General features: G+C 45.1%; 6 protein-coding genes across 6 annotated transcripts in view; 3 read left to right on the top strand and 3 right to left on the bottom strand.

The window, feature by feature from the left end:
• Window positions 1-13,885: 13,885 nt before the first annotated feature.
• LOC120659348 lies at window positions 13,886-19,202 on the bottom strand. The gene is made up of 5 exons (XM_039937464.1): window positions 18,331-19,202; window positions 17,985-18,102; window positions 17,810-17,902; window positions 17,326-17,529; window positions 13,886-14,361 (listed from the first exon to the last, which is right to left on the bottom strand). Exons 1-5 carry the CDS (start codon window positions 18,624-18,626, stop codon window positions 14,101-14,103), a joined length of 972 nt encoding a protein of 323 aa, XP_039793398.1. The 5' UTR covers window positions 18,627-19,202; the 3' UTR covers window positions 13,886-14,100.
• Window positions 19,203-19,661: 459 nt separating this feature from the next.
• LOC120659349 (uncharacterized oxidoreductase At1g06690, chloroplastic-like) lies at window positions 19,662-23,944 on the bottom strand. The gene is made up of 8 exons (XM_039937465.1): window positions 23,489-23,944; window positions 22,450-22,546; window positions 22,194-22,388; window positions 22,082-22,104; window positions 21,112-22,004; window positions 20,513-20,625; window positions 20,299-20,358; window positions 19,662-20,117 (listed from the first exon to the last, which is right to left on the bottom strand). The coding sequence occupies exons 1-5, from the start codon at window positions 23,715-23,717 to the stop codon at window positions 21,904-21,906; spliced, it is 645 nt and encodes a 214-aa protein (XP_039793399.1). The 5' UTR covers window positions 23,718-23,944; the 3' UTR covers window positions 19,662-20,117; window positions 20,299-20,358; window positions 20,513-20,625; window positions 21,112-21,903.
• Window positions 23,945-25,950: 2,006 nt separating this feature from the next.
• On the bottom strand, window positions 25,951-28,057 carry LOC120659350 (F-box/kelch-repeat protein At1g30090-like). The gene is made up of 2 exons (XM_039937466.1): window positions 27,740-28,057; window positions 25,951-27,603 (listed from the first exon to the last, which is right to left on the bottom strand). The coding sequence occupies exon 2, from the start codon at window positions 27,468-27,470 to the stop codon at window positions 26,250-26,252; it is 1,221 nt and encodes a 406-aa protein (XP_039793400.1). The 5' UTR covers window positions 27,471-27,603; window positions 27,740-28,057; the 3' UTR covers window positions 25,951-26,249.
• A 4,164-nt stretch (window positions 28,058-32,221) lies between these two features.
• Window positions 32,222-38,311, top strand: LOC120659154. The gene is made up of 2 exons (XM_039937201.1): window positions 32,222-32,289; window positions 37,816-38,311. The coding sequence occupies exons 1-2, from the start codon at window positions 32,222-32,224 to the stop codon at window positions 38,309-38,311; spliced, it is 564 nt and encodes a 187-aa protein (XP_039793135.1).
• Window positions 38,312-50,750: 12,439 nt separating this feature from the next.
• Window positions 50,751-54,319, top strand: LOC120659155. Its single transcript, XM_039937203.1, has 2 exons — window positions 50,751-51,207; window positions 54,072-54,319. Exons 1-2 carry the CDS (start codon window positions 50,751-50,753, stop codon window positions 54,317-54,319), a joined length of 705 nt encoding a protein of 234 aa, XP_039793137.1.
• A 16,231-nt stretch (window positions 54,320-70,550) lies between these two features.
• Window positions 70,551-70,872, top strand: part of LOC120659156 — a 732-nt gene continuing 410 nt past the window's right edge. The window contains exon 1 of the mRNA XM_039937204.1: window positions 70,551-70,872. This exon is cut by the window's right edge and continues 410 nt beyond it. Within this exon, the coding sequence (XP_039793138.1) occupies window positions 70,551-70,872 (322 nt within the window).

Consider the following 70,872-nt stretch of genomic DNA (forward strand, 5'->3'; position numbering starts at 1 on the left):
AAGGCTAAAATAATGAAATGAGAGACAATACTTACATGCACCATACACTGACGAGTGACTTGTGAAGGGCATCTTGATGGTATAAATCGTAGAGTGATGCAAACTCGATATATACATCATCTGCCCCCCGCCAGAAATGCTCATCTTTAATCCGAGCTGGGAACATCTCTAATTTACTAGCTTTAGATTGCACGGCATACCATTTGTGTAACTCGGCCATTCTCGTTGGTAGGAATGGTAGCAACTCTGGCCATATCAAAGGTTCACCAAGTACAAACTTTTTCCTGCCGCGGGCATTCTGTAGGGCCTCCCCAAGCAATTGAGCCCTTGTTAGATCAGTTTGCAATATCATCCCAGCCATGGTCAACGGATCTCTTGATTCATCGGGACAGTCTTCATGCGACACTATCAACGGAGGGATCGATTGTTTGGACTGCTCTCCGAGCTGGGGAACGGTCTTTGCATTAATCAGGCGATTCTTGGGGTTGCTGTAGCACTTTCTGATCTGCCGATCATAATCCGACTCTCTTTCTTTCTCCTTGGTGGGATCTTTAATGAAGTGTTTCACAAAGTGTGCCTTTGCAACCGGATCTATTTCTGGCTTCTTGTTCGCAGCCTCCCTCAGTAGCTTGCGCTTCAGCAAGAAGGTTTGAAACGATTCTTCTGCCTCTTCCTCTTCTGGCGCCTTCTTTTTCTTCTTTCTTTGCTGCTTATGAGATGGCTGGACCGAAGGGGACGTGTATGACTTCTGTCGCTGACTCTGATTCTGTTGTGCGGCTGGTGATGATGCCAGAATTGGCTCGCTTTGTGCGGCTGGTGATGGCGGATCCATGCTGGGGTCCCGTGCAGGCGGTGGAGAAGGTGGGCCAACACTAAGATTCCTATCAGCTGGCGTTGGTGATCTTTGCCTTGAGCACCGAGCGGAATCTGTGTCTGCTTGCACCAATCTTATGTCGCGCTTTGGCCACGCGATCCATGTGTGTACGGCATGTTGTAGTTCTGTTTCTTCAGGACTTATAGGGATCGGGAGGTCCATGTCTTCCCAGCGTTCTTCAGTAATTCGGTCAACAAAGACTCTGGCGAATCCTTCAGGAATCGGCTGGCAATGTATTGTCCCGCCCTGTTCTTGGACTTCCGCATAACCCTCAGCACAAACTTTAAGCTTTTTCCCATAAAGAACCAGAAGCTCACATTGGGTCCTAACGGTGATGTCGTCAATGGGGTCCCTCGGCCTGTCGGCACCCAAATTAGGGTGCTCCGTGGAAGCAACACTGCTACGACGCTGAGAAGAGGGGCTGATCTCCACATTGGCAGCTGGTTGGTCCGAGCGTTGCCCAACTGCTGCCTCAAGTGACATTATCCGGTTTTCTAGGCTATGAATCTTCTCAGCCACTACTGCCTTGCTTCTGCATCGGCTTCGGTAGGTTTCGAGATCTCCGGAAAAGCCATATTTCCATGGAACTACGCCCACACCTCGGGTCCGTCCAGTGTGTTCCGCATTCCCAAGAGCGTAAGTCAGCTCATCATTCTCTCTGTTGGGCTGGAAGGTTCCTTCTTCGGTACGCCTCATTGCGTCCTCGAGTCTTTGGGCAGCCTCTCTTAGTACGTCGCTAGTCACAAATATTCCAGTGTCGGGGTCTAGTGTGTCTCCATGAGCATAGAAGTAATACCTTGCTCGTTTGGGCCAACTCAAGGTTTGCGGTACGATTCCTTTTACAATTAAATTATTTTTCATCTTTTCCCATTTCGGAATGGCAACCTTATAACCTCCGGGCCCAAGTCTATGGAAGTTTTTCTTTTTGCTAGCATTCATTTTGCCTTGAATCGAGGCTGCCATGCTGTCAGCACTGTGCTTGTAATTCACGAATTCATTCCACCACTCTCGTTGCTTCTTCCAGACTTTATCAAAATCTGGAGTGAGGCCCTTGTTGACAAAGTTTGCCACCAATTTTTTCTTGAATGAGGCGAACTGAATTGCCATCTTCTTAAATGCCCATCCCTTTATTTTGTCAGCTTTGCCTGGGGGAAAGTTGAAGTGCAACGACACCTCTTTCCATAACAAATCTTTCTCTGAATCTGGCACGATATCTTCAGGTCGATCAGAGACTTTATTTCTCTTCCAAAGCTTATACTTTATGGGGACGGATTCCCTAACAAGATATCCCAATTGATTTACAAATGTTGTCTTAATTTGACCAGGAGCTAGTGGCTCGCCGGTTGCTTCGTTGATCTCCGTGATGGTTGTACATCCTACCATCTTCCTCTTGGAGCCACGTTTCCGTTTAGGCTTCGTCGATCCTGATGCCTGAAAGAATCGCAAATTTATCAAGCGGGTTGCTAGCAACTAGTGGACGTCGCGGCAGGTATGCGTAACCTTCATAACCCGCAAGCAAGGGTTTCAGATCGAAAATTATCATGATATTAGGTAACTTATTGACTGAAACATTCATAAGAATTTTTAGCTGGAGCACGACTCCTTACACAAGGACTGAAATCATCAACAAAGCTAGCAACATAACACAAATAGTTCGCAGCTGGGCCGCATGTGTCACAAACAATATCTTGCTCCTAACATATATATTGACAAAACATTTATCCTGATGCCTGAAAGAATCACTAAACTTTTATACCTCGGCTTCCTCGACATTTCCTTCTTCCTCCCCACTAATATCTTGCTCCTCGTCGCCATGATAATGCAAGTTTAAAAATTGGCTGCCATCGTTCTCGTCCTCATCAAACTCTGGAGCTATGTGCCCAGAACTACCACGAATGAGCTCGTGCATTAACTCGTCTTGGTTGTCCGTAGGATCCATTTCCACTACCTGAAACAATAAAAAAACAAAGAGAGTGCATGAGCCCAGTTGCTAAGGCCTTTAGATTATTTTGTATGCAATAGCAACATCCAGATTGTGAAATACTAAATGAGATAAGCATATATACTGTGATAATGCCGCAAGATAAAGAAAAGCTCCATTGGAGTGCATGACCAAGCAGCATGGGAGAAATTGGCAGTAGATAGGTTGCATAGCATGGGTATCCTAACATTGCTATTTCTATTCCGAGAGACAAAATGCATATGTTCTTCTTGCTAATAAATTATTCCGAGAGACAAAATGCATATGTTCTTCTGATCTGTACATCGAACTGAAGAAACATTAGGGGTGGTTCCCCTGTTTGCCTCACAACATTCTCTATCAGGTTAAAAAACTAAAGCACTGAATCCAGTTATCAGTAACTTCACATTTCTTAAATCTACAATGTGATTGAAATATAGCAGCATATTTTTTTAAAAATACTGAAAAATTCATTTGGATTTAGCGACTGTTAAGTATAACAAGATCTTTCTAGAAAAAAGGAACATCATCATAAGTGACAAAATCTAATTATTTGAGACTGTCATATATAGTAGCAATCATGTTTCATTATGAAGGTCATAGATATACACTTATGCTAGCATAACCTGTTCCTGCTTCAAAATTATGCTCCAGAGACTTGGCACAGTACTCGTACTTAAGTACTCATACTTAACGACTACAAAACCATCTGATATTTTTACAGAAGAAACATAGAATAGAAAACCATTGTATTGGTACTATCAAATATAAGGCTTGTATGATCTAATAATCAAGGTAAGGGGTAATTCATTCAAAGATTCAGTCAGCATTCATATATGCAATTCGCAATATACTTTGCAGTTGCACAATTTGCACACTCGAGGCATTTAACTTTTGAACATCACGAAGCTATTGCTTAAAAAGTATCCAAAATGTCAAAAAAAAAAAACAGGACCTTAGGGGATTTCTCCTTGTGTAAGTTTTTTTTTCACGAAGGGGCATGAGATTGGACCTATTTCATTTATAAAGAAGGGAGATTACAACATGACTAGCCGGTTAAAGAGCAAGTAAACAATTACTTGTGTAAGTTATTGACATGGATCACCAGTAGGATACTTAGTCAATCAGTTCAACTTGTCCAACAGCGTGTATGAACTTTGCCAATATTGTAGGACTTCGAATTGTCGATGCAGCTAATAGCAATAGACAGGCCGCTCGTTAAGCCGAAACGTCATATAGCAGTACTATGGTAGCTAGAAAACTTTAATAGCCTAGTTTATCTCAGATGTGTTAGCCAAAATATTAACATAGGAATCCAGCTAGCGACCTCATGCAAGAAATTGCTTATATGCCTTGCCCTGAAGAAAGACATGGTGCTTTTCTAGCTTCTGATCATACTTGTGCATAATGTATTTGCCCCAGCTAGCGACCTCATGCAAGAAATTGCTTATAATGATCTTTCACAGAAAAGGAGATAGAACACATTACCTCGGTGGAAGTAGGGGCGGCGTGGTCGGGGCCGGGGCGGCGTGGGGGCAGCCGGGCGGCCGCGATGGCGCTGATGAGTCGACGGGCGGCTCCACGGACCGGGCAAGGACGCCGAGGTGCGCGGCGGCGCGGGCCGGGCGAGGACGCCGAGGTACGCGGCGGCGCGGGCCGGGCCGGCGAGGACGAGACGACGAGGCGTGGGGGCGGCCGGCCTAGGGACGACGAGGAGGGACGGCGGGCTGGGGAGGACCTCGAGGGCGGCCACGGTCGAGCGCCGGCCGGGGACCCACGCACGGCCGGGGAAGAACGCGGCGGCGCACGCGGGCGAGCGAGCCAGGGGCGGCAAGAAGAAGTCGGGGCGGCGGGCAACGTCGATCGGAATTGGGCGGCGAAGGGAGTAATTTGTTGGGGGTGGCTCGGTTAGTGCCGGCTGGTATTACCAGCCGGCACTAACGTGCCCCCGTGACGTCAGATGGGACACATTAGTGCCGGCTGGTAGGTTAGTGACGTCACGGGGGCTCGGTTAGTGCCGGCTGGTATTACCAGCCGGCACTAACGTGGCTCTGTTAGTGCCGGCTGGTATTACCAGCCGGCACTAACGTGCCCCCGTGACGTCAGATGGGACACATTAGTGCCGGCTGGTAGGTCTAGCCGGCACTAACGTTCTCACATTAGTGCCGGCTAGAACTACTAGCCGGCACTAACGTGTCCCATCTGGCGGGAATTGTAAATTCGCCACGCCGGTTACCATTTACAATGAATTTTTAATATTCATAAATTTATTCATAATAGGCTTAATAATTAAAATAATAAAACAAAAATTTATATCTTAAGTTTTTTAGCTACACAATAATTATAGTAATTATATCTACAAAATAACAATAGCAATTGAAGTAAATTAACAAATATGCTACTATTATCAATTATGTGTAGCTTATAGGGTTTATATGTTAGTATACTTCTATTATTTGTAATAAATCGAAAAAATTTCAGATTGATCCATGCAAAAATATTCAAAAGTCTTTTCAGTAATAGCCAATACAATGATGTAATCAATTCGCAAATTACTTGATTATTTGTTTGTAATTTAATGTTTCAACACTCCTAGTAATGCAAAATTAGTGAAAGTAAATAATAGTTATACCATGCAAAAATATAATATTATTTGAAGATGATATTGTGTCCTAATTGGATGAATAGTATCGAGAATTGAGACAAATACGGCGCGGTGCGTTACATTACATCACTAAATGAGAAAATATAATATATAATTTATATAAAAGTACTACTCATCATCATTATCTACTGGAACATTGATAATCTTCCTTTTGATGAAAGTGCCTTGGACGTGATCACGGCGTAAGTAAGGCGTGTCCTCTTTGGATAAGAGGATGCTGGGGTCAACGTCAACTGAGAATGGAGGAAGGTCATCAATCTGGTCATAATCTTCCGAATTGTCCGAAATATTCTCGACTCCAACAACTTTTCTTTTACCTGGAAGAACTATGTGCCGTTTCGGCTCATTTCCAGCCTTGTCTGCTTGAGACGTCTTATCCGACTTTTTCTTCGGTTTACTCGACATGTCCTTCACATAGAACACTTGTGTCACATCCTTGGCTAGAACGAATGGCTCATCTTTATATCCAATCTTTTTAAAATCGACTATGGTCATCCCATACTGGTCCTTCGTTACGCCTCCTCCAGCCACCCATTCGCAACGAAACAGAGGGACAACTATGGGTCCATATTCAAGTTCCCATATCTCCTCTATGACACCATAGTAGTTGTTTTTTTCTCCATTACTGTTTACTATACACATACGGACACCACTGTTTTGGTTGGTGCTTTTTTTATCTTGAGCTCTCGTGTAAAATGTATACCCATTGATTTCGTACCCTTGGTATTGCTGGACGGTTATTGATGGTCCCCTGGCCAGCCATTGAAGTTCTTGATCAACTGTGTTGTTGCCCAATAATTTTCGTCTGAACCAGCCGTCAAAAGTTTTTATATGTTGGCGTGTAATCCAAGCAAAATTCTTCTGTGGATTTTCGGACCGTATAATATTCATGTGCTCATCAATATAGGGAGCCACCTTGGATGAATTCTGAAGAACCGTGAAGTTTGCTTGGCTGAATTCACTACAAGAGATGTTCATATTACATTTCTTTCCTAGTGTGCCTTTTCCCTTTAGTTGCCCCTCATGGTGTGACACGGGGAGCCCAATCGGATTGAGATCAGGAAGATAGTCAACGCAAAACTCAATGACCTCCTCTGTTCCATAGCCCTTAGCAATGCATCCTTCTGGGCGAGAACGTTTGCGCACGTACTTCTTCAATACGGCCATGAACCTCTCGAAAGGGAACATATTGTGTAGAAAAACAGGACCCAGGATAGTTATTTCTGTCACAATATGAACTAGAAGGTGTGTCATAATATTGAAGAAGGAAGGTGGGAAGACCATCTCGAAGCTGACAAGACATTCGACAATGTCTTTCTGCAGCTTTATTAGATTATTTGGATTAATTGCTTTTTGCGAAATTTCATTCATGAACGCACAAAGCTTTACAACTGCCAATCTCACATTTTCCGGTAGAACACCCCTCAGTATAACCGGAAGTAGTTGTGTCATCAGGACGTGGCAGTCATGTGACTTCAAGTTTTGGATTTTCTTCTCTTTCACATTTATTATGCCCTGTATATTTGAGGAGTACCCAGACGGGACCTTGATACTGTTCAAGCAATCGAACATACTTTCCTTCTCCTCTTTGCTCAGATTATAGCTGGCAGGTTTTAAATAGTGGCATCCTTTGTCTCTCTTTTCGGGTTGCAAGCCTTTTCGTCCAGCTAGCTGTTGCATGTCGCGCCTTGCTTCCAATGTGTCTTTTGACTTACCATACACTCCCAGGAATCCTAGTAGGTTTACGCAAAGATTCTTCGACAGATGCATCACATCAATTGCGTTGCGAACCTGTAAGACTTGCCAATAAGGTAGGTTCCACAATATAGACTTCTTCTTCCACATTGGAACATGTCCCTGGTCATCCTTGGGAACAGGTTGCCTACCGGGACCCTTTCCAAATACTACCTTCACATCCTTGATCATCGAGAACACACGCTTTCCATTACGAAATAGAGGCTTAGGACGAGTTTCGGGCTCTCCTTTGAAATGCTTCCCTTCGGTTCTTAGGGGGTGATCGGTTGGAAGAAATCGACGATGGCCCATGTATACGCACTTCTTACAGTGTTTCAAATAAATGCTATCGGTCTCATCATAACAGTGGGTGCAGGCCATGTATCCCATGTTCGACTGTCCCGAAAGTTTTGCAAGTGCAGGCCAATCATTGATGCATACAAAAAGCAAAGCTCGGAGGTTGAAGGACTCCTGTTTATACTCATCCCACACACGTACACCTTCTTCTTTCCAGAGTAGTAATAGATCATCCATCAAGGGTTGTAGGAACACATCAATGTCGTTGCCAGGTTCTTTTGGCCCTTCTATAAGCACCGGCATCATGATGAACTTACGCTTCAGGCACAACCAAGGAGGAAGGTTGAACATACATAGGGTCACAGGCCATGTACTATGAGCGCTGCCAAACTCACCGTACGGATTCATTCCATCAGTACTTAGAGCAAATCTTATATTTCTTGGGTCGTTGTCAAGTTGAGGATACTCTCGGTTAAGATTTCTCCACTGGGACCCATCTGCTGGGTGTCTGATCATGTGATCCTCCTTACGGTCTTCTTTGTGCCACCGCATCAACTTAGCGTTATCCTTGTTTTTGAAAAAGCGCTTCAGACGTGGTATTATAGGGAAGTACCACACCAACTTTGCGGGAACTCTCTTCTTTACCGGCTGCCCATCAACATCACCTGGATCATCTCGCCTAATCTTATACCGCAATGCGTTGCAAACAGGACAAGCTTCCAAGTTCTCGTATTCACCGCGATACAGGATGCAGTCGTTAGGACATGCGTGAATCTTCTGCACGTCCAATCCAAGAGGGCAAACCATCTTTTTAGCTTCGTATGTTGTTGACGGCAGTTCATTACCCTCAGGAAGTATGTTCTTTACAATCTTTAATAGCTCACCAAATCCCTTATCGGTTACACCATTAGTTGCCTTCCATTTCAGCATCTCCAGCGTGGTACCCAACTTCTTTTGCTCCGGTTTGCAATTAGGGAACAACGGTCTTTTGTGATCCTCCAACATCTTCTCGAACTTTAATGCCTCCTTCACAGTCTCACTGTCTTTCTGTGCATCAAGTAACGCCTGACCTAGCTCGTCAGGTGGCTCCTCTTGTGCAACATTTGCTTCACCCTCGTCCATTGGTTCATCTTGAAAGCCACCTGCTTCATGAACCCATGCCCAATCTGGAAGATTGTTATCACCATCGTCATCTTCTTCATTATCTTCCATCATAACTCCAACTTCGCCGTGCTTAGTCCAAAGACTATAGTTACTCATGAAACCATTCAAGGCCAGGTGATTCCATAGAGTATCTCTTTTTCGGAATTCCTTTTTATTTTCGCAAACACTGCATGGACAACACATTAAACCCTTTGGCGACCTATTTGCCATTGCCGCTTTGAGAAAAGAATCTAAACCCTGAATCCACGCCGAGGTGCTCCGGCTTCCGTGCATCCATTGCCGGTCCATCTGTACAAATTAAAAAAAATCATGCTCATTATCCCTAAAAACAGGTTACTATGAAGTAATTAAAAAAAATGTAAATGTGTCATAGACCACCTATCTAGTAAATTTAAACTAAATAACAAAATAACTTGGCACAATAACATATAGACATGTCACCATGAAATAATTCAAAAAAACTCATTCTAAATGTGTGATAGTCAAACTATATAGTAATCATTCTCTAAAAAGCAACAAATCAATTCTACCTTGCTCAAATTAATGAACAAATTAATAAATCATGCTCATTTTTCCTCATCCTTAAAATCCTTAAAATTTTGCATAATAACATATACACATGTCCCCGTGAAATAATTCAAAAAAATTACTCTAAATGTGTCATAGTCAAACTATCTAGAAAACCTTCTCTAAAAAGTAACAAATCGATTCTATTTTACTCAAATTAATGAATAAATTGGAAAATTATGCTCATTTTTCCTCAACCTTAATATCACTATTTTCTTTATCTAGAAAGCATGAAACAAAGAATAAATACCGTGAAAGAAGAGTGGAAGAAGCTACTAACCTTTGGTGCACTTGGATGGGTGAAATCCTCACAAATTTGGGGGAAAATGGGCAGCACCTCCCCTCTAACACGCCATGAGAGAGAGGAGGAGCTCGGCCAAATGAAATGGTCGGGCTGGGGAAGAAGGAGTGCCTGGCTTATACGGGGCAAGTTAGTGCCGGCTAGTGGATTTAGCCGGCACTAAGTGTGGACGTTTAGTGCCGGCTAGATTTACCAGCCGGCACTAACATGCAATTGACCAAGTTAGTGCCGGCTAGAATCACCAGCCGGCACTAACGTGTCTTTTGACCGTTGTGGCAGACGGGCTGACCGTTGGGGGATGGCACGTTAGTGCCGGCCGGAGTTTCTAGCCGGCACTAACGTACCCGCTTTGTACGGTTCATGCACGTTAGTGCCGGCTCCGTTTTGACCGGCACTAACGTGCTGGTACCAATGTGCGTTTCTCCAACAGTGAATTTTAAGGGTCAAGTTGGTCCCTTAACTTTCAGATAGACCAATATAGCCCAACTTTTGTTTTGGGAACAAACTCATGCAGGTATTAAACTCCATAATAACATGAGATAAATGTAAAGGGTCAATTTTACCCTTGTTTTTTTCTCCCCTCAAATTTACTACTGTATCACTATTCGCTTAACTTTCCATAATATTTATATGATGGTACGTAGTTATGCAACAGGTTGCTTTAATTTGCTCTCCATGTGTCCGCAATACAATATGATGTATGGGTAAATAAAATTCTATGTTCGAAAGTAAACACTTGCGAGGCTCTACAAAATTCTATGGGTAAACGAAATTTTGCCGGATTTAAAAGGGGAAGGAGCCAAGGGTAGAAATGACTTTTTGCATAAATCTCATGTTACTATGGAGTATAATATCAACACAAGGACAAGTTTGACCCAAAAATAAAAGTTCATGGACTAAAAGTTTAAGGATGAACTTGAGCCTCAGATCAAAGTTGAAGGACCAAAACAACTATTTTGCCATTTCTAAATTGTCCCCCCCCCCCAATTTCAACTGGTTCGGCCGATGTGTCAGTGTCGTGGAATCTGATGCCTTGGAACTAAGCCGGTCGAAGATGCTGTGCCTCTCCTCCTTGCAGCTCCAAATTCTGGAAGCAAGATGTTGAGAGTCCACCAAGAAGATCACGTCGAAAGAGAGATTCTTGGCTCATCTTTACTGAAAGTGAAGGTGTCCTCGATCAACTGCTTCGAAAATTTGAAGGTGTCTAGAATCATGCAAGGACGGTGATGAGTGAGTTTAAGGAAAAATAATCTTTGTGGAAGGGTTGTGGTACCCGGTGTACCCATGCTTCAATTCAGCTCTCTTGATCGTTTCCAAAATAAACGTAAGGACCGCCAAGAAGACTAGCTTATTCTAGGATTTAGCGGTATTATGATTTCAGTGGTAGATGATGGTCTCGTCGCAGCGAGGCGCCTATGATAACTTCATTAATCTCGAGGATTTGCCAGCTCAGTCTTTGAATATACTCAAAGGGGGAGAGTTTATGTATATGTATTCATAGAAGTGTGTGTGCGTGCGTTTATAAGTGTATGTGTTGTATTGTATAATCTAAAAAACCCCCCGCAATTATATATCGTCTTGAAAGTGAGCTAGCTAGCAAGCTAGTAACTCTCTCAAGATCGAGGCGGTTACCAAAAGAAATTAGTCAGCTAGGAAATCCCGACAATAATACAATTCCAAGATATATTTTTGTGTGCCCTTTAATTTTACAAACGACCTTAATTACTGTTTTTCTTCAATCTTCATGCATGATTTCTTCTCAAGTTGTGATGGAGGGTTTTGTAGTTTAGCATGAATAAATTCTCCTATGGTGTATATGTAACCAAGAGATTCCCTAACCAACAATTCTCAAGGAAAATAAAATAATGAGCCACTTAATAAATATCTCCCTTGAGAAATACCTCAATTAGAGTAAAGAACTTTGGCATTTTTTAAGAAAAAAAATCTAAACAAGAAATATCTCCATTGGCCGTTCGCAGAAATCACTCGAGAAAACTTTTGGCTCTGTGCTTCTTCTTTTTTTAATTTCAAAACACAGTATACTACTCACATGCATGCGCACTCACCCTCATTACCTTGTATTCGCTCAAAACAAACCAAATTCAAAGCGTGAAGAACACGCGAGATTGAATCGAAAATGGTATCGGTTAAAAGAGGACATACTTTCTTGTACCCTGCATCTTAGACTACGGGGGAGTCGGTTGAAATGATATCGTATCATGCATTCATGTGTGCATGAAATTAATAAAGTTGGAATAAAAAGGAACTAGATATCTTGCATCGACCGTGCATGGGCAGTTGGGCACTAAACCAAGTATAATTCATTCTACAGCGAGGTGGCGTCGTCCATGCATAGCGAATCCAGAGAGAAGGATCGATAAAGGTGAGCACACACATGCGTCTTTTGCGTGAATTGGCACGTTGGCCAGCAGTTGGGTCAAGAAACAGCTCAGAAAAATAATCTTAATACATTACTTGAATGAAAAAGACACTCATGTAAGTTTTCAAGACTGGGATTTTCCTATGTTTAAAAAAATTACTTGAATGAAAGAAAATCATTTTTGAAGTACGTCTCCAGGTCAGTCCCTGTTGTAGTTAAGCAGTACTAGGGTGCTATCAATAGTATTTTATTCAGAAGTACCTACAAACTCGTTTTGAATTTCCTTAATCTAAAAAAAACAAACTTGTTTGGAAAATACTTTTTTTTTCAACCTATATTTCAGACTACTCGCAAAAAAATTCTGACTTTTAGGGGGAGAGATAGTCTACACAGTTCCCATGCAACTTGACGGAAAGAAACTGATGCAAACATGCCGCGTATCTCATGGATATGCATGGAATAAAGAAACAATGTATCGATTTATATTTGTAAAGGTGTGTAGGAAGCATACCCATGAGCCATGGGTATGCTAGCATGGTGTGGATGTGGTGGTGTGTGTATATGTGCAGTAGTGGTGGATCTAGCCAAGAGATCGATATAAGGATGTTTTTCTTCCCTCCTCCCACCCCTCCTCTCTCTGTTTTTTTGTTCTCCCATCTTCTTCTTTCCTAACTTTCCCTTGCTTCTAATGGAGGTTGCAGCCAGTAGGACCCTATTGGATCTGCCCCTGATGTACAGTAATTAAAAAATGTACAACTTTTCTAATAAAAGCCGCAAGAAAACAAGGGAAGATCGCGGCTGGAATGGAATAAAGGAATGTACACAGATTGTTGAGAAAATGAGCGGTCATTTTGAGAATTTAGAGTTCCACTCCCTTCCTAGTTTCTTATCCAATCTCTAATATGTACCCATGCGTATATGCATCTTTTTTAATGTTCTTACAAGGCGCTTTGTGACATTTTCCACGAGAACCCAACAACTTTACAAGGCACATCATTTTTTTTCTCCAAAAGGCCGGAAGAGTTGTGTGCATCATAACAATTTAAACCAACCTATATTTGGAACTAAGGATATTGGTTGGGATACTCCTCTGCTAATAGCGCATTAAGGTCCTTCTAATTCTGCAAACCCAACAACTTTACAAGGCACGATGTCGATGTGACTTGGATGGAAAGGAAATCGAGTCGTATCGTATCCCATGGGGATTGGCATGGCTGCACGCCACTACTCATGTCGCCGTTCCTCCATCCCAGGACGTGCAAAACGAGGCACGGGAGCACGTGTTAGTTTCACTGCTCGCCAACTTGTGGGGCCCATGTCGGAGCACGCCGCACGCAAGCACGCAGGTTCATTAACGTGCTAATTCCGTGGGTTTTCCTGAGATTAAATCCGAACGCGCAAATAAATCCGTGTGAATCCTGAAAAAAAAAACAGTGGGCAAACGGAGCAACTTTGAGTTGTGAATCACTGCGGCGAAGTCTCACAACTGTCACGTTCAGAAGATTCAGAACGGAACCTCTGAGGATGACCGTTACAGCCCGAGCAGCCAGCATCATCGTATCCCCATGGATGAGCACAGAGCACATGTCGGATGATAGGCAGCACATGTGGACGAAATGTACTAGTATAATCGGAATATAGTTATACAATGGAAAAGGAATGAGGTGATGCAATCTTGAAGAAAATATAGACAGAGAGAAAGGAGATGCAAAGCTTCTCCAAGACTAATAATTCAAGTTACAGAAGTTTGACCAATAATTCAAGATAGCAGTCATGAGTGTCTTGCCTGGCTGGCTGCTAAGAATCCGGCACTTTATAAAGCTGGAAGTAATTAATCAGGCACATGTGCCCTTTGAAACTATAGACTACACACATGTACTGCTTGCACATTCCATAGGGACGCAAGAAACAAGACTGAAAAAGTTAGTCAAAAACTAGATGCATAAACTGAAGAAAATGTTTCTTTTCAGCAAAACATGCCGCAACTAATCTTCTCTTTGTTAATAGTGAACATGAAAGGGGCAATGTCAATTATCGGGTGCTCACAACTTGCAGTGTCTGCAAACACATCAATCAAATCAAATGACGATGATTAATTATACAGGGGGGAGTATCAGACGGTATTGCAATGAGCACAAATTGGAATCTCTTTGTAGTGTCATGACCATGGCCATTGAGCATCCCTCCAGATGCACCACCTCTTGGTGATGTTATCGTCACCCTTGCTATCTAGATGGTTTGAGATTTCACGCGAGACGTCGATGCTGCTGCTTCTTTGGTTGTCTGCCTTCTGTTTCAGAAGGAAGCTACAAGTGGAACGGAGCTCCAGGTCACGCTTCAGTGCTTCATCCCTGTAATTCAGGCTCAAATACCTGGGATGGTCCAGGAATTTGACGTTCTTCAGCCAAAGTCTGAGGGCCTGGACAATCGCAGCAGAGCACCAGTCAGATTAACCAGAAAACAGCACTGAATAATGAGATGAATGTAGCAGCAGCTCATGTGCAAAGTACAACTGAGATGCTGATGATGATGTGTCAGCCATAACAGATTGCAATTGCCATGATCATCAGTTATCACTTGTCAGTTGGTGACAATATATCAGCATATGAAATGTGATGCGTCCACTTCAACTTTGCTACTATACCGATATAAAACCTTGTCTACTTATTGAAAAAGTTTAATAGTATAATACCCAGAAGAGAATTCTTCCAAACTATCAGAATTACGCCATATTGTGCGATACAAAAGAGAAACCTGCCTTCGATGCAAATAGCTTATGCAAATTGAGGAGTCTAATGGATCGTATGCAGATGAGCTTATATGAGAAATCAGGAATTCTCAAGTATGTACTAGCAGGAATTTAGGAATATTTCGATAATTATTTTCAAGTATGTACTAGCAGGAATTCTCTTGGGAGGCGGTTGCTGATATCCTCAGTTCTACTAAACCGTGTCTGTTCTCTGTTGAAGAACTCTTACGTAAACATTACAGGCTTCTGCTACTAAAAATGAAGGTTTTGCTATCTTCTTCAGGGCACGTTTATGTTAGGCTACTTTCAACTATTATATATGGTAGCATTTCAGATTTATCAGCTCTGCAAGGTGCAATGCATCTGCCCAGGATATGAATGCTATCACCAGAAATGGACTGAAAAACACCACGTAAGGGAGTAATAAACTAATAAATTATGCTGGAGTGCTATCAGGACATAGTATTCAGTCTTCCTAAATTCCATTTCCTTCAGTGTGTTTGTGGGATGTTAGCATGACTGGTACAATGTGTATGTGGGATGTTAGCATGACTAGTACAAGGATTGTATCTTCGAGCAGTAATATGTTGTGCCATCACTTTTTTTTTAAGGAATGGACCCTAACGAAGAACTGTTACTCTATTTCATAATTCAAAACTCACAGTTATTTGAACATGACTATAAAGGAGCCAAGAGAAAATAAAATCCTAGAAACTTTCTCAAGATGACGTAGCCGAATCCAGACCCCTCCGCGTACCGCTCCGCGTCGCTCCCAGGCGACGGGAGGGGCGACCCGCTCCGCCCCCAGAAACCGCCGCCGGCGAGCCTTCCCCCGGCCGCAGAACCCCTCACTCCTCCTACCCTCCTTTCTCTCCTCCAATAAAGCTTTGCCTGACTTCTGAAAACCCGGCGACAAGCACTCTTGCCTGACTTCGTTGAGCTCATCTCTCCTCCACCCTTCTAGATCTGGCCTCTATGCTTGCGGATCTAGTCCCTGCTCGCCGGAATCTGACGGGGATGAGGCGGGGTGAGCTGTTGGACGCCGCCGTCTCCTCGCACGGGTTGTCAAGATCCGGTCCCCCAATGCAGATCCGGTGGCCGGGGGGCGGACGGGCCTTGCGGGGATGCTGTCCTCGTCCCTCGCAGCGAGGCGTGAGGGTGCGGTTGAACCGGTGCCCGGCCATGCGGCCGGCGCCTGGATCTGTGCGTGGTGGGGTGCAGTGGCTGCCCGGCTATGCGGCCGGCGCCCGGATCTGCGCTCCGGCCCTCCGAAACTACGAGCTCACGTACTGCAGACCGCATGCCAACACGGGTGTGCGGCCATGGTTTGGGGGGAGCACCAGGAGAAATCCCAGCCAGGCTTCATGCCTGCCAACAATGGCGACGCTTCAGGCGCCGTTTCCCTCCTTGGAGGCTGTCAAAAGTGCTCCCCCTACCTGCAGGTCTGTGTCATCACTCGCTTTCTTCACTGAGGCGTGATTTGGGGGGTGATTAGTGGTTGGCGTCGGGGGCAACCTCAGCTTCCCTCCAACCTTCCTTGGTGACGATGTGTGGGTGCAGGAAACTGTGAGGGAATCCTAGTCCGGCCTCTGTGCTGGTGTCGACAATGGTGACACTTTGGGTGCCACTCCCCTCCGTGGAGGCAATGTCGAGATTTCCTCCCACCATTGTGCTGTTGCTGACTGCTCCTCTATGAAGTCGATGTGCTTGCCTTCTCTACCAAGGTGCTGGTTCTCGTGAAAGGCTGATACTAGTTGTGGACTTTTGTCGTGAATCGATTGGTGTCCTCCATTCGGCGCCTCTGCTCCGTCGGCGATTTTTCTGTTGGTGGTGCCACCAAACCTTATGCCAGGTGGTGTTTCCACCTCTTTCACCATCCCTCTTCAAGGCTTCCTCCCCTTGTATGGCGTTGGATGGTGAGACGTGGAGCCTGGATGTTCTCTGAAAGGTGGTTCCATCAGCATCAAAGGGAAGGTCGTCGTTTCCGGTGAGCTTCGGTTTGCGCCCCTTCCGCTGCCTTTAGTCCCCACTCTGTTGGCCTGACCCTCAGATGGAGGGTGATAGCGGAGCGGCGTAGCTACGAGGGATGGTGTGGAGGTGCAATGGCTGCAGTGTATCCGGCGAATACGTTGTTCAGTGGCGGCTCCCATCGACGATTGGTGGTCGTCTTTCTAGCTTGTGTCTTGGCTTTGTATCTTGAACTGTGCGTGTTGCCCTCTCTGATCTAGGTGTTGTGTTGTGCTGCTGTAAAATTGCTGAAACTCAAGTGTTGTAGCATTTTGGCTTGCTCAAAAGCCCATCAATGAAATCAGGTGGGGATGCTCCCCCCCCCGTTGACCCTCAAAAAAAAACTTTCTCAAGATCTGCAACTCAAGGTTTTCTGTAGACCAAACATAAACTCAATAAATAATCACTATTATGTGCTTGTACGTTGATTCAACCACCATGACAGATTATTCATATACCGACATACAGGAATGAAGAGTAAAAAAGAATAGCCATCAAGTTTATCTCATTTTTTACATCTATTGTAGCTTTTTCATGAGAATTGTCAGGTAGTTTTTATTGTTCAATGTGAAAATACAAACCGCAAACAGAACCACAGAAAGGGTACAGAATACATAGGATTCTTACCTCCCAGTATATCCATGCAGCAACTTTGTGTGGCATAAGCCAGAAGAAAGTTGCCAGCCTCAAGGAATTACTTGTGTGTCCAACTAATTTGGCATGCAAAGCTGCAGTGAAATAGTTCCCAAGTGTTGGATGCTGAACTGATATGACAACATATAGGCTATCCCCAGGGGCATCAACATGAATACTCCAGTTGCCGAGCATATCCTACAACTCATGCCAACAAAAAGAAACCCACTAAGAATATGCAACAGAGGTGAACATAGCACACATATTTCAGAATCGGAAACATTGATTATACGACCGCACCAAAGAATTTGCAATGAGCTCCCTCAAGCAAGTGAACTGAGCCAAGCAAAGTTTGACTTCAATAGGTCAATTCTATCAGTTTTGCCATAAAAGGGTTCCAGATACCACATTTTCTGAAATCTGAGTACGCAAGGTACATTCTTTTTGCTAGCAAAATTATTCTTAAGTGAGGTCATACCATAAAGGGGCTGACATGCAAGGGCTTCGCAACAAGATCAGAGTCCGGTTGGAAGGTAAACATCACCCTCTCGCCCCAGGGAGTGTTTGTGACCTGACACAAATATCGTGAGATTATGACAGTGCAAATAATTTACCATAACCCAATCAAGATGAATCATAAACACTAATTTCACCTCAGCAATGCACATCCTGAGTTCCCCATCTTGTCCCAGTCCCGCAGAATTGTAGCAGTAGTAAATGCTTAGCGGGTTCTGCTCGTACCCCACGCTCTTGGGTATTGTCAGGAGACGCCTTCACCAAGGATAGAACAATGCGAATCAGCAGCCAAACATTTCACAAGAAAAGCTTCTTCTACATGAAACCGCTCTGCCTTTTGCAATCTCATAACAAATTGGAGATTTTTACAGCTCAATAATTGCTCCCCTTGGACTTTAGAGCACTAAAGGCGCGATTTTTACTAGAAAATGAGCGAAATTTTCGCTCAGTAGCAGCAGTAGCCAGTAGGGAGGAGGGACTCACACGGGGCCGGAGGTGGAGGCGATGCGGCGCGCTTCGTCAGCGGAGAGGTGGTCTGGGAGCGGCAGGCTGTCGAGGTCGACGAGCGCGTAGCGCACGGGGTACTCGAAGGCGTGCGTCGCCGGGCGCCGGCGCGAGTGCCGGACACGGCCCTCGTACAGCCGGGCGGCGCCGTCGGCGGACCCACCGCGGGAGTCGTGTCTGTGCTGGAAGAGGACGCGGAGGAAGAGGAGGAGGGATTGGAAAGCGGAGGTGACGAGGGTAGCGGCCAAGGAGGCGAGCAGGTAGAGCGCCTCCATGGCTGCTGGCCTGCTGCTCCGCTTCCTGAAACTGGCCTTGCTATGACAGAGTTTCACTTTGGAGACTGGTACCTTTCTATTTTTCTAATTCTAATTGAATGATTTATTCAAAAAAATCTAATTGAATGAATTATTTATTTTTGCGTTCAGAAAAATCTTCGTTTTTTGTACAACAGAAAGAACAATCTCCGTGGCTACCATTACTTTTCTCAAAATTCCTTAACAGCATGAACCAAATTACCGATTGGCAAATTATTGCAGTGGAAGTAGTAGGTGGTAGCTAATCCGTCAAGATATCCTGTCTGACTTGATGCTCGCCACAGACCACAAGAGGCCATTGCATTAGAGTTTTGTACTGTTTCTGGTTCTTGGATGGCTACACTCCACGTCTCCAACTGCATCTGTGGTCATGCCACTCATGTGGATAACAGGATAAGCACCTTTTTCAGATAGAAAAAAATAGCAAAAGCATGATAATCCAATCTCAGCTCCCCTTTTGACCCTTGGAGAAGTAGCACAATTGACCTTTATCCGGTTATAAAAGGCATCCAAATAGAAATAGATACCCAAGGAAAAATCTGCAATTGCAAACTTTCCATAAATCGTTGCCACTAGAAATGGTCGCGGCATTGCCGCGTATGACCAGTATGTGGACTATATTTTGCACGTATGTTTGTAGTTGATGCGAACTTTAATTCGTGCATATAATATTTATTGTTTCAGATTTTCAGACTGCTCTCATCATTTGTAATCTTTTATGTTTACTGATTGCATGATTTCTGATAGGGCAACTTCAGGTGTTACAACCATACTTGGTATATTTAGGAGTATTCACAAAGCATGATTCTCCATGGTGTCATCATTCAGAGTAGACCACAAAATCCTACTTCAAGCAGAGTGTTTCAGAAATGTTAACCATATGTATGATGGAATAGATCAAATGGTTGAAATACAGAAATATTATATTTGTGATAGGATTCATTGCAAGGAAAAAATGTTGATACCATATACGAAAATGAGACAAATCAAGTTTTGTAAACTAATTTCAATTGTAGAAATATCTCCTGAATGCTTGTATCTTGACAAATATGTCCACGATATATCTTGGTGACATACGTCCAATATAATTAATAAGATAAATAGCATGATCTACATATGATTGATCATTGCTATTTTTATGGCATATTCTACTTGTATCCATCACCCATCAAATTCAAATGTGAAATCGACCTTACAAAGTGGAACTTTCATGATCGAACTATTGTTTCTCAGTATAACCATATCTCATAAAATGGCGTGAAAGACCAACTCTAAAGTTCAAACCAATAGAAACTCCATGCATACAAGCAATGAATCATAGACCTGTTTCAAGTTTCCTCTAGATGGCTGTGCATTTACTGCAAATTTGCAAATGAATATATACCAGCCTCTTCGTCATCTCCAATCTTGCGATGTCTCTTTTCATGAAAGAATGGACACAGTCAAAGCATCCTCGGAAGAAACAATTAATTCATGATGTAACCACGCATGACATACTAAATTGCATACGCAGGAATTAATAATTTTTTGTATGAATGCAAATTAACAAGAGACTAAAATCTTTGTTGTACCATTTTTGCAAGAGAAGCAAAATCATATCTGCTGCAATCTTTGTAATCAAGGTTAGACTTACCGTTATCATCGAACAACAATGTCACTATTGCCAAGGAAACACAAATAATTATATCTTCTCCTGAAGGGGACCAAAACAACAAATTAGAGCTCAATTAATTGAACAAACAAATGCAAGAAAGCATATGCCATTCTGATCCGTAGTGCAAGAAAGTCAGATGAGACAACCCTTTTTTTTGGGGGGAGGGGGGCGGGGGTGGACTCTGTTAACTTACCATTTTGACAGCATACAAGTATAATTTTATTTCCAGCGAGCAAATTCCTCTTAGCAAAGTCAATTGCCTTTGAAAGATTTTTCATTGACTGAAAATCGGTCATCCTTTGAGCCCTATCATCATTACCAGCATGAAGTAAACAAATATTAGAAAATCTTATATAAAGGAAAAGCACATATAGAATGGTTTGATTACTACAATAGATAGCTCAAGGCAAGAATTTTCTGATGAATTAGAAGGTAACTTTGAGGTGATGTCACAGTTCAGTATGCAGTCCACACCAACTAAGGCATCTTCATCTAAACAAAAGTGCATAACGCAATAACTATCATAAATAGTGTGAGGAATGAAATATGAAGGATTCTAAGTGCAACTAAACAAAAGTACCTAACTTAGTTCTTTCCTTGGAAAATGTACTTAGTTTAGTTTGCCACATAAATAGCTGAAATACAGAATGATTCTAAGTAACCGAATGCGACACAATTACAAAGAATTGCAAATAATAATGTGATCCTTTATAATAGCAGCACGGTACACGACAAATATTTGACAACAAAAATGCCATAGAAAACTTGCAGGAGTCCAATTAATCATTATACCTTGGAGAGTACATGATACTGCAAGGTTTGATGTTCCAATCTAGCAGAGAAGAGGACCATTATTGGGACATTATGCGTCTGTTGTACTGGTACTGGGATCCGAGTTCATAGGCCACATCTTCAACTTTGCCAAAGAATTTCTCCTTTGCCAACAGAGCTCCAAACATCATGTCGTCACTGGAGCATTTTGTCGAGCACCTTGCAGGCAGCAATTATGGCTTGATGTGAGCTGCAGTTAGAATCAGAAAATGGACAAATCTTAGTCAAGACTGTGAAGTTGGGGATCAAGGGGGCATGGAGTAGCCCCGTCACTCCCATGGGCCAGGTATGGCCGCTGCTCGCTGCTGCTTCGGCCAGGCATGGCACAACCATGATGGAGGGAAGGAGATGGCCGAGTGTTGGAAAAAGGTCTTAATAAAATGCAAGGCAGCAGTGCGCAGGCCCATGCACGCAGTTGGGGGCGACGGAGCGCCGGCCGTCGTGCACAGGCAGCAATGACGGCGGCATCGCACAGCTCCGCAGGCAGCCGCGGTTTCCCATCTCCTCTCTGATCGCGCGAGGCGGTCCCTGCTTAGTTCGTAGCTGGTACTCTTTGGCAGGCAGCGCCGAACTCCAGCGGCGGCGCGGCGGAGCGGGCAGCACAGGCATCCAGCGTGCTAGCTGCCTTCAGGCTACGAGGCCGTCGGCATGCCAGGCTGTAGTGGCGACGCGGAGGCCTCGGCGGCGCCCAACTAAAATAACGGCTCACCGTGCGGCCGTCACCGCAGCCAGCGGCGCTCGGGTTGAATCGTATCATAAAAATACGAAAGTCAGACAACAACCGCTGTAGTTTGAGACTCCAACAGCTTTCACAAGACCTTGCTCAACAGCATCTCCAAGGCCATCCAGGTAACCTAAACCATGTAAGAACAGTGAGATTGACGTCCTAAAGAGGGTTACATATTTATGTGGTAAGCCTCGTTGTGGATACCTTCATTGCCCCATATCCCTGGCCTGAAAAGGAAATGCGAAGAGTGGCTAAGTTAGTCAATGGAGTCAACAGGGGAGGAAAACAAAGTCGATTGAAAGGATGATGAGCCAACCAATGAAGTTGGTAGAGCTCAACTGAAGACACGCCAAGGCGATCCAATGAGGCCTTCAGTGCACAGATGACACTTCCACGGCCAAACCTCCATGGAAGAGCTGCAAACTTTGTTGCGATGGCCACTTCGACTTGTTCCTTTTGTTGCCTTTCCTTAATGAATCTGATGGAAAGAGATGGTTTCAGAACAGATATAGTTTAAAGTTTAAATTTAGGGTATGCACTGGTTGGATGACAAAACGTGAACCATTTTGGTTCTTACCCCAGCTCCGTATACTTCAGCAGTATCAAAGAAAGTTATTCCACAATCGATGCTCGCATCAAATGCTCCTTTTGCTGCCTTCAGTTTCCTATCTGCCATTTTTCAGAGACTTTATCATCGTGTTGAAGTTTGCCGTTAAAAAAAAAGTCCAAGGATAACAATTCCCATGTTTTACAACGAGAGGCGTGCAACAGTTCTGACAGTGGAAGGTTAGTCAATTTCATTAACCATTTCAGACTCAGTCAGATATTTTATATAGGTTGGTTACAGTTGGAGGCAAAATATATGAGAGTTAGTTACAGAGAGCAAAAGCGCCGGGCAAAATATATGATAGTGGAGATAAAGTCTCCCAGAGCATATACTGGATAGGACTCATTGCAGAGCTAAAATCCGATAAACGCCTTATACGGTTTCTAATGGTCAAAGTAACAGGCACCTCATGTGAATGTAAAAAGGATGACCATAATTTCAGGGCAACCAACGGCGACCATATGCTAGAAATCAGGAATTCAAGTACAGGATCCTGGATCACACTTCTTGACCTCCAAGTGAGTGAACTATGAGCGAGGTTATTGGTCAGTATCCTAACATCAATAACACACACTTCTTTTATTTTTCTTTTTTTTAGGGGTCTTTTATTTTTCTGTCATAATCTTTATCGAATTTCACGGCAGTAGTAGCAACCATGACAAAAACGAATGGGGTTTCTTTTCCCCATTATGATGCAAGACTCGTTGGCCCAGAGGCAAGGACTCATGAAGTTCATGCATGGTGGTGCTAATGTCAGAATTACGATGTCAAGCTCTGAATAGCGATGATGCCATATGAACCTGGCGACGGCATAAACCAATTGAAAACATCGATCTACTAATGCTCGGTCCAACTTTTATCCTGAATGAGTATATCACCTGACGCCTTGGGATCTTATAACAGAGTGGAACAGAGCAGAAATGGCTAGCAATCTGAATAGAAATGGGACTGCAGATTAATCCTGAATGAGAATCAAGAAGTGGCGAGGAGGAGAGAGCACGTACCCTCCCACTGGAACTCGTTCCAGTAGGTGGTGTCGCCCCAGGACCAGGCCCCGATGCCGACCTTGGTGACCGCGACGCCGGACCCGCCCAGCGCGACCTTGCCGTCCTCCTCCCTCGCCGCCGCCGGCGCGGCGTCCGACGCCACCGCGCGGGGCGAGCGGAACGCGCGGCGCCGCCGCCGCGCGAGGAGGGGCGGCAGGGCGCAGCCGGCGACCTGCAGGGCCATCATCGTATCGTCGGAGCAGCAGCTCGCTCGCTCGCTCGCTGCGCGCGCGGGCCCGCCGTGGATAGTTTCTCTGGCGCGGGGGCCGTGCTGTGCTGCTGCGGTGCGGTGGTGGCGAGTGGTGCCGGGGAGGCGCGGGATTTGTTTGGCCAGGAGAGATGGGGGTCGGTGGCGGGCGTGGAGCCGCAGGTGGCCCCGCCGCCGCCGCCGCCGCGCGCGGCGGCCGGCCTGCACGGGCGAGGGCTGCCCGCGGCGCCGTGTTGCCGTGCGCCCTCTCCTGGCTCAGTCCCTCCCCACTCTCTCCCTCTCCTTCTCTCTCTCCCCTGGGCGCGGCCGGAGCTCTGGCTGGCAGGGGGCGAGGCCTCTGCCGAGCAGGGGCGCGGCGGCGGCCTCGAGCGGGGGCGCAGTGCGGCGGCGGTCCCGAGCGGGACCACGAAGGCGTGGCGGCGGCCATGAGCACGGATGCGTGCGGCGGGCGCGGCGGATCCGCCGGCGGCCGAGGTGGCGCACGCCGGCAGCTCGACTCGGCTTGTGGGGCGCGCGGCGCCGTTCGCCGCGGCCGAGGGCTACGCGCGATGCCGTGCTGGCCTACGCTCCTCTGCTCCCGCTGTCCCTCCTCTCTCTCTCCAGTGAGCTCGGGCTGGGGGCGGGCGAGGCCTCGAGGCGTTTGGCCGGCGGCGGGCGGCGGCCGGGTCGTGGGGTGCGCAGCGGTGGCCGGCAGAAGGTGTGGCGTGGACTGCGGGTTGATTTCAGAAAACTTTAGGGGCTTATTCGAAAACAAATTTGAGAGAGGGGAGTGGACGGCGGGTTGTATTTCGAGAAAGTTCGAGGAGTTTTATGCAAAATGGCTGGAAAACGCGAGATCCGGACCGCTCGCGCGCCCGATCGGACGGTCGGGAAAAGTTGGCGACGTGGCCTGCTTCTCAGGCCTGGGAATTGGCCGCGAATCGTAGGGTAAGATGGGTGATGAAGCAATGCAAGGTACAGAGACAGAACTAAAGCCATCATACTTGCTGAGTTCAGGAGGGCAGAATATTAGCTATGGCTGTGTTTAGATCCGTAAAATAGTGGTAAAAAATGTTACATCGGACACTGTGGCACACTGTACTATTTTTCGTTTGTTTGTAATAATTGTTGTCCTACTATGACCTAACTAGGCTCAAAAGATTCGTCTCGTCGTGTACATCAAAACTATGCAATTAATTTTTTTATTTATCTACATTTAATGCTCTATGCACGAGATAAAAGATTTGATGTGATAGGTAAATAGTAAAGTTTGGAGAGAGAAATTTTGGAAGTGAACACAGCACATGTACTCAAGCGGTAGCGTTACGATATTACAGCATCACTGCACATCGACGACAGAATGACAGAAACGTGTAAAATGAAGGAATCAATTACTTGTAGCTCTGGACTCTAATCACAAATCAGCTTACGTTATCCATCTGGTGCAGAAGGAGCCTTGGTTACAAGCACAGTTATGCTATCAGCTTGTCGACATTTCCTTTCAAAAAAATCAGCTTGTCGACAAGGCAAGCAGCATTTGGCAGAGTGCATTCAGCAACAGTTCTAACAAATGTAAGGGCGCGTTTAGTTTCCAAAAATTTTCACCCAAAAATTTTTCACCTCCCCTTTAAACACACGTATGAAACACTAAATGTAATTAAATAACAAAACTAATTACACAGTTTGGATGTACATGACGAGACGAATCTTTTAAGCCTAATTATTAGTCATAAGTGCTACAGTAACCCACATGTGCTAATGACGCGGTCAAAGGCCTCAAAAGATTCGTCTCGTGGTTTCCAAATGAGTTCTGAAATTAGTTTTTTAATTAGTGTCCGAAAAGTCTTCCCGACATCCGATCAAAGTGCTGATTTGACATCCAAAAATTTTTGGATGGGGAACTAAACGCGCCCTAAAGACCAAAGAAAGAAAGGGTGTGTTTAGTTCCCACCAAATTTCCAAACTTTCCATCACATCCATCACATCTCCTATCACATCGAAACATTAAATATAGCAAATAACTCATGCATGGAGTACTAAATGTAGTTAAATAAAAAAACTAATTGTATAGTTTTGATGTACGTTGCGAGACGAATCTTTTGAGCCTAGTTAGGTCATGGTAGGACAATATTTACCACAAACAAACGAAAAAGTGCTACAGTGTACTACAGTGACTGATGTGATTTTTTTCTCCCCTTTTCACCTCATCTAAACACAGCCAAATAGAACTTCCTGTTCAAGAACTGACAAGCATATAATCTCAAAAAAAAAACTGACAAGCATATACTTACAACGGGGTCTTAATTTGTCTCTGTTCTAGAGAAACTCGATTTATTTCTTTACAACAAGGTACAACAGCTCCAGATCATAGAGATCTGACTGGAAAAGAGCCTACTATACAGAACACAACAATTGTACAGCTCAAAGGGGCAATTTAAGGAGTTGATCAGATCAGTCATAGACAGTACCGGAGAAGGTTGATCAGCTGGGGTACTTTTGCAGATGAATCACCACGGCGGGCTCGAAGATAAATTAAGCATGCAGAATCTGGCTGCTCGAAGGTGTCAGATCACTGAATTCCTTAGGAACATCCACATCTTGCCAACAAATGGAGTAGCTTGAACTCCTGCTACCAGAATTGCCACCAGCAGCAGGTTGCTTCTCAACATACCCAATCGCTACATGGAGACCTCGGCCAACAACGACAATCTTGCTGTCCAGACAACTGACGGAGAAGGGCTTCATAATCCGCTCGGGCATCGGAGGACCACTGACCGAGTCCCATGAATCCGTCTGCGGATCATAGATCTTAACCTTCATCCTCTCATACTCTGAAATGACAAACAGATGCCCATCGATGACCACACTCTGTCCCGTCCAACCTTCGCGCATTCCAACCGGCATTGCCTCCCACCGGTCGATCTTCGGATCATAAACCTGTCCTCTCGGCGACGAGAAGAACGGCCACGCGCAACCTTCAGTGACATAGAGCCTACCACTGATGACAGCAGAGTCCGAGGAGGCCATGTTGATGCCCATACTAGCGATTGGCTGCCAAACGCCCTTGTCCGGATCAAGAACCTCCGCGGAATTGAGCTCAAACTGGTTGGTGCTATAGCCTCCGGCGACATAAACCCGGCCATCGATCACGCCGCCGGCAAAGAAGGAGCGGGCGGCGAGCATCCTCGTCATGACGGTCCACCTGTTCCTGTAGATGTCATACTTGAGCACCAGGTGCAGCGGGCAGTCCATGTCGGAGACGAGGCCGCCGCAGACGAGGAGCGTGCCGTCGCTGGGGATGGCGACGCAGCCGAACCCCCGGGGGCACGCCCGGTCCCGGCACGGCATGGTGGGGATGGCGTGCCAGGTGAGGTGGCCGAGGTCGAGCACCTTCCACTGGATCTTGCCCGTGCAGCGGTGGAAGGCGAGGGTGAAGAGCCAGGGGGTGCGGAGGCCCAGCGCCCGCCGCTGCGCGAAGAAGCGCGCCTTGTCGGCGAGGTGGCGGCGCCAGCGGCGGCACACGAGGCGGCAGGCCGCGTGCGCCTCGACGGGGAGGCGGAGGAGGCAGCCGAGCGCGGCGTCGTCGGGGAGCCCCGGGATCAGCGGCGTCTCCCAGGCCGGCTGCTGGGCCTCCGTGGGCGAGGGCGGCGCGGGGGCGGCGGTGGCGAGGCGGAACTTGGGCGTGAGCGCCATCTGCGCGTGGCCGAGCTTGTGGACGGGGGCCTGGTGGGAGGACACCCGGACGTGGCGCATGCTCTGCCTACCTGCAGCAGCGAGCCTCAAACGTGCTGCTACTTGCTGCGGGGAAAAAATCCCCAATTCCTCGACCACGAGTAGAGAGAGAAAAAAGAAACGATCGCCGGAGGAAGGATCTACAGCAGCCCACCTGGTACAGGCAGCCAGAAATCAATCGCCGCAGAGCAGAAGAAATGAAGAATGGTGGCGATTCGCGCTATCCAGACCCTAATCCCTCGCGAATCCACCGGCAATCTCAGGAGACGAGGAGGGGCGACGAAACTGACCTGGAGACCCCTCTTGTTCCTTGGGGTTGGGGCCGGCGCCTTCTCCTGGAAGCGGCGAAGACCTTCACCTCCCCAGCCCCGCCATTGATTGGCTCTACTGCCAGCTGACGCTCTCGTTCCAACAACTACCACCACCACCAGCAGACCAGACGGACTGGCAGGCGGCAGCGACACCAAACCAGCAGCAGGCAGAGAGAGAAGAGGATGGGGAAGGAAAGGATAGGAGAACCAGAAGGGTGAGGTCAAAGCTGCCAATTAGTACCACCACCACTCCTCCACTAGCAGGCTAGGGCTAGCAGCTCGAACGCAGCAGCCTGCGATTTCTTTTCGTTTTCTTTCCTTTTTTTCTTATCAAGAAAAGAAAACACCTCGTTCTTGTTCGGTAGGCGGGCCCCACCACACGCTGCGTGCCTCGACTCGTAGGTCGTAGCACGTGTGAGAAAGCAAGAACACGTCACCTCTAGGCCGTGTTTGGTTAGGGGTTTGCCTTCGACCACTAATTAGTAGTATTAAATAAAATCTAATTATAAAATAATTTTCACAATTATGGTACTGTAGTATGAATTGTAGCTATAAGGTCTTTGACCGTATGACTAGAGGATAATTAGAGACGATTACTGTACCATCACTGTAGCCAATCATGATGGAACTTTGCTCGTTAGATTCATCTCGAAAAATTACACCCATCCCTGAAAAGTCTTTGCAAATAGATTTCATTTAGTACTTCATGCGAACATTCGTCTTTTTTATGAAAAGATGATGTGATGAATAACCAAACACAACCCTAGTATCTCGTCTTAAGACTATTCACACTCGTCATGCTCTAAAATAAATATTATCTATTATATATTCAGATTTTCTGTACCCATTAATTATTTATATTTTTATTCTATACCAACTATAACTATCCACTTGTCAGATTTATTAAATTATTTCCCACCCACCCCAACCGTCTCCTCATCCCCACACTCTCTCTATGTCCACCAGTGTCCCTCCCTCCCCAATGTCGGCGCTCCGTCTCGTCGGCTTCCAATTCCAGCCGGCGCGGATCCCGGTGGCCGCGGGGCAGGGGCAGAGCTAGGGATGCCAATTTCACCAGCGAATGCTGGTATCCACGGATTTTAGATACGAGGGTTGCGGTTGTGGGTTTGATATTCCATCTGTGGGTGGACCCGCACCCGCATATTGTAGGTGGGGGTTTGAAATTCCACCCGCGGATGGACCCGCACTCATCCAAAAACAAAGAAATCTCAGACCAGCCTCCATAGACAAGGCACGGTCCAACTATACTAACTATAAAATGAGCATAAAAACTTATGAATTTGTTCTTATTACTTTGAACTTATGGATTTGTTTTTAGTTTGCCCTTATTACTTATAGAAATGTGCTATTTGACTGTTTAAATTGATGAATTTATGTATTTTTATTGTATATATTGTCACACCCGTGGTCACTCAAAACCCGCGGGTGCGGGTGCGGATGCAGAAATACACCCGCGGGTTTGCTTGCGGGCTTGTTTTCTCAAAATCAGCACCCGCATCCGCGGGTGCCATCCCTAGGCGGGGCGGAGCTGCGGCAGTGCGCGCCCTCCTCTCCCCTCGCCGGTGCGGCCCGCCCCTCCCCCTTCGTCGCTGGCTCGTCCCGCCTCCGGCCACGCCCCTCTGGCCGCCGCCAGATCCGGCCGGCTCGCAAGCGGGCATTGCCGCGCCACTGACCCCGCTGGCCGCCGCCGTGCCGGTCTCGCAGAACTCGAGCGGGCGCACTGGCCTCCGCCATCGGCCCCCAAGGTGCTGGCGAGCGCGGGTCACCGCAGCACGTGGCCACATCTAGCCGGCCTCGATGACGGGTGCGAGGCAAGGGCGGGAGCGAGCGCGTCAGATAACGAGGGAGCGCGAGCAAGGCGGCGCTCTTCTCCTCCCGCTCACTCGTCGTCGCCCTCGCGCAGGTGCTGCGGTTCCCTGCTTCCTCCGCCAGCTCGCTCGCCGTCGCCCCGTGCCTCCTCTGCGGCCGCCCCTGGAGCGCACGGCGAGGTCCACCTCGGACAGCGGTGGATCAGGCGCGGCTAGCCGCGGCGCCTTCCTTTCCCACGCGTGGCGGAGCGGACCTCGTTGAGGAGGCGCGGACGGAGCAGGTGCGGCGGAGCGCGGGCTTGAGGAGGAGGCGGAGGCCGGCGGCGGACGCCTCCTTGCGGAGCGGACGGCTGGCCTCATCGCGGCGGCAGACAACTTCCAATGGCGGCGTGGTCCGGCTCCGCGCGCGAACAGTTGAGTCTCGGAGGGGAGGTGGGACTGGCGCGGGGCTCAGTGGACGTCCGCTACCCCGCTGCATTTGGCGGAACCACGGGCTCCCGCTACCGTAGCGGAGGGGATAGCGGATGCCGCTACAGCTCGATTTACGCTATCACTTTCCTTAGTACCATTTAAAGGTCGCCAGTGCGAGCAGCCTAACGGTAAAGTAACAGAGCATTACATTTTCTAAAAAAACAGGACAATACTTCTCTCGGTATTTTTTTTTCTTTTTTTTTCACGCGGTATAGAAATAAAAGAAAACGAAAAAGGATAATTGTAAATTTTCGTAATTGGGGTGGGCGTTTTGGTAGGCGCGCGTTATTAGTGGGAGGGAAAGGGTTGGTGGGGGAATCTACCTAATCACGGAGTAGTTAGCGCGGGATCAGCTCTCACAAAGAATTTCTTCTTAAATGACGTGGAGGTGCTCATGTTTCTAATTAATTGAAAGATTCAGTTGTGAGAGAATTTTTTTTTAAAAAGAGAGGTACAGAATTGTTGTGTTTGGCCGTCACAGCTTGGGTCCTTTCTTTTTGTTTCTGGCTGTAGCTGATTTAGTGCTGATTTATTGTAAGAAAAAAATACTGCTGATTGACTATTGACTGGTAGCTAATGTTAATTTAATGTGAGAAAAAAACACTGCTGAGTGGCTAGCTGATAAGCCAGCCGAATATAACGATTCGTTCTGTTCAAAACATGCTCAGTTATGTTTTCCCTTTTACAAAACGGAATGAACGGTAACACAACAGCAACAAAGGACGGTACAAGTTAGGCCGGCCCAATAAACGAGAGACGAAACGACAGCCCAGTGTCTTGTGGCAGTAGCTGGGCTGGACAATGTCAGGAAGAGACGAGACATCCCCACAGGACACTGGGCCGAGTTTGCGGCCTGTAACAAACACGAATACGAATACGGCGGTTTTTTATTTTTATATTTTATATTTTCATTTTTTACAAAATATATTATCGTTTTCGAAATTTACAAGAATATACCCCGTCCGCCTAGCTGCCGGGCGGCCGGCACCTGGTCGCCTCGCTGCCGGGCGGCAGGAGCTTATCTATAAAAATTTTCGTAAAAAAATTGCGTTCCGGTCCCTGAAGGACCGGTCGCCCGGCAGTGGGGCGGCCGGCCCCTCAGACCGCCCGCCAGCTGGGCGGCCGGTCCAGGCTAGCTGGTTCTTCAATATTTTCATAGGACGGAAAGAGCTCGTGTTTCATCTGCCTGCTGGTCTGATCGTGACAGGCTCATTGCTCTCTCTCCACCGAGCAAATCAGCACATGCTCTCCTTTTTCCACGCCAAGCACAGCAGAGCAATCAATTAGCAGCAGCAGCTCTCTCTCTCTTCTCTCTCATGCATGCACACTCACGCACAGGCAAAAGCTCTCTCTTCTTCTCTCACTCATGCACACTCATGCATGCACACTCCTGCACACTCTCTCTTCTCTCCCGTACAGGAAGAGCTCGTGTTTCATCTGCCTGCTGGTCTGATCGTGACAGTGAGGAACAGAGGTGGCGGCGGCTTGAGAGGAGGCACATGGCGTGAGGAGCAGGAGCCCAGGCTGCTGGCGGTGGTGTGGTTGGGGAAAAAGAAATAACTGGGGGCATTAAAGAGGAGCTCTGGCTGCTGCTTGTGCTATGTGCCAGTGCGTGAGTGTGCATGCATGCATGAGAGAGAAGAGAGAGAGAGCTGCTGCTGCTAATTGATTGCTCTGCTGTGCTTGGCGTGGAAAAAGGAGAGCAGGTGCTGATTTGTTCGGTGGAGAGAGAGCAGTGCGTCTGTCACAATCAGACCAGCAGGCAGATGAAATACGAGCTCTTCCCGTCCTCTGAAAATATTGAAGAACCAGCTAGCCTGGACCGGCCGCCCGGCTGCCGGGCGACCGGTCCTTCAGGGACCGGAATGCAATTTTTTTACGAAAATTTTTATAGATAAGTCACTGCCGCCCGGCAACGGGGCGACCAGGTGCCGGCCGCCCGGCAGTTGGGCGGCCGGGTATATTTCTGTAAATTTCGAAAATGAAAATATATATTTTGTAAAAAACAAAAACAAAAAACAAAAAAATAAAAAAACCGCTACGAATACGAATAGAAAGAAATAACGGCAATTTTGGGCTGGCCGATGTCGTAGCCAGCCTACGGATACGGAGCTACCGAGGCTCCGATCGAACCCCTGCAGATGCCTGCCGCCATGGCCGCATGGCTGACGGCGACCGGACTGGACCGATCACCTGTACCAGCGAGCGCCGGACCACCGAGCCACCGAGGTAGGCGGCAGCTAGCGGCGGCCGTTGCCGCCACCGCGCAGGCGCAGCGGCCCTGCGGCGAGGGGCCGGGATCGCAACCAACCACCCCATCTTTTTCTGAATCGAGACCCCGGCACCGCTACGAAAGCTCGCACGGGAGCCGAAAAATCAGACGAAAGCTTGGACGGATCGAGCACGACAACAACAGATGCAAGTGCCATCGGTGTCGTCGTCCATTCTGCTGGGAGGGGATGAGCAACAAGGAACAGCGACGGGGCCCTGCGGCGTCGGTTTCCGACGAGCCTTGAGGCGGATACTCATTGCGAGCAGAGCAGAGCAAGCTAATAAGGCGTGCTGCTGCGGGGACGCGTGTCGACACACCAGAGCGTGTATCGATTATTCGAGCATCCTCTTGCCACAAATATAATTAGTGGCTATATACGGGCATTGTGTTGGTGAACAGTCGTCGTTAAACATCGAACACCGAGCGCGCAGTCGTCATCTCAGTATCCATATGGATGGGCTAAAACTAAAGTTTTAGTTATAAAAGCAACTCTAGCAATAGCCTCTAAATGAGATCTTCTAAATATTAAATGAGAGACTGCCTCTATTTTATAGGGACTTCTAAATTTGTTTCAACTCTAGTAATAGCCCTCAATTCTAATTTATAATAGAGGGCCCCCAAAAGACCCCCTAAAAATGGAGGGTGGAGGAGGGGATTTGGAGGCCTCCCCAAAATAAAGGGACTAGAAGGGGGTCTGCTGGAGTGCATCTTTTTCGTTTAACCCTCTAAACTTCAAATAGGAGTCTGTTTAGAGGATCTGCTGGAGTTGCTCTAACTAAACTTTAAATGTAGTACTGAGAAAATTTGCTTATACCCCTATGCCAAGCGCGCGTTGTAAGAGGGTAAAGTTTGGGGAGAGTTTTTTTTTGTACTTACTATCCACTATTAAATTAGTACGTTATCGTGGTGTGGCAAACCACAGCCGGGTGGCGGAATGCACCCGCCTAAGCCCAAAGGGTGAGTACTCGGGGGTTAGTTAGGACTAGTTCTATCTCCTAGAAGAACACGATGAACACAACAGGTTTAGAGTGGTTCGGGCCGCCGGAGCGTAATACCCTACGTCTTGTGTGCTGTATTGCTTGAGTCTGGGTGAGTTTGTGCTCCAGAGTGCTTGACAGCATCTTGTGTACAGCGAGCGCCTTCCTTTTATATCTCAAGGGAGGCGTGTACATGGCCGTTGGGTCCCTGACAGGTGGGCCCAACGATGTAATATAAAATCACATACTGTTCATACATTATGGCGTTACAGGCGGAGAAGATCTCATTCTTGGATTTACCTGGTTTGTCCGTGGGAATCTTCCGACCGGCGTGCTTTGCCCTGTCTTGTCGAAACGGCGTCAGGGTGTAGCGTGCGGCGTCGCCTGTAACGTAGCTGAACGGGCCGTGTAGCTTGCGGCGTAGACGGCATGATGGAAAAAGTGCCATGCCGTCGTATCCATTTAATGCGGCAGACGTGCTCTGCGCGGATGCGGCGCAGGCGGCTGCACTGTGTACCTCGGTAATACGCGGTCTATAGTGAGACCTGGCAAAGGCTGCCCCGCGTGCCGCGGCGGCAGAGCACGCCTCAACCACCCGCATTGAATGCGGTGGGTGGGCGAGTCTTTCAGTGGAAGACCCGCGCCCGCGGGACACGTGGCGGCTCCGGACCCCCGGCGGTATGTTGGTTCTACGTGCGCGGGAGGTCCGGACGGGCGCGAGGAGGTCCGAGCCCTCGGTTGTTGGCTCGGAGCTTCCCCTCCTCAGGGACACGTGGCGTCACCGGACCCCTCCCAGAGCGGGGAGCGAGTCCGGGGCCGTTGGCCTGGTGAGGAAAGAGCCTGACTTGTGGGGCCCGGCTGCTCCGCCTCATATGGCGTAGCTACAGATGACTACGCGAGTCCTGACTTGTTGCAGTAAGAGTGGGTATCCCTGCTACAGGGTACCGACATACGTACTAGTCTACCGACTTGTGCTCCCACAAGGGCTAATAATAATTATCTATCTCACGCCCTCTTTTATCTATACTATCTATTTCTAACACATACTCTAAAATATATATATATATATATGTCTAGTTGCAATAGATTTAATTTTGTATCACATCTCTATATGTGTGTTTGATATATATTTAATTAAAACATTTATTCGTGCATTCTTATTTCTTTCATCATACATGAATACATAGTGACACATGAGTAGTATTTTTATATAAAAATATAATATATAATGATAGAAATAGTAATTTCAAATTACATAGTGGTGCAATTTAATATTTTGTTATATATAATTATATAATTTGGATTCAAATTTAGAAGTTACTTTAACTTTAAATAATGATATAATTGGATAATTTATATGCAAATTTAGGAGGTTATTTGTATTTTTTTTATAATGGCATGCATGGATGAGTAATTTACACAAAGATTAGGGGGTTACTTTAGATTTTTTTTATAATGGTAGAGGTGGGTAATTTAGATATATGTTTAGGGGTTGCTTCAATTTGCTTTATAATGTTAGATGTGGGTAATTTATTAGGAAAGATAACAGATCCAATGACTATTATGATTAGAGTTGTCGGATTGATGACTGCATATTTTTTATTTTTGTGAGAATTTCTAGAATTTTTTTAGAGTGTACACTTAGAATCTGTGGCTTCACGTGGAGGCTTCAAAGGAGCCTCCAATTAGTAATAGTATCAGGGGGTGCAAATTGGTGACTCGTAGGTGCACCTCCAACCCTCTTCAGTTCAAAATTTTGTACTAATTTTCCAAAATGAGATCTAATTTTGGAGGTTGGTGGTGCACCTAAGGGTCACTAATTGACACCCCTAAATAGTATGATAAGATTAGCTGGATTTGGAGGCCTAAAGAACTAAACTTTAGTTGAGAGTTGGCTAATCTTTAGCCTATGTTTAGCCTCCCTATTTGGATCATATGGAGCAAATTTTTAGCTAGTTTCTGGATCCAAACATACTCTTATACAATGATGTTGTGAATAGACAATTATGGTCCTCCAATAATGTAGAATAATGGGCTTCCACAATTTTTGGATCAACACCTGGATTAGAATTTATCACACTCAAACTAGAAGAACTAAGGGAGCTCATACCTTCCACAAGCCGCACACGCATCGGTAACTTTGCTTTGATTAGGACAAACATGTAAATCGGCTGCTGGAACTTAGTTTGTTGCTGAAAATCCTTCTGTTCCTCTCATTGGTCCAGTCGGGCGGGCCCAAGGTGTAGCAAGGGTATTCAGACGAATACCCATTATTTCTGGTAAAATTTTTTATATACAGTGTATCATATACATATGATGCAAAAAATGCAAATATTACATGACATAATAGGTTTTGAAATTTCTAGTTTCTGCTTCTTGCTGAAAAATCATAGCAGCCCACGTTCTACCCCTCCCTACCCGACGGTCCACAAGTCCATTATTGGTCAGGTAGCTAGTGAGCCCGCCTGATAGGCAGGCCAAACGCTCATGCGTCCACTCGGTCCCTCGATTTCCAATCCTCAGCTGCAAGACCGCAACCCTAGCTCCTCGAATCAGCAATCCCGGCAATGAGGGCACGACGAAGCCAGATGAACAAACAAATGGAGGGGCTCGTCGACCGCGAGGACGGACAAGGGTAGAAGCTCCGCGGCCGGGCAGATAGACGTCGTCATGGGCTTGGTAACCGAGCGGGCCACGAGATGCGAGTAGCGGCCAGGTCAGCGCCTTAGCTAGGCAAGGGCGCAGGGCTCGACCGTGCACGGCATGGTGCGCATGGCCAAGGCAAGGCGTTGCCACTTCGCCAGGATGGCAGGGCCTCCAAAGCTCTGACACTCCAGCAGTCCGTGCCTTGTGCAGTATGGGCGAGCAAGCTGCTGAGCGAAATCAAGCTGAGCTGACTAGTGATAAATTTGATCTTTATTTTAAAAACTATTATTGTAATTTATAAATTTTGAACAATCAATTTTTTTTTACACTTTTTGAAATTTTGAATACCCACCTCCTAATTCCTGGGCCCGCCTGTGGGTCCAGATATTCCACACTGACACCATTAAGATAGCTGCCACTGACCTTTGCTTCTTGAAATTGTGTTGTTGAAGAACCAAAGCCCACCAAGTATGAATATCATCACAACCAGTATGAAGAGAAGGCGGATCCATTCCAAACGTGCCCAATTGAAAACCAAGTGCCAAACTTTCTTTGCATAGCTGCAATTTAAGCACAATGCAATGCAGTCTCAAACTCTTGATCACACAAGTTGTAGACCGGATTACAAGGCAATGTCCTAATCAGAAGTTTGTCGGCAGTCAGGATCTTGGACCGTAGGAGTAGCCACAGTGAAAATTTTGTGTTTCACTTTATCGTGAGCCTTCCACAGCGTTCTTCCATAAAATTTTGTGTTTCACTTTCTCGTGAGCCCCAGTGGTGGTGGAGAAATAGCTAGCTGACTTGGCGCTGAGAGAAGAAAAATTGCAATGATACAATTTACAAAGCAGGAACTCATACTTTGTGCAGGCCATGGATCCCACTGCTCCACTCTATATTTCCTTAGGTCACGTAAATCTTCTAGCGATTTCTCCATCGCCAGCTAGCATTCTCTTTCCACCTTTTATGCTTCCACGTCATCAGATCACTGTCCTCGTCAGCAGTCAAATAGCTAGCTGAAATCGACTTGTTGCAGACGCCCTTAGTAACAAGAATGGATGGAAAGAAAGAGAATACTTATATCGTCGGTTTTGGAAATACGTGAAAAAGGATGCGATGCTTTTAAAGAGTTGATAAACTGTAAGAAAAGTAGTGAAGCTATACCAAGTACTCTCTCCATCCTAAATTATTAGTCGTTTTGGGTTTTCTAGATACATAGTTTTAGCTACGCATCTAGATATATATCACGTCTAAATGCATACTAAAATTGATGTATCTATAAAAATTAAAGCAACTAATAATTTAGGATAAAGGGAGTACAAATCAGAACGATACAATAGTACTGTACATCAATGTTGCAACACACACTAGCAGTCTTTATGTTAACGTTCATGGCTGCAACAGCCTTTTGAACCTAGCTAGTTCATCAACAACTTTTCGAAATCACGGTGATGTAAGTAGCAATCTCCAACAATGGAGCGCTGTGTCTCCTCGTGACTTGTGAGTTGGTATGCCTTCGTCCTTCCCTTTCTATAAATAGTAGAGTGGCTCATCCGTCCACTCACAGCCACAGGTCTCCTCCTCCCCTTGTGTTGGTACCAGCAGCTAATGTTGCCAACAAATATAGCAATCATAGAACTTGCATTAGCAGAATGCTAGCTTAGTAGCACTTTATTAGTTCTACTGGCAACCAATCCTTTTATGGAGCAGCAGATGCAGATCGAATAATCGTCGATAGGACCTTTACATATATGCCTTCATGGAGTCCTCCGAACGTGCTCCACCGCCTCCTCCGGATGCACGCGGCGGCGGGCTCGTCGACGGCAGCGGCGGCGCGCGGCTGTACCCGTGCCTGTTCTGCAGCAAGACGTTCCTCAAGTCGCAGGCGCTGGGCGGGCACCAGAACGCGCACAAGAAGGAGCGCATCGCCGGCAGCATCTGGAACCCCTGCGGCGGCACATCCTACGCCGCCGCGGTGGAACTGGACGCGCTCGCGGCCGCCGGCAGCGCGCTTCCGGCGGACACGTTGTCGATGTTCGTGGCGGGCGCCCATGGCCAGCGCTTCGGCGGGGCTGCCGCGGGCGGCGCCAGGGCTGGGGAGGCGCACAGGGACGCCGCCTCCGTGGCGCTGCGGCGCTTGGAGCTGGAGAGGTCGCGGTGGACCGGCCACGTGCCGGCCCTGCACGGCGGCACCGAGCACGACGGCAGCAGGGACGGGTTGATGGGTGACGTGCTCAACTGGAGCAGGGGCACGCAGCAGGCCGCCGCCACGGCGCCGAAGGAGACCACGACGGCGGCAGCGGCCTCCGGTGGTGGCGGCGAGGAGCCCGACCTCGAGCTGAGGCTCTGGCCAGCTTGACGACCATGAGCTAGCTAGCGTTCTTCGTGTGGCGTGCCAATAGCGCTCAGTCATCGTCTTGTGTGGTTGCCTACTATACCGTTGTCGATCAGTCGTGTTGCTTGTTTGTGTTGGGTGTTGGAGGATGGGAATGTATTGATGTATCATACTGTATCTTATCTTATTATTACTAATTGGAGGCTTAATGTGAAGCCATCTAAAAATCTAAATGGACACTCTAAAAAAATAGAGAAATCATAAAAATTCTCACAAAAATCATAAAAACCGACCATCAATTCAATAACTTAATCATAGTAGTCATTAAATCTGTTATATTTTCTAATAGATTACCCAACTTTATCATTATAAAAATAGAATAAATAACCCTAATTACTCAACTTTGCTATTATAAAAAATCTAAAGTAACATGCTAATCTTAATGTAAATTACCCAGATATGTCATTATAAAAATAATGCAAATAATCTCCTAAATTTACATATAAATTATCCAATTATATCTTTGTCAAGAGTTAAAGTAAACTCTAAATCTGAATTATATAATTATAATAAATTATTAAAGTGCACCAATATAATATTCTAAATTATTATTTATATCGTTACTAATATATTGTTTATGTTATTTTTGATATAAAAATAGTGCCCACAATATGTGTTACCAAATATATGTATGATGGAAGAGATAGGAATAGTAATTCAAAAGCAAATAGTTCAGTTAAATATATATCAAATACACATAGAGGTGCGATACAAAATAAAATCTATTGCAACTAGATAATAATATGTATTTTAGAGTATGTGTTAGAATATTTAATAGACGAAAGGTGGCGTGAGATAGATAATTATAATTATTAGCTATAAATCTTATTTTTATATTAATTTTAATTAGCCTGTGCGGGAGCACGAGTTGACAGGCTAGTATACACAATGGATTGCTTCTCGCAAAAGGTGAACAAAGTACATACCATTGTTTTATTTCTCTCGTAACAAAATGCGGTAAGTAAAGCTAGGTCTTGCCATCCGCTTAAAAGGAGAAGAATCATGAAGAGTTGCTAGACTAAATGTGATCATCTACCAAAAATGCCATGCCGGCACTGATCACAGCCGCAGAAGCTCTCGCTAATAATCACAGCTCCAAGTGTATGCCAGTAATTTGCTGAATCTGAAGAGTAGCCTGCCGGTTTTTCAAAAAAAGAAAAGAAAAGAAAAGAAAGTGGAACCTGACCCGTCGTTAGGTCCGGGCTCCACACACCATGCACAGGATTCTGTTTGGATGGTCTAAAATAGGAGCTGAAGACTAGAATAAAATTAGTCTGATTTGAATGTAAGAATAGGCTAAATATAACTAATGCAGAACTAATCAAGACTATGGATTCTAACTATTAATTAGCTAATACTATCTATGTAATTAGCTTAGCAATTAGTCCACATTTAATTCTCATTAGTTTGTGACAAATTTAAGAACTAAAAAATAATTATAGGATTCAAATGGGACCTGAGCCGCGCTGACTCTTCCAAGCCTCTTGAAGAGGTAGCTTCACAAGAAGACCTGCTGGTTGTTGCCATGCTGCCTAGATTCTAGATTGGATTGGGGATCGGACAAGCTAGCACGTCCACTTCCAGGACGGATGGTGTCACGTGGCCTCGCACAGCGTGACAGCAGCTGCTGCTACCAAGGGGACCAGACGCAGGGATCGACAGTGCCTGCTGCCTCTGTTGGATTTTTCCTGATGACGCCATATATGCACGATTGTATTAAGCAGCGTATACGTAATCTGGATGACAATCGATGTGCTCTTGAGCCCTAATGTTAAGTACTTCCTCAGTTTCAAATTGTAGATTATTTTGATAAGTATAAATAAATAGCTTTTATTATACATGCACCTAAATATATATTATGTTTATCTACGTACATGTACTACTAGAAAACAGACTATCAGTACCATTTTAAAATGTCTTTTAGTATCGTATTTCCACCGGTACTTACAATAGAGACTAAAAGTCTCTACCTAATACGATATGCAAATAAGAATGAAGCTTAATAAGAAAGATCATGTAAGGTCTAACTTATGGGCTCTGTGGCTCGATTGTCTGACACAAATACACGGTGATGCCAATTTATCGAGGTATTTATAGTGTACAATACCATCACTTAGTGTAGGGATGGAAATTGCACCCGCGGATGCGGGTATCTGCGGATTTTAGACCCGACGGGTGCGGGTGCGTGTCCGATATTCCACCCATGGGTGGACCCGCATGGGTTTGAGATTCCACCCGTGGGTGGACCCACACCCATCCGCAAACAAAGAAATCCTAACCCAGCGTGCTTAGGTAAGGCCCAGCCCAACTATCCTAACTATAAAATGAGCACAAAAATTTATGGATTTATTGTTAGTTTGTCGTTATTACTTTGAACTTATAAATTTATTGTTAGTTTACCCTTATTACTTATAGAAATATGATGTTTGACTATTTAAATTTACGGATCTGTGCATTTTTATTATATCTGTTGTCACACCCGCGGGCACACGAAACCCGCCCAAAATCCGTGGGTGCGGGTGCAAAAATGCACCCGCGTGTCTACCTGCGGCCGGATTTTTTTCCAACCCCGCGGGTTTTGCCTGCGGGCGGGTTTCCACCAAACCTGCACCCGCATCCGCGGGTGCCATCCCTAACTTAGTAGAATAGAGCACATCTAACCCTTTGTTAGTAAAGGTAATTTTATAATTACTTTTTTCAGTTATGAATGTAAATGAAGAGATAGAATTAGAAAAATAGTCCAAATGAAATTAATCTTGATGCTATTAACATTTTTTTTCCTATAGTACCCTTGTACTGCCGATACTATACAGTATAGTCTATACATGGGCCGCGAGATTGCCTTCCATCATCTGAGGGAGATCCTTGCTGTTCTGGAACTGTGGTGGTTGTCACGGTTGCATTGCGAGCCGGCCGGCAGAGCACATGGGGTTCAGGTGGTGTTGTCTGCTATGGTATATATGCTGCGGTCCTAACAAAAAATGTGTGAACTATATTGTCTGGTTTCGACGCGCTGACCACTCACTCGATCCCTGTCCTAGCCTGTCTACAGTTGCGAACATACTGGTGTTTCTTGGCTGCTAGCGGCTAGTTAGTGCAGTTTGCATGGGCAAAGGTAGTGGCCAGGCATTGCATCTCTTCTCTATATGGGTAATAGTGGACCGATTCACTAAATCGGCTTATTTCATACCCGTACGAACAAATTACGGTGGAGAAAAGCTAACAAAGCTTTATGTGGAAAACATAGTAAAATTGCATGGTGTGCCTAGCAGAATCGTTTCAGATAGAGGGACCCAATTCACCTCTAGATTTTGGAAAAGTTTGCATAAAGCCATGGGCACCAAATTGGATTTCAGCTCCGCTTATCACCCACAGACGGATGGCCAGACGGAAAGAGTGAATCAGATTATGGAGGACATGTTGAGAGCATGTGTCCTTACCTATGGCAAAGATTGGGAGCAGAGTTTACCCTATTCCGAGTTTTCATACAACAACAGCTACCAAGCAAGCTTGGGCATGTCACCGTTCGAAGCTCTCTATGGGAGAAAATGCAGAACCCCCCTGATGTGGTCTGAAGTTGGAGAACATGCCCTAGTTGGACCTGCACTCATAAAGGAAGTAGAAGAAAGAGTGGCTGAGATTAGAGAAAAGCTGAAAGCAGCCCTGTCTCGACAGAAGAGCTACGCAGATAAGAAAAGTCGGGAAATAAGTTTCAACCCAGGAGATTTCGTTTATCTCAAGGTTTCACCCATTTCAGGAACCCGAAGGTTTCAGGTACAAGGAAAGTTGGCCCCTCGGTACATTGGACCATACCAAGTTCTGAAGAAAGTTGGAGCCGTAGCGTACCGACTGGAGCTACCAGAAGGAATGTCGGATATACACCCGGTGTTCCATGTGTCCCAGTTAAGGAGATGTTTGAGAGTACCAGAGAAAGAGCATGTGCCAGAAGAAGAGATAGATCTGCAGACAGACCTTCGGTACCAGGAAGTACCTATCAAGATCTTGGACACCGTTACTAGAAGAACAAGAAACTCCGAAGTATGGATTTGCAGAGTTCAATGGAGCAGACACTGCGTAGAAGAAGCTACGTGGGAACGTGAAGATGCCCTGAAGAAGAAGTTTCCCCACCTCTTTAGGATCCAGCCGAATCTCGAGGACGAGATTCATTTTAAGTGGGGTAGGTTTGTAACATCCCAAAATTCACCAAGTTAAATCACACGCTAAAAATAATTTTTAAAATTATTTTACATCGTTGAGCTCAAATCTTTTCTAAAACCCTTCCCGTCCGAAATTCCCTGGCGATCCGCCGTCCCGACACCGGCATCAGTCACCATCTAATCTTTTCCCTGTTCTCCTCGTTTCTCATACGCGTCGCTTCTCGTCGACGTCACGCCCGGCTCGCGACCGTCGCCGCGAATCCCGCCGGCGCCTCCTCTTCTTTTTCTCCTCTTTCCTTTTTCCTTTTCCCCTTTTTCTTTTTCTCCATTTTTCCTTTTTCTCTTTCTCCTTTTTCTTTTCTCTTTCCTTCTCCTTCCTTCTCTTCCCTGCTGCCTGCTCACGCACGGACAAAGCTCCCCTGTGCCACGCGCTGCAGCACCCCCGTGCCCACGCGTTCCACGCGCCGCGGGATGCCCGGTGCGACGCTCGCTGCTGCCTGAGCCATCTCGTCGTCCTGTACGCCGCCGCGAATCGCGCCGCCGCTCCGCGACACCCCGACGAGGCCAAACCGCCATTAATGGCCACCGAGCTCGGCCACCGGCGCCCCCCCTCTCCACCGCCTCTCCCGGCCTATAAATAGGGCCTCCGCGCAGCTCTCGGCCACCACAACCACCTCCGCCACCGCGGTCCCTCTCCCCAGCCTCGCAGCACCGCCGCCATAGCCGCCGTCGCCCACCTCCGTCCGCCGCCGTGGGCAGCCCGCCTCGCTCCATCCCAGCTCAAGGTGAGGAGGGGAATCGAACCCCCTCAGCCTCCTCTCCGTTTTGCCCCACTTCCCGGCTTCCCTCGCGCCCAGGGCCGTTGGCTCCATGGCCCCCCCTCCTGCGCCGTTCCCCTGTCCGCCCCTATGTCGGGAGGAAGAAGAAAAGGGCAAATATGCCCAAAACCCCCTCCCCTCTCTTCTATTTACTTAAGAGCCCTTCCACCTTTTAACCTTTTTGCAAATTAAACCCTTCCTTTATTATATTTCAAAACAAACCCTTTCCTCATATAAACATATCTCTAAATAAACCCCTAACCTTTTTCAAAATGACCCAGATAAATTCTAAAATACCAAACAAGCCCCTGCCTTCTCAAGAATAATTACAAACAGGTCCCTGACCCCTTATTTAACCCCTAAACCTTTATGTAACCTATCATTTCATGCGCCGAGCAACCTCCGATCGACCTGAAACTTTACCACAACATTCCTAACATAGTTTTGGACATGTCATTAGGAAATCACCCAAAAATCTTACTTCTATCTCCATATCTTAATTGTTTTCGATTCGAGCTCAACGATAAAGCTTGTATTTCTTTTTCTTGATTGTGTGGTTGTTTGTATACGTCGTAGGTCACGGTGTAAACGAAGGAGACCCCGTCGATGAGCAGTACTGCGAGCAAGCGAATGAGGATCAGTTCTGCAACCCCGAGCCCGAAGGACAGCACCTCGATCAGGACTTCCCGGAAGGCTTTGAAGACGGCAAGTTCAATCCCATCCTTTGATGCATGCTTTTGTCCTAGTTTTTATAAACACAACCTATTGGCCTGTTTTAGAAAATTGCATATGTTTTGCCTGCTGAAAACACGGTTGGATAGCCACCCCTTGATTTGTTATAACCATTCCTTGACCACCTAGATTAATGTCTGAATGCGTTTGGACGTTAATCGCTGCTAGAACGCTTAGGACCTTAAACACAGTACAACTTGTTTTATAAAGAAAATGTGTTCGTATGTGGGAAGGGAAAAATGTGGAATTTCGAAAGATGAGTTTAGACGGGATGGATGGCATTTCTGTGTGACTTGCCGATTGGTGTGCTCGTGCCTGTGTGGCAGGGCAAAGAAGGGAGATATCCATCTTGTCACAACTAAGGACCGAGTTGGTGTGTCATCTCACCTAACTCCACTATCGTGCAAACCACTCGACCGTTGAATGGGCAACGGCTTAGCATAAACCCCACTAGTTAGTCTGATAGCCATCAGGAGAGCTGAGAGCAATGGATGATCAAGGAGAAGGGATTAGCTCTGTGTGACTTATGCCCCGGTTAAAACCTCTGTGATAGGTCAATGACCCCTTGGTGGATCCCGTGATGGCTAGTCAGGTCTAGCTAAGGTGGGTAATGGCTTTGTTGGGATCTACACCGACACTAAGGTGATCGAGTTGTGGTACCCCGCTTGTGGATAAAGTTGCACACCTCTGCAGAGTTAAGAATCTATTCGAATAGCCGTGCCCACGGTACTGGGCGAGTTACGGTGTGGTCACATACTAGTGTTTATTTTGGGATGGGTTGGCGTGAGTTGTTTTGGGAAAACTGTCCGGCAGTTGTGCCATGTGCTACGGCGGATGAGGAATCCGGTAGCAGTTTAAAACTTGGATCTTGTGTGGATCAACCCTTCGTGTTACTCGATACAAGAAAACTGGTGTTGGAAATGCTTGCTTTCAAAGGAACCATTGCATAAAATCTAGCTTTCCGCAAAAGTAAACCCTAGCCTTATCCTTGATTTACCCTGTGCATTATATTCTGTTATTCCCCCTCCGTGGGTGTGGTTGGATTTGCTGAGTACGTTTGTACTCACCCCATTCTTTATTTTTACAGAGGAAGACCCAGACTCCATTTTCAATGTTTCTTGCGTTCACGCGATCCTTGCAACATTTACAATAGTTTAATGACCTCATTTTGTATTGTTTCCATTGTTTGGTGTACTGTTTATTATTTATTTTACTTGTTTGCTCGATTGTATTTGTGTGATGCGGTAGACGGTGCGCCGTTTTGGTGATGGCATCATATGTCCCTAAAAATGCATTTTTAGGGAGTGGGTTAAAAACTACTATCAACTCCATTTGTAGGAATGAGTTGCTTTTTAACATGCCTGTCACAGAACAGTCCAAATAATACCAATCAAGTGCAATAATTAACACTTAAACTCAAACCAGAATTACTGCACTCAACCAGTACACTCAGACCGCCTGCTGTAACCAGGATCGATTACACAGGAACTCTCGCCAAAAGACGAGCATAGATGATTACTGGAAAAAAAAACGTTCAAAGCCATTTACAACCCGAGTTTATAATAAAAGTACCAACTTAATCTACAGTAAGTGTTTACAAGCCAGTTTTACAATTCAAACCTCAGAGTTCAAATGCAGCGAAAAGTAATTTAGAGTTTAAAACAAGCTTAAAAAAATAATACGATAGATAACGTTGATGACATAAGACGAGCTTACTCACCCCCTTAAGAGACCGACGTCCTCGTCAGTCAATCCCAAGCCAGGAATGTCCTCTCTTGGACACGTCCCGTACGTCCAGTGCCAGCAGCCCATGTGCCACGTCCGTGCGTCCAGTGCCAACGGTCCCTATGCCACGTCCGTGCGTACAGTGCCAATGGAGCATCCCAGATACCCGCGCACTGACCCGCCACGCGCCCGTGCACATGCCGGTGGCATCTGCGCCCCCACGCGCCCGGGCTCATGCCTCCGCACTTACGTCCGTACGTGCCCGTGAAACCACGAGAGTCAGCTCTGATACCATTCTGTAGGATACTCCAATACTCCAATATTCGTTCGTGGCTCTGATACCTATTAATCCTATTAGCAGTCTAAACTAGAATGCTAATATATGACAAATAAAAATCTCTAGTTGGTTTTGCTTACCCAGTTTTATCTTCTTTTACTCGCTTTGCGTTGCATCATGAGCACTTATATCATTTCATGCACCGTTTTGACTTTTGCATGGCATATGTTTGATACGTTTAGACGCCACGAACGAAGCCGTCTACGAGTTTGTCGCTGAGCCGATCCAGGAGCCGCAAGCAGGAGAGCAGCAGGAGGACGCCGTTGAGCATGCTTCCGAAGAAGCCGCTAACCCCGCTGACCTGCAAGGCAAGCCCCGGAGCATGACCCTTATTTTAATTACTCCATGTTATAATTAAAGTATTGTGCATTTGCGTTCAAGGAATTGATTGGAACCATAGATGCATAATCTTGGACACCCAGTGTCTTTACTAGTTCAGTTATCGCTAGCACTGCTATGCTTAAGTAAACTCGGTAGAAGACGGGTGATTTCCTATCACCCGCGAGATATAGGGTTGTTACTTCAGACAGTTATATGAGAAATAATGCTATGAGAATGGAAATGGAGACCAGGCGGAGGGAAAGTTGGACATGACCATGGAATAAAGGAAAGTTGAGTCTCCGCCTGTGTCGATTGAGGACCGTACCGTTGCTGGCCATGCTGACCAAGTTTGAACAGTACTAACCACATGCCGGAAGTAGCAGGTAGTCGAAACCGGTAAGCTCAGTACCATATGTGCACCGGTAGGCGGACTTGATACTGTCTTCACCAGTGGAGCTAGTATACAAACTCATGGCTGACCCTTCATTGGTATCGGTGGGGCTAGCAGTCCTGGGTCGCAGGGCAGTTCGGCTGTTCGGTGTGCATATGTGAAGGGTTGCCACGTAGGGTCCGACGGGGCCTATATGTGACGTGTGTGTTAGGTCCATCTTGCAAGGTTAAATCGGATCGATTCGCCGTGACTCGCGGTTATGAGAACTTTGGTCACTTCGTCGCATTGTAGTAAAGAAGTGGAATGAGACTGGAATGGAAAAATGGAGTTGTATGTTACTAAAGATTAATGTGATCAACCATGTATGCTCTAGAGAACTAGGCAAACCTAAGTTATAGCGGTCAACTCAATTGGTGCTAAAATATTGAAAGTAAGGATCCAATATTAGCAGCTTTTCAGCAAAATAACTCCAGAGCCAAATAGCTTTGGATGTCTAGATAATGGGCTAAGTATACCCATGGATGGGTAAGTCTTACTGAGTATTAGAATACTCAGGTTTGTTGTAATATATTTTTTAGCAGGATGCGTTCCGGAGGACTTCGAGGAGATCTGCGCCTTGTGGATCGGTCAATCACTTCCTCCTGGTGGGTCGGTCGAGTGGGTCCCGTCTTCTCCGTGAAGTTCGGGCAGGTGAGCCTCACATCAGTGGGCAAGATGTGAAGCTCGTCTTCTGTCGTCAACGTTATCTATCGTATTGTTTTTTTAAGCTTGTTTTAAACTCTAAATTACTTTCCGCTGCATTTGAACTCTGAGGTTTGAATTGAAAAACTGGCTTGTAAACACTTACTGTAGATTAAGTTGGTACTTTTATTATAAACTCGGGTTGTAAATGGCTTTGAACGTTTTTTTTGCCAGTAATAATCCGTGCTCGTCTTTTGGCGAGAGTTCCTGTGTAATCGATCCTGGTTACAGCAGGCGGTCTGAGTGTACTGGTTGAGTGCAGTAATTCTGGTTTGAGTTTAAGTGTTAATTATTGCACTTGATTGGTATTATTTGGACTGTTCTGTGACAATGCCTCTACAAAAAAGAACGTGGCGTTGGTATAAATCATCTTTGTAGTGGTGAAAGAGAGGTGAAGGTGCCAGCACTTCACTACCTCTATTAAGCATGCACATATATGCAAAAGCAGCATGCAACATGCACATATATAGAGAAAAATAAACTTTAAACATGCATGCATGTATAAAAGAAAAGCATGCTGTAAATAATTTTGAGATAAAGTTATGGTTATTGTGAACTATAGAAATAAAAAAATATGCCAAGTATATTTCAGTGTATATAAAGGTTAAGATCATAAAAGCCTCAAAGCAATACTTGAGTTATATGAGATATTATATAGGTATATCTATTAGAAAACTTATAATAAATTTTTGGACTGGTAATTGACCTTAAACAAAAAAAAATTCAACTACAAAGATTTAGATCTTGTCATTCTCCATAATTTTGATATAAAGTTTGACTTCATTTGAGATCATATATACGAAAAAGTGATGAATTTTTTTTGCGTGGTACCGTTTGTAGGGCCGGGTCATGCCATCACCCGCCCCTAAAAATGTATTTTAAGGAATGGGTGAGGCCATCACCCACACTTAGAAATGCCACTATTTAGGGGCGGGTTATGGCGCCCGCCCCTAAATATGCTCTTTTAGGGGCGGGTGATGCCATCACCCGCCCCTACAAATGAGCTCCATTTTTAAGGGTGGGTGTTGACGTCACCCGTCTCTAAAAATGCATTTTTAGGGGTGGGTTAAAAACTACAGTGATCCAACTCCATTTGTAGAAGACGTTGTTACAAATCATTTTTGTAGTAGTAAAAGAAAGGTGAAAGTGCTAGCGCTTCACCACCGCTATTAATTAAGCATGCACATATATGCAAAAGCAGCATGCAACATGCACATATACTGAGCAAAAATAAGCTTCAAACATGCATGCATGTATAAAAGAAAAGCATGCTGTAAATATAGTTATTGTCAGAATATGTGGAGAGAGAAAAAGGACCGTACTGGCGCATGTAGGCATGTAGTTCTAGTGCGTGGGCTGCATATGACGCGATGAGCAAGAAAATATATACGAGCCAACCAAAAATGTTTGTTGGGCTTATTTGCCTTCCCAATATATTTCAGGTGATGGATATGGAATTTATCGCGCGGGCGACATTCCATAGAGGAAGTGGTTATTAACTATATTATAATCACGATGAGAATACACAATACATTATTTGTTTTGGCTCGCACGTATCTTTCTTCAGGCTCATTGTGTTGGCCATTTGATCGAACTATGATTGTTTGCCCTCATTGTTGGAAGTATGAACCATGCATGCATAGTTCATCAGTTCAACTATTGGTGGACACGGCTTGACGAGAAAACTAGTACGGACGCCCGATCTAAAAGCTGGCAAAACCTAGTACGGACACGCGTAGGGACGCTTGGAGGAGTGGGTCCACGATCACCTGAAAGGGCAGCTAGCTACAACAGCCGACCGACCCGCGCGCACTCCAACCCTACATGTTCTTGCAGGGGAATCACTCGGATCTATCTGTTCTTGCAGGGGAATCACTCGGATCTATCTGTTCTTGGCGTCGTAGATCGATCTCTATTCCGTGTCCCAATAATGAGCTTGATAGAGAGAGTCAAACAGTACGAAAAGGACAGATGAATAACGACAGAGATGAAAACGTCGTCGTACGATACAAACTTGGCATATACTGTGCACACAACATACAAGGCACTTTCAGTTTGACAGCGCAGATTTCTTCAAGCACATCAAGAGCGTTAATAAATACGATCCATTATTACATCATATATCCAACTAATAAGAGCTATCTATACCTTTTTTTTTTCTTTCTCTTGGTGCATCCTCCTCTTGATTATTGTATAAATTCCTCTGTGCTGGCACGCCGCACATCCGAAAAAGTAGTGCCGGGTGTTACTATTCGAATTGAGTACACTTATGGCAATTCAACTCGCAGTGTCTATGGGCGGTGTTTATGTTGCCATATTATCAAGATATAACCTTTTAACAACTACACGCTGCAACCCTATGATGTACGTCTTGGTGTGCATCGATTCCTATTAAACTCCCTCTCTCTTTTCTACCTATCATACTGTTATAAAAAGTTAGTAAGACATCGATCATTTTCAATGCACAACTTTATTGATGCCGGCTTAAATATGGCCGGTGACTGAAATGTTTGCTGCCTGCAGTACACATGTAGTTGATTATACATCATGCAATTATAGACTGGCTACATTTATTTAGGCTGCTGCCCAGCAGCGGCTCCGATCGAAACCCTGTTGATGATGCCATGGCGTTTCCAGGCGGACGGCGACAGAACGGTGGACCACCAGCGAGCGCTACCGCTGAACCAGCCCTAGTACTGGCACCAGAAATAGCACAGAAATCGAGAAATTAAAATTAGATGGCGATGATTAGAGGACGACAGCAACGACGATGGATGCCCATGGTTAAAGCGACAGGCAGGCCACACTACCGGAAACCGTTTGTTTGCTGAGTGTTTGAAGCTTTGGCAATTCTTCGGACACTCAGCAAACAAGCTATTTACTGAGTGCACGGCAAAAAATACAACACTCGGTAAAATCACACCTGCAGTGTCGGTTTCCGGCGAGTCTTGTAACGGACTCATTGCAAAGCAAGGAAGGCGCCGGCGAGCCATCTCCTTCGCTTTTCCGTCCCCGTCACGGTCGTTATCATCTCGCAGCAGCTGCAGTGCTTAAGACGAAAGTGCACTGGCGCAGCGTCCTTCCCCTCTTCTGCTCCACTTGGAGTAGTACTAGCTAGTGCGTGCTAGCCAGATCTCTGATTTCATCCAAATATAGAGAATCCACGGTTTCCATTAGCAAGATGATGGAGTCCTCTCGCGGTGGTGCACCTTGTTCTGATGACACAAGCGGCGGCGGGCTCGTCGACGGCAGCGGCGGCGCGCGGCTGTTCCCGTGCCTGTTCTGCAGCAAGAAGTTCCTCAAGTCGAAGGCGCTGGAGGGCGGGCACCAGAACGCGCACAAGAAGGAGCGCGTCGCCGGCAGCAGCTGGAACCCCTGCGGCACCTCCTACGCCGCCGCGCTCGAGCTCGACGCGGCGCTAGCGGCCGCCGGCCGCGCGCTTCCGTCCACGTCGTCGATGTTCGTGGTCGTGGCAGGCGCCCCGCACTGCGGCGCCGGGTGTCACGACCCCGACGCCGGCGCACGCATCGCGGCATGCCACGCGTCAGCCTTGCCGTCGACCATACTCGTGTCGCGTGTCAGCCTCACCATCGGCCATCCTCGTCCACTACACGCCGCGCCGCGCCCATCCTGCGACCGTGAACAGCCTCGTCAATGCCACGCGCCAACCGCCGAGTGGTGTTCCATCGCTTCCCCAGCGTTCTATGGCGTTCGTGCCGCCCCGCCCTTATCCGCACCGGCCACCCGCACCCCCTCCCCTTTAGCTCCCGTGCCCGACCGGCTTCCCTGCCCCAAACCCTAGCCCCGTTGGCCCCCATCTCCATTGCCGCTGCCACCAGGAGCTCCGCCGGCCGCCGCGATTCATCGTCTTCGGTGATCCCCTCACCGATTCCTCGTAGGAGCAGCTTCCCCTCCCTCCCCGTGATCGATTTCGCCCCTAACCCGGCCCCCTCTCCTTTCCTGCAGGGCCGCCGGCGAGCGCCTCCGCCCGCCGCCGCCCCTGTCCGTTGCGTCTCCCGTCCGTCGCCGCTCCTCGCCTGTGCCACCGCCGGTGAGGCTCGCCGCCTCCTCCTCTTCCCCGTGCGCACCTCCCCTGGCCCACTCCGGCCCTGCCTCCGCCGTGCCGCCGTTCGCAGGTGCCGCCGTGTCGCGCGTGTCGCGCCGCGCGCAGGCCGCGACGTGGGCGCGCGCACGCCCCGGGTCAGGCCGCCCGCCCTGCCTTGACCTGGCCCGGTTGAGCCTTCCCATGGGGCCCACCTGTCGGCCTTTGGCCTGGCGGGTGTGGCCGGATCCGAGTGCGTTTAGCATTTTGGCTAGGGTTTTCTTAGGTTTTATATGTCTGCAATCTTGAAAAATGCATAGAAAATCGTACCGATCTCGGAAAAATGCGAAACTTGTTTCGTTGGATTCGTATCACTGAGATCTACTTAGGAAAAATTTTGTTTTGTATGTTACTTTGTTGTACATTTATCTATAGGTTTATCTTGCAGAAGTGAGTTTAATGCTTAGTTATTTGAGTATTGCTCTAAAAATTTCAAACTAAATTTTGTTAGACTCCTTTTGAGGTGTAGTTTTCAGTGGTGCAATTTGTTCACATGCTTCCTTACTGTTTATCAAAGTTTTAGCTTGTTTTCTTATGCTTTGTCTGAAAATGGTTTAATATAGAACTTTTTGCTGGAAAGTGAGAAAATAGTAAAACCAATTTGGTTAGCTTTGTTTTCATGCCTAGTATCTAAGATAATTTTCTTGGATTTGTTTAGATAAGTTTGCATGTCTTTTCTGATTTATACTTGTTTTTAGTTCATTTCTTAATTCTTGCACCGCATTCATACATTATAGTGACCGAACCGTCGGAGGTCGAACCCGTGGAGCCCACCAAGTCCGTCGAGCCTAAACCCAGAATCACATTCGTGGTCGAGCCGGAAGTTAATCAAGGCAAGCAGCTAAACATGAATCCTTGCTCATATTTAATCTGACTTAATTAGTTATCTCACCGGGTAATATTGGGTTATGTATAGTATGTATGTATTGCATTCTTGTACCTATCTGCGGGCATTATCCTTCCTTGATTTGTCATCCTTGTTCTTGGCACTAGTTAGTCAATTAATTACTTAACATGACTAGATGCTTAGCCTCGCTTAGAATATTTATATTGTTCGCTAGACAGGAATAATTTGGAGGATCACATTTACCGGTTACCCTTGATCGCACTGGTTCGGCCTGGTCGTCAGGTCTGGTAGTATCGAGGTTCGAGCGGAATGGTAGGGCCTAAAGAATGAAGTCACATGGGCATAGTCCGCTTGGACCGATTAAGGACCGTCCGTGGATGATGTTGGTTTTGAGCAACTTTCCGTGCTACCACATATCCAAATAATGGTACGGATGAGCCAATTACCTTCTTTGACTTGATCATTGTTGTATAGTCCTAGATACGTGGCCAAGGGCTATGCAGACAGGCTTAGAGGTGTCCCCGGGTAGACCTACGTGTAGGAAAGTTTAGAGATGTCCCCGGTGGAAACTAAGTCTCTACGCGTAAGCTAGGTGTGAAGATTTCAATGATCGAGCCTTATTGGGAACGGTTGACGGGAGTACCCCCTTGGCCGACGTGATCGGTTGGGTGAGTCGCATGGTTCTCGCATCGTGTGGGTAAAGTAGTACACCTTTGCAAGGTTTTAATCAATTCGAATTGCCGCGCTCTCGGTTATGAGCAAGCTCATTATCCCATGAACTCCTCGTAGAAATTTGGTTATGATGGAGATGGTTCATGGCACCTCTGTGACACTTTACATGTTATACTCTTAGCTAACTAAAAGTTATTAGAGGTTTGGACAACATTAATCAATTCTGATAGGTGATAGTGTAGAGAGCTAATGCTTATGCAATAATTACTTAACCTTAAAGCTTTTACTTAAGCCAATGCATGATCCTTGCTTATTTAATCGCGTAAGTCTTGCGAGTACCTTTTGTACTCAGGTTGCTTTCTAAACCTAGTTGCAGGTGAACCGGAAGTGGTGTTCGGCCACTTCTACCCCGCTGATCCTAATACGGGGGAGGAGTAGGTCGTTGCGGCTGCGGTGATGTCCTTGAGCAAGGCATCATCATCTTAAGTATGTTTTATCGTAGCTGAACTCCGTGAGAGCATGTAAATACAATAAATTTTAAGTTTCTGTTTAATATGGCTTTTGTGAGCCCAAGGCTTGTAATGGAAATTAGTTGAACCCTCCTATTTTGAACTTGTAATATTAAGTTTCGAACTCTGGTTTTGTAAAACTGCTCTTTGTGGATTATTGGCGATGTATTCGATTGTAAACGGTATGTGCATATGCTGATTCTGGGCGTATATTGGAGCACATACCGGGACTACCGGATTTGATATTATTTTGGATGAATGACGTGTCGGTTATTCGTGTCTCTAGATGTGGGATAACACGTGGCACGTTCTCCGGTAAGCACGTGTTAATTCTCATTTGGATGATAATGACCGACGATTCATTTAAAATAGTATCAAATTGGGCAGTTCTGGCTAGGGAGGCGTCTTACCTGGCCGCCGGCGCCGCCACGGCGCTGAGCTTGGAGCTAGCGAGGTGGACCGGTGGGCACGAGCAGCCAGCGGCCCTGCACGGCGTTGCCGGCCCGATCGATGAGACGCTCAACTGGACAAGGGGCACGCAGGCGCCCGCCACGGCCCCCAAGGCGACGACAGACTCCTCCGCCGCCAGCGTGGAGCCCGACCTCGAGCTGAGGCTGTAGCTAGCTCGATCTGCGACGACCGACGAGCGAGCGTGGGTCGTGTGCTGCTGCATCCTCAATCGTCCGATACACCACCATCCTGTAAATTGTACGGCTGCCCACCGTTGCCAGTCAGTCCTTCCGCTTGCGTTGCTTGCTTAATTTGTCTGCGCTGTTGCATTAGGTTCATGCATTCACCTAATTACCAAGTTACCAGATGGTCATATATATGGTGATACAACTGTATACTATTGCTATGCTGATGTTATTAGCGTTTATCTCCCATTTTTTGATCTATCTGGCGAGCTTCAACGGTTTCCTACTTGTGGTGATCCACAAAAAAAAAGAGAGCTTCATGAATTTATTCTGAGCCGGAAATGATAGAAATATTAAGAAATATAACAAGAGACCGGGATTCATTCCGGATCAAAAATTAATTGCAATAAAATAGACTCATAATTGGCACAAGAGACCTGCATTGATGCCACACTTCTAGACTCAAATTGATTCCTGGTCTTTTAATGTAGCTATCATAGGCCAATTTTATTGTAATTAATTTTCGATTCGGAATGAATCCCGGTCTCTTGTTATATTTTTTATTATTTTATTCTCTGCCCGGAATGAATTCACGTGTAACCGAAAAAAACCATCGGACACTAGGCAAGCTAGCATCAATACTGACGAAAGCTGCAGCCTGAATGCCTGATGATCTCTTGCTTCAAGGCAGCTGGGCCTTGTTTGGATGGTTCCTAGAAGCTTTTAGAATGAACTTTGACCGCTAATTATAGTATCAAACAAAACTATTTTACAAAACCAACTTCAGAACCCTGCGCTAGGAACTTTGATGAATCTAATGAAGTCTTTGACCACATGATTAGAGAATAGTACTGTAGCATCATTGTAGCAAATTATCAATCAATTACCGTCATTAGATTCGTCGCGAAATATTACACCCATCTCTGAAAAAGTTTTGCAAGATTTCATTTAGTACTGCAGCGAGACTTTTTCTCAAAAAACATGCATTCTAGGATTCTATGAACGAAACAAACACGGCCCTGATGTCATTGCCAGCTCCAAGCAAGCATGCAAGCAAAGCCTGCACAAGAGCTCTGCTGACTTTTCCTTGGGGACAAGCGCAAGAACGTCCACTTCCGTATGGACCTACTAGCTCTCACGTCGGTTGGGAGACAAGCTGCACTCCAATCGAAGCAAATCTCCATAGCAGAGAGTACCTATATATTCCTCTTGTCGTATTCAACGTACGGAAAGTATTTTCATCCTCACAGCAGGCTGAGTCACTGATGCTTAATTTGACCCTTCTGCTGCTATGCGCATCCAAGCCAACCTCATACAGTACGATGTTATTCATACCTCCTTTTCGATCATACTGCTGTTTGCTTCTTGTGGAGTCGAGGGCTTCTGAAATGTTTTGTAAAAAAACGTAGAGTAGCTATTCTTCGAATTATTTTACCTAATGCCACCGGATACTTATCTTTTGAGAAAAAAAGGGTTGGTCTTGCAGACAAATACTCCATCGATCTGTTTGCAAGTAGTTAATACTAGTAAAAATTATCACCTAAAAAGGAAATATGAATGACTCATATAGCTAGATCGATAATGAAGACGCAAGGTATAGAGCCTGCAAGATGAGTGATGGGCTGCTCATCGCCGGAATTGGAGGGCACCATGCCGGTCTTGGCGATCTCCGGTGGGGCAAAGATGCGGGAGGTCGTCCTCCATTTTAGGGATGCGCAGCGGAAATATGTTGTAAATGGTTAGGATCACTGGCCATGTGTTGTGCTGCTTCTTTCACCGAAAGGATTCCTCCCATCTGTACTCAATTGAAATCTTATGTTTCTAGTTTCGTTGCAAACTCTTCCTGATTTGCATTGAAAGTTTTCCACTGGCGAGCATATCGGACGGGTTGTAGCGAAAATGGCCTCTCATGCCATATTTCAATATAATGTTTTGGCGATTGATGACACACAAAACACTTGGACTAATATATGTGTTAAGATGATCATTATCAGGCTTATAGGTCCAAGGGATGAAAAGATACAAAACCCCAAAGAAATCAGGTCGAAAGAACCAAGACAGAGGTAATTCGCACTCACCGGTTAAACCGACGTGAGGCAAATTACACTCACCGGTGCAATGGGCTCAGTAGAGACCAAGTCAATAGAGTGCACCGGATGAACCGACGATGGAAAAAGATGTATCATCGGTGCAACAGATCCAGAAGCTGAGGCTAGGGTTCAGCACCGGTTAGACCGGCGATGCTCAAATTGAGCGTCGGTGCAGTTGTCCAGAGACTCCATTTTTCGGGGGTTTCTGAGCTTGCACCCACCGGTTAAACCGACGATGATTTCAAGAGCGTCGGTACAATTGATCAAGTAGCCGTTGGAGCAGTAACGGCTAGTAGTTGGGAAAAAAGCATTCACCGGTTGAACCGGTGATGACAAAACTGGAGCGTCGGATCAACCGGCATTCAGGAATTCTGTCAGCCTTTCCCAATGGCTCTTTTGGGGTGTGTGGGCTATATATACCCCCCAAGGCCGGTTGCTACATATGGTTGGACGCCAAAAAAGTTGAAGGAAGTGTTGCCCAAGCAAATCATCATCTCCAACCATCCAAGCAAAGCTTAGTGTCATATCTAGCTTGTGAGAAGCTTTGAGAGAGTGCTTTGTGCACTTGTATAGGCTTAGTTCTTGAGAGAGTTAGCTTAAGATAAGTCTTGCCGAGGCAAGCAAAGCATTCCCGTCGACGACCCTCCGACTTGGTGTGGAGCAGTGCCGACACTTTGTACGGGAGAAGAGGAGACCCCCTCCGGGTGACCGAGAGAGACGGTGGCGGTGCACGAGATGCGGTGTCTTGTGGGCACTTGCCTTTGCTTGTCGGTGCGCCTTGGTGGCCTAGTGGAAGATGGTGATCGGAAGAGCCTCGGTGTCTCGTGGATGTAGGCGTTTGAAACAAACCACGTTACATGACCGTGTCTACTCGGGAGTTTGCATCCCTCTTGCCCTTACCTCTTTACTTACCGTATTACGTTTCCGTATTTACTCTAACTTGCGTGCCTTTACTTTTCTAGTTAGTTTGATTATGATTGACTATAGGTTGCAAGTCTTTTGGGGTAAGTAGAGAGTAGTATAGATAAACCTTAGTCATAACTAGCATGTGTAGAACGTGTTTGGTTTATCTTATGCAAGTAGTTTGAGCCCTAAGTTAGAAAGCGAATTAGCAACCCTATTCACCCCCTCCCCCTATAGGGTCGGACACCCCAGTGATCCTTACACTGGTGTTGAAGCTTATCGTCATCCTTGTCGGGTCCATCGGCATGCCATGTCATAAGTTTAGCATTCTTAGGATTTTAGAACAAACACTTCATATGGTAGATTACTAGCAAGTACATATAACCAGCGTGGGACCTTTCTCTGGTTCTTGTCCACATCTATACGTGGGTCATCATCCACATAAGGAGCAGCACCCTTACTCTTTTTTCCTCTCTTCCTCTTCATCGAGATGGCTCTCCCGCCTTGCCCGTACTGAAATCTGCATTACTTTTGTAATGACCTGAGCCACAATTTGGATAATTCTCACTCTGTTCAATACCAACACCTGTCAGATTCCATAGCTGATGAATCTCTTTCTTTTTTCACTCTTTCGCCGTCATGCAAGATGCTTTTCTGGCACAAGCTTAGTAGTTATTTGTCCTGCTGGTCTTGGGTGAATTGATGACACTGAAGCTCCAAGACCAAGAGTTTTCACAGCCAAAGAACACCATGGAGCAAGATAGAGAAAAACACATATCCCAGTTGATTGAGCTGAACCCACCCACCGCCTGTGCAAGAGCATCAGCCTCTTCTTCTTTCTAGTTTCTGACAGGGTTACCCCCACTAGCCTCTGACCTCTACACCAAAACGCCAGCATTGTAAGTGGGATGCATCAGCACAAACCGTTTCTATACTAGTGCGTGTAGCATCACGCACGGCGCACCGCAGAGGATACAAGTTTCGTTTATGGAATTTCCAACAAGATAAAATGAGCTCATTATAGGAAGATCCATGGCACTATTTGAACTACATAGAATTAAGAAAGAGAGAAAAAGATTACTGGTTGGTTAACTGATACTTTAAGATGCTATAATATCGATCCTTTAATTTCTCTTACGATGTTACGCCTGTAGAAATAATATCACAACCTCAAGGTGCACAAAATGAAAAGAAAGCCATTAGTGTTAGTTTCTTTAATGACAATGGCAGTACTTTATGAACATGTATTAGGGCCATTTTGGTTTTTTCTCTAGTTAATTATAATGTGGTAAATTCAGGCCTTGAAGGCGAGTGATGATGCTTTTTTTCTCCCAATTGTTAAAATATACTTATTACAGTTTATGGGAGAGTTGTCGCATACGAACGATCGAGGTTATTCTGGGAGTGAGTATAGTGTTTCATTTTGAGTAAATTGCACCCACCATATAACAACTTGTCAGGTGGGTGCAAATTGGTCCAACAAATTGTAAAATGCTCAATTTAGTGCAATAACTTGACAGGTGGGTGTAGATCGATCCAATAACTTGTAAAATGCACAACTTAATGCAATAACTTGTCAAATAGGTGCATTCACAGTCCAAACATTACACGGCAATGTAGCTAACGCAAAGTCTCAATAAAGAGTATATTCATGTTAGGACAAATTATTAAGTATTATTTGACTATTGATTTTTATGTTGCGCCTGCGTGGCAATGTATTTGGCCAGGATAAAAAAAACCCTCACTGTTTAGAAATTAATGTTTTATCTTTACTTTAATTATTTGTGTATAGTGATTTAATTTTAATTAAAACTATTTAATTTGATATTCAATATTGAAAAATTCACCCTCACTGTTTTCCGATATGTTTGATTATATGCACTATTAAACTAAAAAAGCAATACGTTGATACAAACTATTGATACCTTTTTTTCACTAGGAGAGGTAACAGAGGGCCTCCCCGGTGCCAACGCGGGGGATCGAACCCCGGTCGCCGGCCTGGGGGCTGGCGACAGGAGCCACTCGGGCTCACCAGCCCCACTTATTGATACCTTTTAGGAGCTTGGTATATATATTTTTAAAGCCTTATATATTCGTTAGAAAGAAAAAATGAGACAAATAAACAGAAACAAACATGAGCATTGTTGAATACATGAGCAGAAGTGCAGAAGAAACCTAAGGTTTGAGGGTCTCTCTTATCGACTTCAGTGTTTGAGTTATGCTAATGGTGTAATAATTCTAAAATTTGTTTGCATTTGAACTAATAAAGAATTGTACATAGTTGAAAAGTAACAACCGTATCACCATCAATGATTTCCAATTATAAAATTTAAGAATTATTGACGTTCATCTACTTTGCTTAATATGTTGATGTTGTAATGGTGGTTAAATAATATATTATTTTGATAAACCAATAATTAATTTATTTTGAGAATAAAATAAAATTATTGGTGTCCATTGCGACACAAAAATTTGTGGTCAAATAATACGTTCCGACGTGAATATGCTTTTTATTGTGACTTGACGTTAGCAAATATATTGTCGTGTAATGTTTGGACTGTGAATGCACCAATTTACTAAGTTATTGTACTAAATTAAGTATTTTTTAAGTTTTTGGATGAATTTGCACCCAGCTATCAAATTATTATACTAAATTGAGCACTTTATAAGTTATTGGACCAATTTGCACCTACCTGACAAGTTGTTGTATGATGGGTGCAATTTACTCTTTTATATTTTACAACATACCGTACGTATTGGATACGGTGCGTTCGACTAGCATTGATACGTGTCGGTATACATACCCCTCTCGATTGGCCAAAAGCCCTTTTCTCTGTGGGTCACTGATCAATTATTGAATGTTTCCCTGTCAGAGTACTGTGTGTTCTCGGCGAATCACATTCCTGCCGATAGATATGCTCCATATATAATATACAGCACTAGTAAATCATATCAGCATGCGTATATTATTGGTCGTCCTCTGCTGATCTAAGTGGGGCCCTGCCTTTCCTCGCTCCCTCTTTCATTTCCAGTGGATTGATGATGAAGCGTGTACTTGAGGACAAAATCATGTGGATATATCAGCTTTCGCTGAATGCTAGCTTTTCCTCCATAACTGCTGGAGCTGTTAATATACACTGTCAAACAGAGGAGAGAGTATGTTTCTCATCACTGTAGGCAGACATCAACATGCATTATGGTATTCTCTCACACACTGCTGGGCGGCCGGCCAAGTCGCTAGCTGCCACGCATGCACTGTGGTAACCCGGGCAGATAGCGTGATCATGAGCGTTGCTCGAAAGGGAATCGGGTTAAGATTTTCCAAGCCGGGAGATGATTGTTGGTGGCGACGTTAAGAAGTCCGGAGATACCAGTGGGGTCTCGGAAGTCATCTTTTCTACTTAGTATGGCCTGCCAACCTTGAAAACGGTTCAACCGGAGGTAGGGTCCAGCGGTCGGCAGCATTGCATGTCATGCAGTGTCCAGTGCGCCCCCGACGGCCCGTGAAAATCCGGAGTACCGAGTGCCATCCACGCTTAGTAATATCATAACCGTATCAAATCTCCAAGGTGAACATCCTCCATCCAATGGAACAATGTAGGCAATGGAAGAAGTCGGCAAAATGGATCCATAGCTTCAGGAAAAGGATTGGTTCTGAGGGTTGGGCTCAGGGTCCCGGCCCCAAACCTGTCGGCTACTGGCAGACTGCTCGAGCTGCTCCCACGGTGAGAGCAGGCCGCCTTACGCATGTCAACGGGGGATGGATCGGAAACGGCCCTTTCGGGGGGCTTCCTCAAGCATTGAACAACCAACTCAGAATTCGTGCAAACAAGGGAAATCCGTCTATTTAATTAAAACAAAGCATCACGATGGTTCTTGTGGATGCTGATGCAATGTAATTTTTTGCCCAGTGTTCTGAATGTCAAAGCAGTGAAGAAATTTAACCAAGCATGGTTAAACGGCGGGAGTAACTTTGACTCTCTTAAGGTAGCCACATGTCTCATCATCTAATTAGTAACGTGGGTGAATACATTAATGAGATTCCCACTATCCCTATCAACTATCCAGCGAAACCACAACCAAGGTAACAAGCTTGGCAGAATCAGCGGAGAAAGAAGACCCTTTTGAGATTGACTCTAGTCTGACTTTGTGAAATGACTTGACAGGTGTAGGATAAGTGGGATCCTCCAAGTGTGCAAGTGAAATACGACTACTTTTAATGTTATTTTACTTATTCCATGGTTTGAAAGTGGGGCATCACCCCTCCTTTTGGCCCCAAGGCTTGGCTCTACCGGGACGATCTGGGTGGAAGATATTGTCAGGTGGGGAGTTTGGTTGGAGTGGCACATATATTAATAGAGAGCACACATTTCCTAATATGAGCTCAATGAGAACATAAATATCATGTGTAACAAAAGGGTAGAAACTCTTTTGATTCTAATTTCGGATACGAATATGAACATTGAAACCATGGCATTTCGATCCCTTAGACTGTCAGAGTTTGAAGCTAGAGGTATCAGAAAGTTATCACAGGGATAACTAGCTTGTGGCAGCCAATCGTTTATACGTAGCGATGTTGCTTTCCGGTCCTTCGATGTTGGCTCTTTGCTATTATTGCGAAGCAGAATTCATCAAATGTTGGATTGTTCACCCACTAATACGGAATGTTAGCAGGGTTTAGACTATTGTGAGTCAAAATAGTTTTACCACCGTACTGATGGTTGTGTCGTGATAGTGATTCAACCTACTACAAGAGTAACTGTTGATTCACCCAATTAGTCATCATGCTTGGTTGACAAGCCAGTTGTACGAAGCTACCGTGTGTCAGATTATGACTGAACACTTCTAATTTAGAATCCAAGCAAGCAAATGGCATTTGTGCTGGCCGCTTGCCCCAACCTACATTAGGGCGTTCGCGCCCCAAGAGCCCGTGTCATTTGCTCAACATGCCCGACCGATAAGCCATGGCAAGCCACCTAGAAGTTCCCTTTCTCATAGGCGACGAGCTATATCCTTTGCACACGACTTAAATATAGGATGAAGCATTGTAAGTGGTAAAGTGACCTTGTTGTCATGATCCATTGAGATACAACTGTAGCGCATCTAGGCCGATAGATGCTAATGGTAAGTTTCGGTGATTTATGACAACCGTATGTGACTAACGTGTGTTTTAAAGGAAAGCTCAATAACTGGATTAGTCTCATATGAAATATGAAAGGAGACCCCTCAATTCGAAATAATCATGCGAACCAAGGACTCCATTTTAAAGATTAAGGACCTTTCTAGTCTCAAGTGTCACAAGGAGTTGAAGGACACTTGATTTAGTTAGGTTTTATAGTTTCTAGTTCTTGATCGTAATATTAAGAGGGGTTCATGAGTTAGTAGCTTGATCAAAATTAAGTTGGCCTTAGAAATCTTGCACACTCACTCAAAAACAGCAAAAGATGGTCAATAGAAGTCAACACAACTCTTGGAAGAAGAAACAATCAAAGTCACATTCGAATCCAAGTCAAAACAGCTGAAAACAAAGAAAATCAGCAGCACCGGTTGAACCGGTGCCCTAGCATCAGAGCATCCGATGCATGGCGGAAGGACCGATGCCCTGTCGGTCTATCTTCTCTGGATGAAGGCAGAAATCAAGTATAGCACCGGTTGAACCGATGGTCAAAAGATAAGCACCGGTGCAATGAAAGTTCTTTGTTCCAGAGAGCATATTTTGGTGGACTTCAACTTCTCTTCAGCACCGGTTGAACCGACGCTTCGGAATCAAAGCACCGGTGCATTAGACGTCCTATGTTCCAGAGAGCTTGCTTGAGTTGATCAGTGAACCTCTTCAGCACCGGTTGAACCGATGCCCCTACGGAGCATGCACCGGTGCAATGACGCAAGCCTGGATACTGTGTCAGAACTCCAACGGTTACTAATTGGACACAGAGAGACCGGTTGAACCGATGCCTATACTTTCTATCCCGTCGGTTCTTCCGGTGGTCACGGTTTTTCTGCAGAAAACTTCCAACGGCTATGTGACCTCCTCCACTCTATATAAGGGTACCCCCTGGCTCATTTCAGTTGCCTTTGACACCTTGAAAACCTGAGGCCACCCTTGAGAAGAAGAGAAAGAGCTTTGAGCAAAAGAGAGAAGATCTAGTGCTTAGTTTGTGCTTCAACTTTGAAGAACTCATCCTTTGCAAGTGTAGCAAGTGTGCTTAAACTAGGGCCAACTGAGTGTAGGTCAAGTGAAGGCTTAGGAGCTTATTACTCTTGGTGTTTGGCAGCACCTAGACGATCTTGGTGATCGAGGTGTTTCTCGCGGAGCTTGCCAAGGATTGTGGGAGCCCGGAGAAGAAGATTGTACGTGGCTTGATCTCCACCACGCCGGGATGGTGAACGGAGACTCTTAGTGAGCGCCCTCGTCTCGGTGACTTGGGAGGTGACAAGACTCTTTGTGAGTGTCACAACGTGGATTAGGGGTGTGTGCCAACACATCGATACCACGGGAAAAAATCCGGTCGTCTCTTGTCCACTCTCTTTATTCAAGCATTTTATTTCATGCAATTTATTCATGTTCTTGACTTAGAGATCATAACTTAGCTCTACCTTGCTAGGCTTTACTTCTCTTTTTATCTCTCTTAGCTTGTGTAGGTAGCTTAGTTATCCGGTTGGTGAATTAGTGCCTTACTAGCATTGCATAGGTTAAGGTTGCTTTACTTTGTTTTAGAAATTGAAAAAGACCCAATTCACCCCCCTCTTGGTCCATCGATCCTTACAATTGGTATCAGAGCCTCGTTGCTCATTTGGATCATTAGGCTTCACCGCCTAGAGCTATGGCCAAGATGGGTGGTTCGCCGCCTCACTTCGAGGGCAAGAACTTTGCCTATTGGAAAGTTCGCATGGCCGCATATCTTGATGCGATTGCCCCCGAAGTGTGGTTGGCAACAAAGACCGGGTTCACCGGAACTCCCACCACGGAACAATTAAAATGGAATGCCAAGGCTAGAAATGCAATTTTCGAAGCCATTAGTGAGGAAGTCTTTGCTAGAGTTAATGGCATGGACTTAGCAAGTGATATTTGGAAAGAGCTCATTGAAATTCATGAAGGCTCCACTAAAGTTCGTGAGCAAAAATATCACTTGTTTAGAGCTAAGTATGATTCTTTTAAAATGCTAGCTCATGAAAATTGCAATGATATGTATTTTCCATATCAAAGTTAAGGTGGTCAGATAAAAAATTTATAGTTTATACATTGTTCATTTAAGACCATTTATGATCACAAGATCATTTACTAGTTTTGCCAATGACTATATAATATCTCATACAACTCAAGTCATATTTTCAAGTTTCCACAATCATAATATTTATATCCACTAAAATACATATTTTTCTATATCTATAGTTCACAAGAACCATAGTGTAGAAATTTCACTTTTTTAATTTGTTCTTCTATATTTAAATATTTAAATAAATTTTTAGAATAAAGTAGAAAAACATTTTTATGAGCGTATGATAGCATCACTCGTCCCTGCAATTCGACTTTGTAGTATGGTGGAGAGGAGGTATGCACTAGGCTAGATATAGGTGGTTTGAACCTGGTTTACGCAAGTGTAGATATTTTGTCAAAATTAAAACTTGTACCTTGGTAGTAGAGGGGTTTGTGGTAGTGGCCGGTTAGCTGGAATATTTTTATTTTGTTGTTTTCAAATTTTATTCTAATACTTATTTTCTGAAAATTAATTTGTAGAGGCACGTCATGGTCTCACCGCCACTGCAAATGCATTTGTAGGAACGGATGAGGTGCTCACCCGCCCCTATAAATCGATTTGTAGAAACAGATGAGGTCATCGTCCACCTCTACAAATGCATTTATATATAGGAACAGACATGTTACTCGCTCCAACAAATCAATTTTTAACTACGAGAACTAGGGGTGGGTGTTGTACCCGTTCCTGAAAATATATTTTTAACCATCCCTAAAAATCCTTTTCGTAGCAGTGTTTGTTGGTTCACCAGAAAATGAAGAATTCAAAGGTACACGGCCAAATCGATCAAGATGCAAGCTCACCTAATTGATTGTAACAAGTCACTCATGGATTGCTCCGATCATGAAGGCGACCAGATCGGGAATCACAATCTGCAAACCCATACGTGGCACCGATTGAACGGGTCCACTTACTGTTTGCCGTACAATCAGCCTGTGAGGTCCATATATGCATCTTTCAGCATGCTCCCCTTGTCATATAGCTTTTCCATGGCATCCATCCAGGCCCTGTCGTTCGTGGTGCTCTGCGCATCGGATGCCATGTTGCTATCAATTTAAAAGGATGCTAACGTAACACACAGCCCCTCCATTCAGGGAAAATAATCTAAATCCAGATTGTAGATTGATTGCTACCATGTAAAATAAATGTAACTGTTTATTGTTTTTTAAAAATGTTTTATGCTAGGATATAGGTGGGTTTTAATTTAAGAAAAAACTGACGCCGTATTTTGATGAAAAAGGCCATAAATCATAAACTACTGAACCTTAGTGGTATATGTAGATGAAGATGTCACTTGCAGAAAAAGAACTATCGGTCCACGTACGAAGATGACCCGGCAGGCACTAATGCCGGTACTTATTACGAGAAAGAATTTTAGGTGCAGTTAAATAAGTATTTTCAAGGGGTGGGTGTAATACTTGCTTGGAACCTATCTAGTGCAAACCACAGTCTTCGTGAAAACCCGTGTAAACCACGGCAAAAAAGTCGTCTAAATTTATTAAAAAAATCACACATGTAGATGATATGATGCTACACAACCTTGTAAAATATCTTGTCCAAACTCGACTTCGTTTATTTTTATATCTCACAAACGAAGTCGAGTTTGGACAAGATATTTTACAAGATTGTATACCATCATATCATCTACATGTGTGATTTTTTTGATGAATTTATACAACTTTTTTGTCGTGGTTTCCACGAGTTTTCACGAAGTTGTGGTTTGCACCAGATATGTTCCTGCTTGCTTTTAGATCTCGCAGCTAAAAATCGATTTGTAGAAGCAGGTAGCATGTCCGCTCCTACAAATACATTTGTAATGGCGGGTCATGCCCTCACCCATCCCTACAAATCGATTTGTAGGATAGGGTGAGGCCATGACCCGACCTTACAAATTAATTTTTAAAAGATATTCAAGCCAACTGCCACCATAAAAAACCACTATGTATGAAACGTCCTAAGGTGACGCGTACAAAGGTGACACATTGTTGTTGCGCGTCACCTTTACGATATAGATGATGCGCAAAGATGATGCACGTCACCGTTGACACCCTCTAAAACATTGTCCATCACCTTTCTTATGACACAGGTGACGTGCAACATCAAAGCACGTCACCTTTGTTATAGGTGACGGGCCACATTATGGTCTGTCACCTATAAATTTGATATAGGTCACGAGCAACATTAAAGCACGTCACCTCTAAGGTTAATATATGTTACAGGTTTTGAAAACTCAAAGATGACGGGCATCATCAAAGTGCATCACCTTTGTGATGACATAGGTGACGTGCAACATCAAGGCGCGTCAACTTTGTGACTTTTTATAATATTTGAATACACAATTTTTGAAGAATTCAAATTGTTTTAGATTAAAAAAATAGTCTATACAAAAGTTGTAGGTCTCAACCCGATCTACAATTTTGTAGTTAAAAATGTTTTCAGTTGAGGTTGTTTTGGCACCCAAATACATGATTTAAAATTTTAATTTCAAATTTTCAAAATTTTCAAATAACCTCAAAGGAAAAACTGTATATATAAAAGTTGTAGGTTGCGACCAGCTCTACAACTTTGTAGTTGAAAAGATTTCCATTTGAGGTTGTTATAGTTGTGAAATGGGTTATATAAGATATTTGAAAGTGATGATAAAAGGAAAATATCTCATTATTGGTCATATGTGATGGTGTAGTCTAGTGGTAGGGATGGGTATCCGCGAGGCTGAGGTTGTGGGTTCGAATCCTGGTAACAGTGAAAAAAATCTCACGCGCGCATATTCACGCAAAAAATCGTGCGACTTGCGACACAAGCACGGTGGGAAAAAGAATTTTTTTTATTTTTTGTTCACATTGAAAATATTTATCTTAACACGCAAAAGAATGATACCTCTCACCTATGTGTTGACATAGGTGACGGGCTAAGACTATCATAAGTGATAGGTTATATTGATGGCTGGCACTTTTGTGGTGGCATAGGTGATGGGTTTCAGCCCGTCACTTTTGAGTAGTTATTAGTGACGTGATAAAGGTGACGGTTCACATTGAAAATATTTATTTTAACACACAAAAGAATGATACCCATCACCTATGTGCTAACATAGGTGACGGGCTAAAACTATCATAGGTGATAGGCTATACTGATGCCCATCACCTTTGTGGTGGCATAGGTGACGGGGTTCAGCCGTCACTTTTGAGTAGTCATCAGTGACGTGATAAAGGTGACGGAGACGATGCCTGTCATTATTGGGCTTTTCTTAAATAGTGAACACCTCTAGTACTGAAGTATAATTTTTTTGATGAAATATGAACACTTGCGTAAATCAGGGTTTAAACCGCTAATGTATAGCCTCGCGTGTACCCTCCTATCCACCACACTACATAATCACTTGTAACTCTATGAGATTTACTATTCTTATATACTAACTCTGAAATCGAATTGTAGGGGCAGGTGATTCCATGACCCGCCCCTAAAAATGTTTTTTATTCTAAACTTTTATTTAAATATTTAAATATAGTAGAACAAATAAAAAAATGTGAAATTTTACACTAATGTTATTGTAAACTATAGATACAGAAAAAATAATAAATATATTCAGTGTATATAAAGGTTAAGATTGTTGAAACTACTTGAAAGAAGACCTGAGATGTATGGATACTATATAGTCATAGCTATATGTAGGGCATAACTAGTAAATGATCTTGTGATCCTAAATGGTCTGAAATAAATAATGTATAAATTATATAATTTTAGATTTTACCACTTCAACTTTGATATGGAACTACTCTACATCTAAGGTTGCTTGAAAACAAATCAAAATTTATAGATTTTGAAACTAAAGATCTTACAATAATTTTTGGACTCCTGAATGAATATGTTATCAACTATAAAATTTTAAATCTCGTCAAGCTCTACAATTTTGGTATAAAGCTTATATTCGTCTGAGATCAAAAATGAACAAAGTTATGATTTTTTTGCGTGCAACCATTTATAGGCCAGGTCATGCCATCACCCACCCTTAGAAATGCATTTTCAAGGGTAGATTAACTGATATAGTAGCTCTGCTCCCTTTGTGGGAGCGAGTTAACTTTTGAACCGCTCCTAAAAAAAGGGTGTTCCTAAAAATCATTTTTGTAGTAGTGACTTTTGAGGTGGATATAGGAGTCCAAGGACCTTTAGTATCGGATAGTAAGGCTAGACATTGGTACCACCTGGTGTCAGGAAATGGATTGAACCATGCGAAATACTAATATTGAAGGAACCTTTAGTACCGGATGGTAATATATCCGGTACCAATTGTAACGACCCGGCCCGGGATAACGGCTAAGATCTACTCTACACTTTGAGTAAACCACACCTGCTAAATAACTCTCTTGCGCTTTCGTCCTCGCTTCGCGCAAAAGGCTGCAGCCGGAGTTACTAGCTTCCCGCGATCCGGCTATTTAAGCTGGTCTTGCTCGCGTTCGGTTTCCCGTATGGGACTAAACTGGGAACACTGTGCCGGAGCTACAGTATTTTTCGCGCTACAGTAACTCGAATTCAGCCCGGCCCAATTGGCCACGGGCTGCCACACCAATATCTAGCCTTTAGTAAGGGTCATCTCTCTTTCCGTCGCAAGTGCTTTGTTGGTAAGATGGTAAGGGCGATACACGTGTACGTGAGGCAAGAGGTCCTAAACTCGAATCCTGGCTGCCACACGTGCACATATTTTTGGTGAAAAAATCGCATGACTTAATATATGTTTTCAACACAAAATGCTTTGGTACCGGGTGGAACTTTCATCCAATGCTAAAAGATCCCTTCAGTACCGCGTGTTTTACCCAATGACAAAGATCCCTTCAGTCTTGACAGCCTGCTCTAACCTCTAATTAACAAATCTTAAATATCTTTCAGAACAAATAATGATATCGTGTTTATTAGTACCACTAATTAAAGAAGATGTGTGGCAAATATATATAATCATTGTTCGTTATGATCACCCAATTCCTGAAACTTCAAAGTTACCGTTTAATGTAAAACCCCTTTTAAGGACAAGAATGATATGAAATGTGGATTTCTCAGCCTCATAATAATTGCACGATCCCTTAAGGTTTTATATAGAAAACCGAATGTCGTGAATTCCATGGTAAAAGAACTGGTACAATGGTGTGAGGCCCCACCATTCTTGAAACAACCATCTTGTTCTCCCTCCTCACTCTATCTTCTTTGCCTCGTAAAAGTTTCTGTGTGAAATTGTATGAAAAAAATCTTTGACCGCTTACTTATGCAAAACTATGCTCTCCCTTCTTGCTTTTAAGGGGAACTAAATAGGCGAGCCATCCTTTGCTTTGTCTTTGTAGAATACTATTGGTGAGGTTCTTTATTACTCTGCCAAAAGGCATGCGGTTAAGGTATTAATAAAGTAGTAGACTATGGTTTCATATTATATTTTTATATTAATAAAAATATATTCACTACCAAAAACTATAAGAATAATTATTTTCTTGACAACAGAGTTTCTCCACTCCAATTTTTTCACTGCACAGATGGAAAATAAGGGATTGTAAATTTCTTTAATGACAAATAAGAAATTGTTCCAATAGAGGTTTATTGAAATAAATTAAATAGTCACTTGCTCTGTTCCAAATTCTAGGTTGTTTTAATAAATTTAAAATACATAGATTTTATTATGCATTTAGATAAATATTATATCTAGATATATAACAAAAATTATGGAACGGAGGGAGTATATATAGAGAGTAAATATTAATAGTGATGTTCCTCGCCCTATATATATGTAGTACTCGATCAGACGATCACACCCTTATATGGCTTAAGCCAGGCCGGGCACTTGCATTGCATCTGCTCCTACCGTAAGGACAGCGTGCCCTATCCATGCAGCAGCAGCACTCACCTCCAATAATCATGGCGCTAGCGATGCGTCGTCTCTCCCGTTCGTCCTAGGTCCTACGATTTCTGGGAACAGAATCCACCGCCGCCATGTCCAAATTTAGCGAAACTAAGCCCGATTGGTCGGGGGTAGGGACTGTCGGACTGATCGCAGTTTATTTTTTTGCTCCTGCTACTTCCTGCCTTCCTGGAACAGTAATTAGGACGGAGGGCCTTGCATTGGTATGGAGCAGGAGCCACCATCCGCCGCCGCTTCCAGCATCGGGGCTGCAGCTGTCCCTGGCCCTCGCGCCGGCGGCGGCCGGACGCCGCGAGGAGGTGGCGGCGCCGACGGCTTACGTCGCCGGAAAGCAGGTGCGGCTGTTCCCTTGCCTCTACTGCAACAAGAAGTTCCTCAAGTCGCAGGCGCTCG

Source organism: Panicum virgatum, chromosome 2N (assembly GCF_016808335.1).
Source record: "Panicum virgatum strain AP13 chromosome 2N, P.virgatum_v5, whole genome shotgun sequence".
NCBI classification, from domain to species: Eukaryota; Viridiplantae; Streptophyta; class Magnoliopsida; order Poales; family Poaceae; genus Panicum; species Panicum virgatum.

Bases quoted from the DNA above. Each gene is read 5' to 3' on its own strand.
- LOC120659155 (XM_039937203.1), top strand. From the start codon at position 50,751: ATGATGGAGTCCTCTCGCGGTGGTGCACCTTGTTCTGATGACACAAGC. The intron at 51,208-54,071 runs GTGAACAGCCTC...CATTTAAAATAG, and splicing joins GCCGCGCCCATCCTGCGACC to TATCAAATTGGGCAGTTCTG.
- LOC120659349 (XM_039937465.1), bottom strand. From the start codon at position 23,717: ATGATGGCCCTGCAGGTCGCCGGCTGCGCCCTGCCGCCCCTCCTCGCG. The intron at 22,105-22,193 runs GTTGGCTCATCA...TTTCCTTTTCAG, and splicing joins GAGCTCTACCAACTTCATTG to GCCAGGGATATGGGGCAATG. The intron at 22,005-22,081 runs GTATCCACAACG...TACATGGTTTAG, and splicing joins AGGGATATGGGGCAATGAAG to GTTACCTGGATGGCCTTGGA.
- LOC120659348 (XM_039937464.1), bottom strand. From the start codon at position 18,626: ATGGAGGCGCTCTACCTGCTCGCCTCCTTGGCCGCTACCCTCGTCACC. The intron at 17,903-17,984 runs GTGAAATTAGTG...TATTTGTGTCAG, and splicing joins TCAGGATGTGCATTGCTGAG to GTCACAAACACTCCCTGGGG. The intron at 14,362-17,325 runs GTAAGAATCCTA...GCGATTGTCCAG, and splicing joins CTGCATGGATATACTGGGAG to GCCCTCAGACTTTGGCTGAA.
- LOC120659154 (XM_039937201.1), top strand. From the start codon at position 32,222: ATGGCTGACGGCGACCGGACTGGACCGATCACCTGTACCAGCGAGCGC. The intron at 32,290-37,815 runs GTAGGCGGCAGC...CCTGTTCTGCAG, and splicing joins CGGACCACCGAGCCACCGAG to CAAGACGTTCCTCAAGTCGC.
- LOC120659350 (XM_039937466.1), bottom strand. From the start codon at position 27,470: ATGCGCCACGTCCGGGTGTCCTCCCACCAGGCCCCCGTCCACAAGCTC.